The sequence below is a fragment of the Eleginops maclovinus genome, chromosome 22 (genome assembly GCF_036324505.1).
Source record: "Eleginops maclovinus isolate JMC-PN-2008 ecotype Puerto Natales chromosome 22, JC_Emac_rtc_rv5, whole genome shotgun sequence".
NCBI classification, from domain to species: domain Eukaryota; kingdom Metazoa; phylum Chordata; class Actinopteri; order Perciformes; family Eleginopidae; genus Eleginops; species Eleginops maclovinus.
The window spans coordinates 14,171,270-14,243,358 of record NC_086370.1 but is presented as its reverse complement, the minus strand read 5'-3'; the positions used below and the strand labels follow the sequence as shown (position 1 = coordinate 14,243,358).

General features: G+C 41.3%; 2 protein-coding genes across 2 annotated transcripts; one reads left to right on the top strand and one right to left on the bottom strand.

Annotated features, from left to right (window-relative positions):
- Positions 1 to 12,372: 12,372 nt before the first annotated feature.
- sfrp5 (secreted frizzled-related protein 5) lies at positions 12,373 to 24,598 on the bottom strand. Its single transcript, XM_063875506.1, has 3 exons — positions 23,578 to 24,598; positions 17,041 to 17,118; positions 12,373 to 13,975 (listed from the first exon to the last, which is right to left on the bottom strand). Exons 1-3 carry the CDS (start codon positions 24,134 to 24,136, stop codon positions 13,647 to 13,649), a joined length of 966 nt encoding a protein of 321 aa, XP_063731576.1. The 5' UTR covers positions 24,137 to 24,598; the 3' UTR covers positions 12,373 to 13,646.
- A 24,545-nt stretch (positions 24,599 to 49,143) lies between these two features.
- Positions 49,144 to 64,754, top strand: golga7bb (golgin A7 family, member Bb). Its single transcript, XM_063874263.1, has 5 exons — positions 49,144 to 49,236; positions 54,025 to 54,150; positions 54,981 to 55,133; positions 59,412 to 59,513; positions 60,900 to 64,754. The coding sequence occupies exons 1-5, from the start codon at positions 49,225 to 49,227 to the stop codon at positions 60,984 to 60,986; spliced, it is 480 nt and encodes a 159-aa protein (XP_063730333.1). The 5' UTR covers positions 49,144 to 49,224; the 3' UTR covers positions 60,987 to 64,754.
- Positions 64,755 to 72,089: the final 7,335 nt, after the last annotated feature.

Sequence of the window (72,089 nt, the reverse complement as noted above, 5' to 3'; positions counted from 1 at the left end):
ATGTCTCTTCTAAAACGGACCGTGTTTATACTCTGCAGCAGACACACACAGACAGCTAAACATTGCAGAAGCTAATATTTTTATACCATCAGATATGTCCTGATGGATCAGCTCCAGCAAGTTCTTGTCAGGTGAGAGAAAGACCAGCCTGGCTCTCAACTACTTTTTGGGTGTAGCACCTACTCCCTTCTAAATCTCACAAGTATTCAGCATTGGCATGAGTGAATAAAAACATATCAAGAAAGAAATGTGAGTATTGAATGTTTCACATATTAGTCCAGCGGCACCAGGTGTCAAATTAGATTTTACTGGTCTACTGTGTAATATTAGTTTAGAAGCAGTATGTTCAGCGTGTTGATTTTAAGGTGAGATTGTAGCACTGATTATGATCATGGAAATCCACAGTTTAAAAAAAACATGTTAGTGTATATAAGCATTCCACATGCGAGGCCGTGTGTGGGCTAAAACCAGATAGCTTTCTGCCGCAGCCAGAAGAGTAGGGTAGCATTTCCAGAGTTTGTTTGATGTATGATGCTATCTACTGGATGTATAGCACCACCTCACTGCTGTCTCCTGATTGATGAGTAGTCTGCTCGAGGCTATACAGTAGAGACTCGGCTGGCCTTTGAAGTTCTTTGTTGATGGAGTCGGCCATTATCGGTCACAGCCTAGTTTCAGCTGTCGTGCAACCTGCCTCAAGTATTTTCTGGTTTATTATAGTTGTAGATCCAACTAATTTGGGTCCACAAATAAGTATTTTATATGGTACGCTTTTAAAGCCAAGTGCTGTCTGGGTAGCCAAAATACAAAGTAGAATCAGTATTAAGCTTTTCAACTGTATTGGACATCAGAACAGCTTGAACTCTGACATCTTATTCTTTGAGTGTCTGCCTCTCTGTTTGAAGAGTTTAACTGCACTCACGAGAGATTACATTATTGTGGTATTAATTGATGCTGGTAGTTGGTGGATAAAACTGCTTTCAGGCGCCAATCCAAAATGTCCCATTTAATAAAAAGTGACTTTATTCATAGCAATGGCATTTCTTTGCTGATCCAACTATTTTAGTGACCACAATGGCCAGATGGTAACGGTTAATGTTATCCTACACACCCACTCCCTTAAACTATAGGGACGAGTGGGATCACCTATAATGGCATTTAATTTATTGCTCTTTCCCGTGAACTTTTAACAGCTTAAAGGATAGGAAAATGTAAGAAAACACACCTTGAAGAAAGCTGGCAAATCAACCATCCTTACAATAACTGGTTTAAGAGTATGCTGCATTAACGTTTCATATAGTCATATTTATGATAAGATTCAAAGTTCATTTCTGATATGGGTCTAATCAGGTTGGATTTCAACAACCCCCGTAAGAAGCTGATTTAGAAAATAGGTAAATACATTTAGATCTACTGTAGCTTTTATATTAGCCGCCACCCTCATTGTCAGCGTGTTGGCCAAGCAAGTGTTAAACGGTGAAATAGCTGTGTCATTAGTGTTATCTTTTGGGGGCCGTAGTCGACCCGGCCACAATTTGACCTCTCTCTCTGCTTCAGTGCCGCAGCAGCTTTCATCAGTCACAGAGCTGTTCTTCTCAGCCTATCATCAGCTGTCATTAGTGCTCCGAGGGGCCCCTGCTCTTAATCACACACACATACACACACACTTAAGGTGACACAGCACAGGCTATTCTTCAAGGTTAGGCCTAACTGCCTCACCACATGGGAGTCTTTGATAATGTTTCAGAAAATGTGAGGCAACTCATCCTTTACCGTATTTTTTTTTTGTGTAAAGTTCATTGTAATCTGATGATTATGATGGCCTTATGTTTTTAACCTTTAGCTAACTCTCTAATTGATTGCTATTTGTCATTGACCATGACCGGTCATAACACACAAACACATCTACATGCACTCACTGATACGGTATCTTCTCGGAAGGCATTGCTTGTTGACAGGAAGCCCATAAAGCCATCATTTTCTGGAAGGACAGGATGACTTATTGCAACCATTGTGTCTCTCTCTGAATACATTATACGCCTCCCTTGTTGTTCCTATGAGAACGATATGACCCAGTTTTTACCTTTAAGGCCTGCAACAGCCCTTTGTCTGTTCTGGCTTTTGTATGGTACATGCTTTTCTTTAAAAAAACCTGTTGTGTATGCATTTATAATCCTTGGAAAAAATGTTACTTTGGAGCTCTCTTTAAACATTTTGCTTGGCTAATAAAACTTCAGCGGTTTCATGTACTGCCCTCTGATTAAATACATCAGACATATACTTGCTACTTTTATTGAGGGGTTGCTTTGTGGAGTAAGCTGCTGCTGTTCCTCTAGTCTAACTGGAGTTTGTTTTCACGCTGTACTAAATTATTTTATTTTAAAAACACTTTGATAAACATACATTAAAGACAGGGGACATTGTATTTGTATAGACTCCGTTTGTTTGTAGTAGCTGATTCAGTTTGCTCTGGGTCGGGCTGATCTGACTGAATGAAAATGTGTTGGTGTTTACTTTGGTGTGGGTTAACCTGTAAAGTCTATTCTTAGCCTTAAAAAAATTAAATCAGGCAGCTCCCAAGCTACTAGCTGTGAACTGAGTGACTGTATCATGTTAGCTTCTGGTAAAGATAAATAAACACGCACAAACATCAGTGACAAACCTGTGTTTTTCAAGTGTAACCATTAGGTTAATCACAGGCGTGTACAGGTACATATATATTTTTGTGCTGCAACCATGTACAAATGAGTGCAAACTCTATATCTGTCTGTGTGTGGATGAGCCAGTGCTGCACAGTTTGAGCGTTGTGTGACGAGTTTGGCATAGGAAGCCGTTGATTTGTTGACTTGTCCCTCTACATCAACAAAGCTGCCAGCAGTAGGTCTACAGTCAGTAAATTGGCAGCTAGAGAGGAGAAGAGTAAGCGAGGGGCTTTGAGGCTGGACCGGCTGCTTATTGATCATATCTTCCCGTTAACCGTATACATGTGCACACTGGTCAGAATTAGGACAGCAGTCATACTGTCAATATCAATTCTTCTCTTTCCAATCACAGAAAGAATAAAACGCGTTATATTTTGCATCATCGTGCTATTCAGTTTACTGTTTAATCCTAGTCCCTTTTCACCAAGTTTGCATTAAGAAGGTGCTAGAATCTTTTTTTTAAAAACACGTGTCAAGGTGTGTAATTCAAAGATGTATGTCATTGAACTGTAAAGTGTTATTCACAAAAAAAAACGTGATCCTTACAGAGGACAAAGACACATGAAAAGAACTCCTCAAGGCAGTGAAATTTCTCAGATTCCGGTTCACATCACTGAACCTGTGTATCAGAACCTGACACCATGCCTTCCAGGCAAGAGGTTGGTCCTCTAGATAGTGCCAATGACACAACCAGCAAGGACAGCTCATCAAAGGCAAAGGGTGGTGAATCAACACAACCTCACCGGTCAGTCCCCGGAGGTCAGTGTGATGCATGGATGGGCCTATAGTTGATGAATATGTTGGAAAATGGTGTGCTTCCAGGAAAAGGGTTAATCCAACAATAAACGTCATAAAAGAATGAGGTGTCTAAGTTGTAGTGTGGGCTCAGTCTACTTGTAGCAGCACACATCGCCCAGAAATCTCCTTGTTTATGCCATACTTAATTCATCAAAGCAAGTGTGCTCCTTAATTAATAGTACCATTCAGCTGTAGCTACAGATATACACAGTGTAAGTGCTGAGCTAGCAGCTTGTGTCTTGCGTTGTAATGTATTTCCTTCTGTGTCTGCAAATGTGTGTATGTTTGTGTGTGCTGTCGGTGTGATGCCTCTGTCTTTATAAGCTGGTGATGACAGGCAGAGACAGAGGTTTTGTAGAGTGTGATGAAGGAGCCAGGGGAGCTCTTTCAGATAGCTGAAGGTCAAAACTACCAAGGGTTTTATCATCACTCACTCATATATCGACTGCACTGACCAGAAGATGACTGTGCTCTTCCTTACAGTGTAGTTTGAAAACACTTAAACCCATCCCAGTATTATTATCCTTTGTATTACATGTTGTATTAATTTTACAATATGAACAGGTATGTATATTATATAATAAATAAATCACATGAACAAAACATATTACAGTATGGTGACTGACAACAAAACCACAAAGCTGCTCATACATCATAAAGTAGCCTCACAGGCGAGCTCAAACACTTGTGTCTGCATTGTTCCCAGGACAACCTTCCTCCTTGCTTTAGACTCCTCAGGACTTATAGGTTTTACTATGAAGTAGCTGCAGGCATGCAAGCAACATCCATGAACATGTGTGAGCTGCTGAAGATTGGAATGCTAACTGATTGCTCTTAATCTGGATTTGTACATTTTTCATGACTTTATTGTCAAAGGTTCAGTTTAGAAACATTGCACAGGAGGACCTCTCACAGTTCTAACAAAGGAGGCGCAGAAGCTACATACATGTACATTATGCAAGAACTGTAGAACAGTAGGTTATATAGTATTTCGTATGGCTTTTCATGTTGATCCCATGATCCCGTGGGCTCATAACACCCTTTAAGCCCTTAAGAGAACCACAAAGATGCATGGTGGTCCAAGGCTGTTTTTCTGTCTGAATAATGAACCAACATATGACATGGGATCTGATATGTAATTTTTATGTGGTGGCCACATACTAAGACATGTGCACCTTCTGGCATTCTCACTTGGATTCACTTCCCATGCTTTATGGAGGAGGCTGTGAGCTGCCCTTTGAGCTCCATCTGTCATATTTACTGTTTCATGATGAATTAACCCGCTCCTGTTCTGCAAAACCCCTGCAGTCATAGCACATGTAGTGCACGCTATGAGACATGTTCCGATCCATAGTAATGCACATTGTGTGGCGCAATATAATTAAAAAGCAGTGTAATGTCCCACTATGTGGTCTGGATAACTGCACCCACCCTCAGCAACTGTGATCTCACAGAGCCTGTCCAAACAAATACTTCATCCCTCTCAGGAGGAGGAGGGGTGGGGTGCAGCCACTGTGAGTGAGAGGGAAACAGAGCTGTACCATGCAACATATTGAAATATGTATTAAAGGGGAGAAAGGAGACACGGTCATCAAGAAAAGACACATCCATATATAGTACCTGGCCTTCAGGGCTCCATCTTTTCATTGTTTATAAGCTACAAAATCTGTGCTGCTCATTCAGCTTCATCCTGAACCACCTGAAGACACAAATCATGATATGATAACAGAAAACTCAGGAACAGGGTGTTAGTTCAGATTCTGTATGATGATTCAAGGGTCCTGTGACTTGTTGTGAGATATTGCAACATTCTTGAAGTTGAATTACCTCCAATGACTTTGAGAAACATTTCTTCCTCCAGACATACAGACAAATGAAACCCTGTCACCATGTGCCGACTTCAATACTTTAGCATGCATGTCATTTTAGCAATCCACAGAGCAATGACTTCATCAGTATATGATTGATATAAGTGCTTTCAGCTGCACCTGGCTTCACTGTATCTACGCAATAACCATGCAGACATGGTCAGGGTTCGTTCCATCACATTAGTTTCTTTTAGTCGGTTTGTACCACACATGGGTAGGGTTTTCTGCATTTAAGAAAAAAACAGATTTAAACACCATTTCTCAAAAGGTTTATTTAAATATATGCTTTTTTTGCACTGTAATGCCTGCCAATGTGATTAGGGGTTACTACTGAAACACATCAGACCTAGCGGACAGGGAGTATCCTCTCAACCTTCCCTCTGTTTGTTTATTTTATTGACAATTTAGTTATTTCCATGTCAAAATCATATTTTGTGTCCTAGCAGCGGTGCCTCATCCTTCATAAACAAATAGTTGCGTGACTTTTGCGTGTTTAAAAGCTCCAGCTCTCACATACTTTAAGTGTGTCCTCATGGAGGCTGACTGAAGTGTGGTGAAATGTGTTCCTGGGTCCTCTCTTTCTGTCCTAAAGGTCTCCCGGATGATCTGCTTTGTGTCTGTCTTCCCTTAAACTTAAAAGTTCTGAAACAGAGACGCAGATGCAGACACGGGGATACAAAAACAGATTTTAGCAAAGATGCTAGATGAGACAAGAAGAGGCTGACTGTGAGGGAACAATAGATTCTTATGTAGAAAGAGGCAACCAAAAACTACAATTTTGTTCAATGGATAAAGAATGGGCCCACTGAACTGATTGACCTCGTGCTTTTCTTGGCCAGAGATCAGTATGCAGAACATGTTAGAAACACTCCATTTATGGCAGATAGTGAGCAGGGTTCATTCCATGCATTCGGTACATGTTCAAGAGGATCACAAGTTTGCAAAATCATGTAAGCTGAGCGGAAAACCAAAAAAAGCAGGGTAAATCATTTACATCTGGCTCGGTTCTGCTAGACGGCCACAAGAGCTCTGCGGTGGAATACAGGGCTGAGCCTCTGCCTACTGCTGTTTCTGTCTGTTTAGCTGTCTGCGTACTCTCCATTCATCTGTCTATGACTACACATGAATCAATTCATTAGAGATTAATCGGTTATACTTTTAATAATTTGATTTCAAACCAACAACAGCCTGACAGGATCATAGCATGACATCTGTGTTCACGGCTAAGAAGCTCTTCTTCTGAAACACCTGTTTTTCATTGCATGTCTTGGATGTCTCTTCAGTCGGACAGTTGATGTTTTGACTTCCTAGGGGTACTTGCTCGATTCAGACCACACAATCATCACATCCCATTCTTCTGATTAAATATTTTCCAAAAGAACATGCTTTCTCCTTCTGCCCAAGTGCTCTGCTATGCCAAACATGTGCTGTTCTTTTGAAATGCTGGATCATTAATGTCCATAAACACTTCAAATGCCGAAGAACGATTGCTCTGAAGCTGGCTTGTTGGAGCTGAAGAAGAAGAAGAAGAAGACATACTTTATTAATCCCTTACAGGGAAATTGCTTTGGGGTTTTTGTTTGAAGCAGTAGGGAAAAGTACATCCATTTTTTGGATGTGCAATCTGCTCATGGAAAGGAATCAGACAATTGAGCCTGTGCAGTCGGTACTTACACCACGGACAAATACCAGCGGCAGACAGTAAGGGCTTTAGTAATTGCACATTTCTGTCAATATTAATTGTAGTAGGCTTCTTTTAAAGCTCTCCACCTACATTTTGGCCCTGATTTTCAATGTGCTTCCTGCTCACATCCTGCTCCATCATCCTGGCTTAGGGTTGCTGAGGAGGAAGACGGAGCAAAAAGGTAAAAACAAGCTTAAGACGAGCTTTATGACTGCTTCAGTAATGCCCAACAAGGCCGATTAAGAAGTGAACACTTGCGTAAGAAAATCCAGCTTTTCTGTCATAATGATGTAAAGTGTTGCAACAATTATTGGGTTAAAACATAACTGGAACAAAACAAACCTAAATTTGTTAATTGTTAAGTTCCCACAACTTCACAGTGCCTTGTCCGCTAACAATAAAATACTTCTTTGTAGTTTATATTTTTTTTTTACTTAAGGGTTGTTTACATTATCTTTTGCCAGCTAGTAGCTATACGACTGTACACATTTTGAATTGTTGTTGTTGTTAATACGTTATTTGGTTCCACTCCAGTGTTTAATGGGTTCGACCTTGGCCCCTGCCGCACTCTTCAAACAAGTTTTATGAAAATGTGCCCAGTAGTTATTCTGTATGAAAGACAGACAAACAGAAATATCTCCTGGAAAAAACCTAACCTCCGGTGGAAAAAAATGTGCCATTTGTTCCATAGTTGTTAAGGGGACCAACGTTTTTGTTTCCAACAGTTTCTCACCGCAGAATAATCTGCATATTATTATTGTGTCGGATCCTAACAAACAGATTCACTTCTATTAAAAATCATTTCAAGCTATGAATAGTAGATCTGTTTGTCCTGTAGGAGCCCGTCATGGTAAGTTCTATAGTGCAAATGGTCAGCACTTGATAGCAGAGCCAGCAAAGGCACAGAGGCTATTTCCACCTAACAAAAGCAGAATGCCACCCAAAGACAGCCTCCCTGAGCACAGCTGAGTATCCTGGTCTGTTTGAAAAGACACTGACAAGTAGGAGATGGGAGATTATGTCTAATTAGTGGCCACTGTCCCACCTGACGAGACTGCCTTGTCTCTCTGGGTCTGATGGGGTCACAGTTCACGACCTGACTGCTGAAACATGGAGGCTGCTAACCCCCAGCCAAAGACGGAGGCTCAGTTTTATCAGCCTGCATGCTAACACCCACACACACTTTCACCTCCTTCTGACCCTCCGCTCATCCCTGCCTGACCTTGACCTATGTAGTTGTGTGTGTGTGTGACAAAAAGGGAGAAAGGGAGGTCAACAGGTCTCCAGGGAAAAGGATTTATTTATGGTACCTCTGGTTCCAAAAGGGTGTAAATCTGTGCACCAGCCGAGTGTTTGTCTGTGCACGTGGGTGTGTGTGTGTGTGTGTGTGTGTGTGAAGAGTGCACTTCTGTTTCCACTGTATGTTTGTGCCAATATTTGTTTTGTCTGTGCCTTTGCATCCTGGCACTCTGTATAAATATACATTGATGTGCATTTGGCTGCACCTATGGGTATGTCCTCTTTGATATGTGTGTGTGCGAGGGTGTCAGTGCTTGGGCGTGCGTGTGTGCTTTCCGGGCGGCTGTAAATCTCCAGACTGACATGTTGCTTCAGTAGGGAAACAGCAGGTTTGGGACACACTGATGGCCTTCACAGATGGCTTCAGGACCCTGCCCATGGGAGGCCTCCTACTCCACCTATTAATTTATTCATTTTCCACTGCAGAGGAGACACTGAGGCCAATGTGATTGTTTCCGAGAGCCAGAGTCCCTTGAGAGCAGCTTGGGTGTTTTCTTATCCAGTCCCTTTTCCCGCTTCATTCTTTCCTTCTAGCCTCTGCTGTCCCCCTGCCCTCTTTACCCAGGTCGGTGCGGCGTTTGTGTGTGTGTGTGTTCTGTGTATCTAACCTTATCACCCTATTGCAACAGGCTGACAGGTTCTGAATGTCATTGTCACAGTGTCATTGTGTCCCTGAGTCAGTATGAGACACAGATCAGTATGAAGAAGAGGAAAAGCTGTGACTTGTTATTACTCTCACCATTCCATAAGTCTTATGTGGATGAGACAAAGCCTTGAGGCATAAGACGGGGATTTCAATTCCATTGCTTTAACCAAACTGGGAGGTTATTGCAAAAATGTGCCCAGATCTTGTGAATGTAGGGAAAGCTTGACACACTAATTCAGTCCTCTGTATGAACTAACACCATGTAAAATGACACAAAAATGTGTCAGAGCAAATCATCCCTCTCACTCTGAGAAACAGTGATTTAATATTCCACAATCATCGTCAAATCGTTGAAACCATGCCTGCCGCTGGTTATGAAATTACAATAATTCTCTTTACTTTTGAATTCATATTCAACAGTACTGAGAAAATGACTCAGTGAGCTGAAACTGTCTTTTTTAGCTAAGACAAGTACGAATACAAATGAGAGTTTGTACTACATGTAGAAAGTTTCTCTGAGTTTATTATAAGGAGAAAATGATTCCCTGGCTTGCTCTGGGCCTTTTAAAGAGAGTCTACACGGCAAACTCAAGCACATCAGCAAACTCACACACACACACACACACACACACACACACACACACACACACACACACACACACACACACACACACACACACACACACACACGCAACATCTTTAATGCATTTAACTGAGCAAGGCAGGCCAAGGCTCGGAGCCAGTACAGTACTTCTGTCCATGTTGTGCTGTTTCCACCCTCTCTCACTCTCTTCTTCTAAATGAATGTAAATCTCTCCGTCCTCTCTTCCTGTAGACAGGTGGTCCCGTGGTTCAGACCAGAAGGATGTTGGCTTACCGTCTAATTCTGTTTTAATGGTACCTTGTGTGGTGGGTAGAGAGAGACATTCTGTAACTAATAGAAATTATTTGGACCCTCCAGAATGTTATATAATGGTCTCTTTTTGTCGAGGCGAAGTAGTCAGATCTGATTAGTGTGTGCATGACCATGTGTGTGTGTGTGTCCATGTGCTCACTGGTTTTTGTCTGCACTAGTTGTTTAAGTTGAAAGATAAAAAAATATCATTCCAACTCCTGAAAGTTATAAAATGATATTTTGAATCTGGCTTGAGGATTAGAATTGAACTGGTAACAATTTCTGCATTTTTATAGCCCTTCTACATTGTTGCCAATGTACAACGTGTTGTCCCAAGATAATACAGTTATACACGTTAGCCTTAAATGTCTTGTTTGTTTTGTCAGTTGCCATGATCAAAGATAAAGGTTTTTTTTTTTTCCAGACTCTCTCCGTCATCTCCTCATGGACGGAAAAGTGGAGTGAAATTACAAAATCTAATAAAGAATATTAGATGATTGGATCTGTTGTTCTTGACTTGGAATCACATAAAACCTCTTTTGATCAAAAGTGTTTGAGAGTATTACTGGAAGAGATCGACATTTTACAGCTGCTGGTTTAATTGTTGGTATGTAAAAACTGTGTGTGTGTGTGTGTGTGTGTGTGTGTGTGTGTGTGTGTGTGTGTGTGTGTGTGTGTGTGTGTGTGTGTGTGTGTGTGTGTGTGTGTGTGTGTGTGTGTGTGTGTGTGTGTGTGTGTGTGTGTGTGTGTGTGTGTGTGTGTGTGTGTGTGTGTGTGTGTGTGTGTGTGTGTGTGTGTGTGTGTGTGTGTGTGTGTGTGTGTGTGTGTGTGTGTGTGTGAGCCACACAGACAGCACTATTCAACTGTGAAAAAAGTGATGCTTATCAGCACACCGCAATAGAAACAGACAATGTGGCCATTCTTCTAAATGTTTTGAATATGTGTGTGTAGTAGCGATGCCCTTTATGCATTTCTTTTCTATACTTTTTCTACCTTTTTTAATGGAACTGATGCTTGTTTGAATTCAGTTCTCATTGGGGGGAGATAATGTGAGCTTTTTGTTCTATTTTCCCCAAGAAATGTGTCTTTTGTGTGTGTGTGTGTGTGTGTGTGTGTGTGTGTTTTTTTACCACATGTAGGTCACTGGTCCCTCATCAGGCCCTTATTAATTCCACTAAGTGACCTTTGAGGAGGTGATGATGGGTGCTTGTGGGACCCAGCCAAGTCTCTCCCTCCTTTTTCACCTTCCCTTTTTTTTTGTCTACCTTACCACATCTTGTCTTAGCTGCTCTTCATTTTCCAATATGCTATGTATAATCTACTGCAACAGGGCTGATTCAACCCTGGTCAGCATGTTCTAACAGAAACTACTCCACCTGTATGGAATTTAAATTTCAACTCAGTGTTTATGGTGTTTGATTGCTCTTAGAGAATTGGAGGTTTCAAAGTTTCCCTGTCCAACACGTGTCTACCCATAATGCCTTTCCCTTTCTGTCATTCCACGGTGTAGAGGCCCAGTGTGTACTATCTCCACAATCAGCTGGAAATAGGTCATTACTCCACTGGCATTCACGCTTCGAGCGGTCTCCAAAAGTCTTCCCATTTCGGAAAATATGGGCGGAAGACAAAAATCATACAATGTCACAATTGATCCATCTTGTATTTTGGAGCACATATATGCCAACTATTTTTAAATTGCATTGACTGAGTTATATAAGCGTCTGGAGTGATTAGGGTCTGGGTGGTTTTGATAAAGTTGGTCGGTTACATTGCAGCCTGCTGTCCGCCTGCGTCACCCCTTTACTCTTTAACATTAAAACACAGTGCTTTTATTGCCCAGGCTCTGTATAAAACTGTGCCCAGTGGATCTGGAAGATTTTGGCATTGAACATAGCGTTACTGAGGTTTAACCTTTTTATTCCCTGGGAAATGAGAAATGAAGGTGCAGGAGAGGCTTAGTGCATTCTTTATGTAGGGAGTTCTGTGGCGCAGTGGGCTAGTGCGATGATCTGGTTCCAGCCCCACTGCAGTCAGCATGTCGTTGTGTCCCTGGGAAAGACACTTCAACCTAAATTGCGGGGATTGCCCACAGTATTGAATGTATGTAATTTGTTTTGGATAAAACCGTCTAAGAAATGATATGTAATGTGATGTAATGTTCCCTCAAGGTAATGTTCTAACCTAGAGGAAAACCTATTCAAAGTAAATCGAAATCTTCATTCGTAATAATTGTTCATGAGAAAAAGTGTGTTTTTCTAATGTTCTAACTTTGACTGGATTTATAAATGGCAGTTTAAAAAATCGAAAAAAGCAAGTAAGAAAGCTACTGGGAACTTAAAGTATGCACCAAGTATGCATGTTCTTGGCTGAGAAGTATATTTTCTCAACCAAGCAAACATTCTTTCAGGAAATCAAAACAACATGGATGAGTGTGCACATGGTTACATCACAATGATAAAAAAAATGACATTAAAGAAATATTCTTTATAAAAATTTCAAATATATTTTATTCATTTACTTTTTTTGTAAAACAAAGATGTATTTCAGTAACATAACTACTTACAGGTTAACTGATTAGAAAATATTGTCATAGTTAAATTTTCATCCTTTATTGCTACGGCAACAGTGAATTCATGTGCTATGTCTGTATGGATGATTCCTGTCTTCATACAATAGAAGTTTAACTGAAGAAATTTTTTAAAAAGTACAAAACAAATAAACATTTGCAGAGTGATAGTGAAAAAACAGTACCAGAGACTTATCAACCCAACTTTGTTGGTTCTGTCCAGAGTCTCTTTCTCTCGCTTTCTTTACCACTTGTTTTCAGGAAAGATGTCTTCTCTACTTTAACCTCATTCTCTCTCCAATTGAAAAGCAAAAATATTCAAGTTTCCCTCTTTCAGGCCACATAAGCGTTGCTGTACAAAGTCAATGGAAGTATCCTCCAGTCCGCCAGTCTGCCTCGCTCCATCTGTCTTCTTTCCCGGCAGGGATAAAAGAAAAAAGCCTGATATCTAATCATCTAGTATTCATCTGAATTACCTACTTTTTACATTATCATAACACAGTTAAGCTGATCATCTATATGTCTCTGCTTTGATGTTATTCCTGGGAGCATTGTGCCCAATTGCACAGCCGCCTTGTACTGTAGTGTATCATTTTTCTCATCTCTCTATACACTGAAACAAACCCTGCCTTCCCACTTAAGGTCCCTTAGCCTATACTTATTACATTATCAAACATATGTTCCCTCCAATAGTTGCCTCAAATCTTTAGTTTTCCATGTTTTAAGGCAGCTGTCTTGATTAAGTTGCTGTTAGATATCACACAAGTGATTTGGTCTTGTATATCAGAATAGGAAAGCAGAATTGTCAAGGAATATATTTATTGAATCACAGGGGGTCTATGAAAATGTCTTTTGTTCCTTGGGAAATAAAATTACATCACCCAAATTATTATACAATCTGTGGTTACTTTGGGTTTTTTATGATGTGATTGGAGCTGCAGAGTGCAGCTTTTTTCCCTCTCCAACATTAACATGTCTGAATCATCTAAGCAGATCAGGACGATCCCCTTGACAACCTGACTCAAGTTAAAGCTGAGAAAATAAAAGCTTGGCTGCCCTGTGACCTCTTGTAGGACTATTTGTCAGACTGGTAAGAGATTTTCCAGGGATATTGGGGTCAGGAATGCAGAATTAGATTCTATGTGGGGGAAATGTGTGAAGTGATTGTAGATTGTGCTGCAAGCCGCCTCACTGAAAGACAGTGTGATAGGTGGGACACTGATGGGACTTCATGTACTTGATTGCGAATTTGAGTTCCTTGCTTTTCTTGTCCCACTTGTGAATGGACATGAGCAGCAGTTGCTGATCCACTTTGCGGCCCATGATGAGGAAGTTGGTGCCCAGGCTGTCCAGCTGGGAACACGGGCAGTTGGCGCCATTCTTGATGTACAGGGTCAGTTTCTTCAGGTCCTTTTTCCTTAGCACGCCCTGCTTCAACACTTTCTTCTTCTTCTGTGCTGCAATCAGCTTCCGGTCGCCCTTTTCCTTCTTCACCTCCTTGATTTTCATCTTGAGGGCTAAGGGGAAAGATATAGATATATTTAAACTCTGTATTTTATTCTATAAAACAGATATTTACACCTAGACGCTGTTAATGTGTCACTCTGACTTAAATGTTAATTCCTACTGTGAGCAGCTGTGACATTTCTCCCTCCTTCAAACCAGCTCTGAGCCCTGTGCTGCGCCAAAGAAGCAGCTATTTTACACCTCTCCTGAGTATCATAACTTAAACTCTCCTGCAGCGTATAAAAACTGCATCCTGTGTGTGTGTGTGTGTGTGTGTGTGTGTGTGTGTGTGTGTGTGTGTGTGTGTGTGTGTGTGTGTGTGTGTGTGTGTGTGTGTGTGTGTGTGTGTGTGTGTGTGTGTGTGTGTGTGTGTGTGTGTGTGTGTGTGTGTGTGTGTGTGTGTGTGTGTGTGTGTGTGTGTGTGTGTGTGTGTGTGTGTGTGTGTGTTTCCAACTTGGGGAAAACTCGTAAATGAAAAAGAGGACATGTTTTTCAAGTTACAACCTCCTTTACGAAGCAAGTTCTTGTCAAGTCTTGAGCCCTTGAAAGTTACATGTCTTTATTAGCAACATGCAAATTAAGAGGATATTTTTACTTGATTTTACTATTTTACAAAGATTGGGACCTGCGTATTTTTGTTTTCAAGTCTTAAATAGAATCTCTAGGAAGTTAGATTTGAAGGAGGCAAAACTGACTGCAATCAAGTACAGGTTGATAGTTGTAAAAAAAATCACGTCTCAAAGTCTAAGCTCTTCAAAGTTATCAACTTTTGTTGTTCATACTGGCTTGTTCTGGCTTCATCATTTTCTATGTAACACTCACTTTGTAGTAAGTTTTAATTCTAATGCTCCTCTACTGAGCAATTGCACTCATGGTCCTGTAATTATACATCAAAAATATAGAACACAGAACAACTCTGTGTTTAGTATATGCAGAGTTTAAATACTGCAAACTTCAGTGTATCAACTTAATGAAGTTCCAACTCCTATCTCCTGCTGTCTCGTGTTTATAGGTCTACCATGTGAAAGATTAAAATTGAACTGCCAAGCATGAAAGAGGAATTCTCTGGGTGAACATTTTGACAGGTGAAATTAATCATTTGCCGTGCTAAGGCACGGGGTCGGTATGAAGCATCGCTATGTACCCTACCCAAGCCTGTTGGAAGATCGCCATTTCGTTTCTTGCCTGCATAAACATCCCTCGGTACACTCTGTTACGTATACACAGTACAGGCAAAGTGATAGCATGTTCAAAAAGGAATGTGTGTGTTGAGTTGCCTTTCATCCGCATCCTATTTCACATCCAGCTCTTTCACTGAAGGCATGTGTTTGTTTGTGTGCCTCAGTGTGTGTTTGTATTTGTGAATGAATGCATTCATGTTCATATGTGTGTTCAGTAAAGATAGAAAGGATAAAATCATTTCACTCCCTGCTTCACTTTGAACACCAACTCATAATAAGTATTAAGTGATGCAGCTGGCTCTCTGTGCAACCTGGCCAGTATCCTGGTGACAAGCTGTGCCCACGTCTTTATACAAACATACTTTTTTAAGTGAGCAAATTTCCATAGAGGAAGAAGGAGTGAGAAGTGTTCTGTCATTTTGAGCAGACCCAGGTTTTCCTGAAGCTAAGTCGAGCAGCCTCCACTTCCAACCAGGTGTTGGTTTCATGTCTGTCCCCTGCCAGACTCACATCCCTCACCCTTTTCTTTTCTTACTCTTGTCACTTGTACTGGTTTGCAGGATGATACAGCATGGAATGTGGAGGGATCAGATATCAAAAGTACACTGTAATAAAACACGGAGTATAAACTTCTCCGAAGGCGAACATTGTTCTGAAGATGAATAGGCAACAACATTCATAAGGCATGAGATCAAGCTGCAATCTGCTATCACCCTATAGAATAACACTGTGGAGTCATTCTTGCCTTGATCTCCAGATCCATACGTCATGGCTATCTTGACTTCTCTACTCATCCTCATGCAGTCACATGCCTTAATAGCCAATAAAATGTCTGTCTTATGGTCGCTATCTGCTTTCACATGTAAGCATATTTAATATTAATCAACAGAACAAATCTTATCCCTGAAAAACACCCCCATGATGGAAGATTGAGATATCTAATCCAGAAATCAATCAGAAAAAATAATTGTGTGATTCGGTCGTCATGATGAATTATGGGGATGAGCCTACAGTTTGTTTTGGCTGCAGCAATGTGCACAAAGATTCATTTTGTTGTTGGGTGTCATTTGTTAAGCGTTGATTCATTTTTCATTCCAAATGGGTCAAGCGGTGTATATTCAGGTCATTTCGTAGGTGAGGGGTAACAGGGGTCTCTTTTAAACTGCACAGCTCTTTGATTTTGAGCACCAGTCTGGCCACATTTCATTTTTAATTACTCTACTCTCACTAATCTTTTCGGGAACACGAGCCATGTTCTTCAGTCTCCCAAGGCTATGAGTTTTTTCCTCACCATTTCCAGTTCATTGCTCAGAATCTGAGAAATACAGAGCAGTAAGTATATCATTAACTCTTAGGACTGGGGAAGTAGTCCAGAAATTCAGCCGCTGTGGAGTCGGATGAGCCAAAAGCCTCCACAAGCAGAAATAATGGAATAATTATGTTCTGGCTTTGTGTGCAGGTCATTACTGTGGAGAAACTGGAATGCAGGAAAGTAGAAAGATAAAATGATGTTGAATGGACATCAGGGACTCAAATCTGTTATATTAATTTATCAATTTATGTGAAGAAGGGGGGTTATGATAGCAGAGGGAATAGTTCAAAATGAGCGTGTTCATTGTTCTGCACCCATTTTGACTGTTTTCTACAAACACCTGCAAACATTATTGTTTAATGTGTACTCTTATGTGTAATATACGTACTTCAATTAAAAGCCAAATCAACCTGTAACTTACCTTTGCTATTTATAGGAGAGGAAATTTGCAGTATCATTTACAATATACGCTGGATTTTTCCAGTATTTGTTGCAGTTTGTACTGTTTTTAACTGCCCTTTACCCCTCTACTCTATTGTATGTGACCACACATGCAGCTCTGTCTGTAATTGATGGTACTTACCAAAGTCACTGGCGCAGTAATGCTCCATGATGTTGTCTGCTTTCATCTCATTGTCACACGGTGGGCACACCTTTGACACTGAGGGGCGACAGCAAAAAAATACGGTTTCATTAGCAACTACACATAGTCACATCTCATAGTTATTTTAAGGCAAGATTAGCTAATATCTAAGGGCTGAGTTGAGGTCAGTGCTATTCAAGTGAAACGAAAGCCGTGTCGGTATGAAATCGTTAAGCACTTTTGAGGCACTTACTTGCAGCCCCCCTCCTCATGTCAGAGGCTATTTGCTGCAGAGCGAATATACAGTCCAGCAAGCTGACTGATGTTTGCCCTGCAATTACACCGGACAAAATGTTTTTATTCTGGCCCTTGTATATTTTGGTGGTGCAGGCGTGGGCTTGGCTCTGCAGAAAGGTAAACGCTGCTGCAGCAGCAGCCGCTGAACATGGTGAAAAGTTATTCAGTATACACAGCCAGCTTTTAGGCCACACAGCAACCACACATTGTGAAACAGCAAGGGGAAACCAAAGCAACAACTTCAGTTTATTTTTATCTCGAGATTTATGGTCATGGCTGCTTTGCTGTAAAGCATGTTTAGCCTCTCTGACTTTGATTTAGAACATGATTGTTGTTATTGTGCACTCATGCAGCATATGAGAGAAGTACAGTACAGTCCCTACATTAAGTCTTTTTTGTTTGCTTACAGCAAAATCGTGTTTGTTTCTACAGCAGAAAGTAGACAGAATATGCTTTAAAATATGATGAAGAATCCTGACATTTTGACTTAATCATATATTCTCACCAATGCCACTTTTAGAACTCTTCCAAGCCCTCAATTTCTTCATCCTCAGACAAACAAAACTCACAGAAAATGCCTTATACTGCTTTTCAATTTTCTCCAAATGCTCTTCAATTCAAAACATCAATATGAAAATTACTACATAACCTCCATGTAATCCTTGTAGGGCTGGTTGTTTCTATACACAGCTAATATCAGTCAACTTATCCACAAAACAGAGCCTTGAGCCAATTGACAGAACAAGCTATAATATTAAAAAATGGCCAGGGAGAGAAGGATGTGAAATAGAAATCTTCCACTCACCACATGCATACACCTACAGGGCAGATAAATATCATAAGCAGTCTTTTTTTGGTAAGTCTGCTTATAGGGGAGTTACATTTTCTATTGCTCACTCACCGCAATATCCAAAATATGTTCAGATTTCTCCCCCCTTCCTGTGTTTTCCTGTGTGTCTCACACTTACAAACACACAGAGGATAATCCTAGCACAGTCCAGCAGTGGCCCCTGGGTTAAAAGTCAGGGTTCAAAGGTTATCACCCCAGCCCCAACCGCAGCGTCTGGGCAGATAATGAGAGGGGTCATAGTTGAGCATGCTTCACTGCTCGGGTCGTGGGGAGGTGAACCCCCTAACCACCACTGAGTGTATGGATGTGTGTAAGCGCTCGTATGGAGGGAGTTGAACCGTGTTCTTGTAGAGTATCTGCAGGTTTTTCCTTCGCTGATGTTTCCCATGCATTCACAGGCGGGACCTACCTACAGGGTCAGACCTCTTAATTGTCTGGTGCTGACATGAAGACTGGGACAAGAGCACGGAAACACACGCACGCACGTTTTAATAGATGCCAAAACTCTAGATTTGTCTGTTTTGAATGATTCCCTTGAAGCTGTTACTTCTTATTCAGACTCCACGGTAATTCATTCTGGTTTCACAAGGGTGGTATGTTGGCAGGATGCCAAGCTGCGTGGATGCCAGAGCATGCGTCAGGAGAAAGCAGCCCTTCCATGAAACTTAGTTGAGCTTAGACAGAAAACCACCATTTGGATGCCGCTGAGAAATCAATTAAGCGACGACTGCCCTCATCACGTTCTGCTCTCCGTCGGGGGAACCACGGTCATGTTCTAATGGGAATCACTGCTGCGTGGATTTTTCTTTCCTGGACTCATTTCTACTCAGCAAATATTTTGACATTAGGTCATTCATGTATTTTGCCATCATCTCAAAGCAGTTTAGGAATTTTCTCGCCATGTGATTGAAAATCCGAAAAGTATGCTCTTGCTTTGGTTGACTTTGGACGTGACTATCAATCGTGTGCTGCTTTTCATCATGCTGCGTGCTGGGTTATAAACTTCATCGCCCAAGCTTAAATATTTCCATTCCCAGTGACGAGTGTTATAATATTGTCTCTCAGAGCTGATGTTGTTGAGGAGGTTGGGAGTTGATGATTTGGGGTAAGAGGAAAGGATGATGGGAGCAGTGCGAGAAAGGAGGTGGTCTGTTGGAAAGCACTGCTGGTAATCTTCAAACAGCAAGCCAGAGTGGCAATGACGTAAGGCAAGAGTCCAGTAATTTAAGTGCAAAACTTAACTTTCTCCATTTCAGTCTCCATCCTCTTGTGTCTGTTTTTTTTATTGCTCAGTCTATTTCTCCTCTCTAGCAAATGTAATTGTTTCCCACCTAAATATTTATTTTAATTATAGATTTTTGGGGAAATAATCTCCTCATTATCATAAAAAACATCTTTAAAGTCATATATCAAATAATGACAGATTTTTGGAATAGAAGGCCTCATAAAGAGTGAACAGCTTTGACCTCCAAAAACAACAACAAAAAAACATGATAATATCATCATGCACATTTTCTTGTAATTAGTTGATTACATTTCTTGTAAATATATTTTTTCAGTGACCTAAAATGCTGCTTGGTGTGGACAAAAGGCCAAAACATATTTGGAAAAGCTATGTTTGCAAAATTACCCGTGTAGGTGTGGACAACCTCTTAAGAGTAAAAACACCTTGACCAGCCATTTGTCTTAACATAACATTCAAGAATCCTTCTCATTCATCTCAAACAGTGTCTTTGAAATACCAACACTCTAAATCACATTTTATGTTCGGAACGTTTCATAAATTAGCGTAAAATCAGTTTTATAGCCCATGTGTTAGTGACAGTAAGCTTACAGTCCTTTTGTCTCCGACTCTTTCTCTCCAACATACACACATATCTTCCCATCATAGATGATCAGATCTAACAATATCGTCATCCGATCCCCTGCCATGTATTCTGCCTCATCCCCTGCAGCCAGAGCATCACAGCCACTTTTATGGAAAGAACGTTCCATTTAGAGTATGTGCGGGTCACTATCTCATGCCTCATTTGGGCCCTTTAAGTTACGAGCAGCAACACTTATGACATAAAACGGTACTGTGCCGGAGATGAAATGCAGCGTGTGATTTATGTCGGAGGTCCTAACATCTGTTTAAATGCGGCATGCAGACGGACAGAGGAGGACTTAAACATGGCCCACAGGCAGCCCCTGGGGCCTCTAAAACACAGCATGCTCCTTGCATCTGTAGGAATCCTATACAGAAGAGAAAATACATTCTCAAAAGGCCGAGGCAGTCTTCCATGCACAGAGCATTGGATCACATTTTCCTTTTCATATAGCAGCCAGGGCCACATGAGTAGCGCCCATTGTGCTGCTGGGGACCTGACAGTGCTGCCTGTCTCCTTTAGCACGGTTGTAACTTACACTAGCCGCATCAATGAGTACGGCGAGGACAGACAATATCTTTCACACCATGCAATTTCAACGACTTTCACTGGACAACGTGCATATTGTCTTGAAGAGCAATTTCTGTGGAAATGTGCAATTTGAGTTATGGAGTTTACCCTATGCACTTAAACCCGGTGCAGAACTCTCTCTTTGCCTATCACACCTGTTGATTTGCTGATGCTGACAGCAGCTAAAGGCAGCATCATTAAATAAGGTGGAGTTGATGGGTGGCAATAACTGTGCTCTGCCCGACAGACTGAGGCCTTTTTTACTCCCTGGATGTCTGTGCCCTCTTGTCAGCAGTCTGCCTGTCTTTGCTGGTATAATACATACTGACTTGTGTTTCACATAATCACACCCCATGGGCCCCTGTTACACACACACATGCCAAAAATCATCCACAGACACAACCTGAGCTCAGGTGGTGATGGTGTTCCTCTCAGTTTTGGCTATGACAGAAAGGTGGAAAGTGAATCTGACTATGTACTGTTAGTTTCCACAGGAGCCCTCGAACCGTGCTATATCATGTAATTGCAGAATAGCTCAGATTACATCAGGGCCTCCTGGAGAGGCAGAGCAACATAAGAACACTTAACTCCTGTGATTGATCCAACTCCCAAAGATTCACCTGTATTAACTCAAGAGCCCTCATGTGATCCTGTGTAAGCGAAATCAGCATGTCCATTTGGAATTTCCAGAAAAGTCTTAGAAACAACTCTTACTTATAATTCCTTTTTATTATTGCTGGCTCTGTGTATATGTGGGTGTGTGGGGGGGGGATTTGTGCGTGTGCTATAAAGCCAAAAGTTTGTCCTCGGTATGGCCTCATCGGCAAATCTGAGAATCTTTGGTTCTTAACAAAATGTCAGTGACTGAGCCTTTGGGCTAGAAGTGATATGGTTTCACTCTCCGTTTCAAACACACACTCACAAACACACTATCAAATTGAATTTTAAACTACGCTAATATTAACATTTTGTATCTAATCTTTAAACCTTTAATTATTTTTCTTTATACAATGCTCGACAGCTAAGATCCCTTTACATATTTGGAGTGGTCTCGAACCATCACTGTGTAATCGATACCCATCCGATCAGCATTTGATTAGATAGGATCAACAAACAGTTGCCTGTTTCTGGAGGTGACGGATGAAGTCTAAGCCGCCTCCTTCTCAGGGAGCATGTAAGAGAATGAGTTATGGCTCTGCAAAGCCAAAGTGTCACATAGTTGATACTCCTCCTACAAAAACAGAACAGCCATTTTCCCTAATGGAGTAAGTCAGCCCTGCATGAATTCATGAGAGTCCAGAAAAAACTTTTTTTATCAGAGTAGATAATTAGATATCGGTTTGCTGTAAACATAAATGATAAAAAGCAAAGATAAGTCACACACTTTATGATTTACAGGACTAACATTATGTTTTGGCATTATTTGGTTTCATTTTATCGCTTTAGTAAATCACTATACTGCATCAAGTTAAGGAAACCACTTTTACTATGCATATAAAAAATACAGGAAGATGTCAATCAAAGTACATATAAAAGATTTAAGGCAAGAAGTGGAATAATGAGAATAATTAACCGTTTTTCTTCCAGTCCTTATTGAAAGCAGAGAGGTAGACATTTTTTTCAGCTGCAGGAAGCAGCTTTTCTCCTATTCTACGCTGGGTCTGCCTCTCCTTACTCTCCCGCTTCCCTCTCCTTTCACTCCTCTCCTTTCTCCCTCTCAGGGACAATCAGACTTAAGCCATTCCCATTCTCTGCCTGCCTCTCTTGTCCTGTCATGTCCACTAATTAGTGGGAGCTCAGTAATTGGCCTTCTTGCTAATTGGCCTGCTGGCTGCCAGACCCAACAAAGGCCTAGCAGGCTGGGACACAGTTGGGACTGTCCCACTCCACTGTCTAAAGACTCTCATCAACTCCCTCTCTGCCTCTCAGCTCCGACTGCTTTTGTGAAGAGGCTGCTTAGGTAGTTGTGGTTCATACACACACATGCACATACCTTTTTCTCTCAATGTAGTTCCCAGCTCACTATTGGCCCAAATGCTTGGTTATTTTCATGTTTCCTGTGAACATTTTTTATAATATTTCAATTTTTTCTGTGAATCAAATCTTATTTTATTAAATGTTCTTCTTCAATGTTGCATCTTGGGTTCATTTGCTCATTTATTGACACTCTGCAGACCAGCTAGTTAGTTGCATGCATGACAGCTTTGAAATAAGACATTCTCCATTCAATGAGTTAGATTGATTGATTGATTGATTGATTGGCTGTCGTTGGATGTCTGCTGATAAAAGTGTGTGTCTGTATGCATGTGAGTGTGTTTCACCTTTTTCAGTTAAAGTGTGTTCAACATCACAGTCCATTAATCTTAACTCTGTGAGCGATCTGGCTGTCGGAGTCTCTCAGTCTCCTGTCTCTCTCTCCCAGCCTGTCTCTGTCCGGCCTGAGGCGTATGCAGATGACAGGAGCCGGCCTCGACCGTCCACTTACTCAAGAACTTTCCCCTGTAGCCTCTCGCTGCTCCTGTCTCCTCCCTGACTCTGCATAGTCTCTCACTGAAACTTTCATCTGTCATCATCTCGGCGGATTGAGCCTCACAGCCGTTTTTGGGCTCTCACTATTTCTGACTCTGCAGGGTCCTCTGTCTTAGAAATGTTGTCAGTCAAAATTCTGGAATTAACAATGCAGAGACTAACTGTAAGTCGTGTTACAGCAGTAATTTAGCAACTGTTACCCCATTCAAAACACTTGCTAATGTGTGTATTTATATTGCTTTCTTCAATGCATGTATAATACCTGATAACTATCTCAAGCTGACATTTTACCTGCTGTTAGAGCATTCATTTTACTCTAAGTTATTTAAACTATTGAGGTGTGAAGAAGATTTTTAGTGTGAGCATACTTGAATGAGTCTGTGTGTGTGTTAGAGTTGGTGTATGTGCACATAGTTGCCCTACCTGGTGGCTGGGTGGCCTGGTTCCCAGTGAATTGCATCGGGATGCAGAGGTCGTTATCAATGGGGAACTTATCACAGGTCAGCATCTCTGGCCAGGGGAAGCCGTAGGTCTCCATCACCGGAGCACAGCTATCCCTCACGGCCTCACACAGCGAGCGGCAGGGATAGATGGGTCTGTCCAGGCACACCGGTGCAAACAGCGAGCACAGGAAGACCTGGGTGTCAGCATGGCACCGTTTGGCCAGGAGGGGCACCCAGCTGCCCGCCTGCTGCTTGACCTCTGGCATGGTCTCGTGGTCCAGGAGGTTGGGCAGCCTCATCTTCTTGTAGCCCACGTTGTGGCACAGGCGCAGGTCAGCTGGTATGTCCACACACTGGGGCAGCTTGGTGTAGAAACGGCCATTGTGGAAGTTGTCCGACTGCCAGCTGTAATAGTCGTACTCGTCTGCGGCCGAGACGGTGAGGAGTAGGAGGAGGAGGGAGAAGAACGACAGGCCCAGTGCCAAGCTGGAGGAGCCCTGGGTTAATGCCCACCTGGGGCTCTTTTGTCCATGTGCCATCTCTCTCTTAGCCCGAACAAACAATTCAAGAAGGTTGTATCCAAAGTCTCCAAAGTGAAGACAAAATGCAGGGAGTAGAGAGGAACAAGTGGGGCAGGCGTACAAGCTGTAATCCCTTTTTTTGTCCTGAGTATGATCGCCGTGGATTGAAAACAAAGTGTTAATTCCCTTCTTCCCCTGGAGAGTCAGCCCTCTAAGCCTCCCTGAACACCTCCCTGTGTGTGTGTATGTGAGCCTCAGGTAGTGCAGTGGGGAGGCAGCAGTCAAGGAAGGGTGAGCACTCAAGTAGGACTGCTGGTTTTCTAACTTTCCCTGTTCACAATTTCTCACTCTCTCCTTTCCTCTCCCTCTCTTAGAACTGTCTCCAGCCCTGCTCTACTCTCTGTCTATCAGTCTGTAGCTGTAATGAGGACTACCTTAGGTTTTAAGAGGCAGTGGTAGCTGCTCTCTGTGGCTGCCTGCCCCCTAGCAAGCTCCCAGACCACTCACCTTCCGACTGGCCTCCCCTGCACTCAGTCACAGCAGCCTCATCCAATCACAGCCTTGGGGGAGGCTCCCCCCCCATAACACTCCTCCTACCCCTTGTTCTCAACAGAACCCCTCCTCTACAACAAGTTAACATGACAGAGAGAGAGAGAGAGAGAGAGCATTTTTGTTTATTCATCCCTCTAATATGCACAAGATTCTTTGGTCAAAAACACACCCACAAATATTCATAGCAGACATTGTCAGCCTCTTACTCATTCCGTTCTTTATTTATAAACATTTTACGTCTTAAATTTACTCATCAGAGGCTCATTGAGCTGCACAATGCCCCACATAACAATTGATGTCTGGTTGCCATTCAAGCTTGCTCACTTCATTATAGCACAAAACAGTCTGGCGTAATGGTCTTCTGCTGGCATTACAAGTGAGGAAACATACTTTCACACACACACACACACACACACACACACACACACACACACACACACACACACACACACACACACACACACACACACACACAGTCACGCTCAAGCACTGATATAAGTGCAAGGAATTGAGCAGAAAAGACTGAATGAAGTGGGTGGGAAAAAGTTACAATGAGGTTACTTAGTGTGGGTTGAGTAGCTACAGGTGGCTAGGTGGGTAACCCGCGCTATGGTAGTTATGCTAATGTGTATGTTAGCTGTGAATAGAGGCACGCTGTCTCTCTGTCTCTTTCTATCAGTGCCACTGACACTGTGAGGGCCTTGGCCTTGGCAGCAAATTCACATTCAGATTCAAAGAGCAGGATATGGGATCGCTGGCTCACATGGAGGGTGTTCTTGCATCTTGCATTTGATCTGGTCACGCTTTAATGCTTTTGCTCATGTGAATAGTCTGTAAATGCAGGTTCATACAAATGATAGAAAAGTGTTTGTTTCCTGGTGCAAGCTGACATTTTATCATGATATAGAAAGATTGTTAGGAGACAATCTGAATCGTGCTGCGGCTAGATACTGCTGGTACTTGATATGAAGTCAAAAGACATCAGATTTTTTTATTATTATTATTATTATAATCAGTATGTGGCATTACAAACAAGGAGACGAGGAATGTGTGTGTGTGTTTTGCAAACAGGCAGAGGTGTACTTGGATGAGAATCAGGCACAGTATTGTTCTTTGCCCAGAGCATAGAAGATAAAATTCCAGAAACAGCAGTCAGTCTATAAAATCTAATTCAATAAGATGAAATCAAATAGATAAAAATGTGGTTCAATATCAGAAACATCAATAACACCCTCCACGTTATTCAAGCACCCACATAGTTTATCTTGACCAGCCTTATTTCTAAATCCAGGGGTTTGTGAATAAGGTTACCGTAACATCTTGTCATTTTTTTTTTGCATGAGAATGGAGTTGTTTCAACCCTAAAAAGTTTCAACCCTGACTTCCTGAGCTACAGTTCCGATCCCTGTTGACTTATTGGTGCATTGCAGACACCGTAGAGTGATTTTTCTGGGAATCGAAAAGCTGCCAGTAGAAAAAACAAGCTCAGTCTTCTCTTGGAGCAGCTCTCATAACCTACAATGTGGAAAGATGAGATGGCATTGAGCTGAAGTCACCCCTAAAATAGCGTCACCATCACTAAAAGGGTTTTTGATTGCTTTATAAGGAACTGTTTTGGTATGATAAGTGTATAGCCAAAGCTAGGGGACTACATTTCTTCACCTCTTCTCTTCCATCACTCTGCTCCTGCTCTCATTCTGCTATGTTATTCATGGATAGAAATCACCCAGCTAACCTTTGCACTACAGCTAATCAATATGACTAACAGCTAATAATCTGTGGACCTTAGTCTTTCCGGAAGGTGTGGTGAGATTGTCTTGTGCACACCTCACTATCTCAGTGATTTATTTTGTATCCACGTTAGTTTTTTGGTGACCTAATTTAGGACTGCTAGCGTTTCCTCTTGATACATGCACAGTGTACTGCCTTCAAGTTGGTAACAAAAGTGTCTTTCATGGTAATCAATCAACAATGGTTTTCTCCTCTTGTTCTCCTTCCCCTCACTGGCCCCTGTGGCCACCGGCCAATCAATTCCACTCTTCAGTTTCCAGCCCTCTGATTGGTCGAGGGCTATAAGATTAGGTCCAGCCTGTATTGTTGGGCCTAAAGGTTTAGCATGGTTTGAAAAGAGTGTCTCAGCAGTTGTGTGTGTGTGTGTGTGTGTGTGTGTGTGTGTGTGTGTGTGTGTGTGTGTGTGTGTGTGTGTGTGTGTGTGTGTGTGTGTGTGTGTGTGTGTGTGTGTGTGTGTGTGTGTGTGTGTGTGTGTGTGTGTGTGTGTGTGTGTGTGTGTGTGTGTGTGTGTGTGTGTGTGTGTACATGGTGGTGGGTACTGGTGGTTGTGAGTGTGTCAGGGAGATTCTAAAGAGGAAAGGCTGGAGGGTGCGGGTGAGGTGGCCGGACGCTCAAATATGCCCTCCAAGCAGAGTTTGAATTCCAAACCACACAAGAAGATGGAGGGGATGATGTGACTGTCCGCATGTTGTTGGTCTTTCTGTCACAGAACTAGTTCACAAACTGCAGAAAGTACAGGAAATATCTTATTGTGTATTATTATACTATGAAATGTTTTACTTGCTGCTCAGAAATCTATTATTTTTACTCAAGTCAAAGTAAATAAAACTTAACAGTCACTGAATTGTTGCTTGGATCCATTGTAAAGTACAAATTCCTTTTAAAGAAATATTATGTTTTCAAAGCATTAGCAATGGAGTAGCACATTTAAAACCCAAAGTAGAGGTATCTACTATGTGCAAAGAAATGTATCTCCATTGTAAAACAGGCAAATGTATACATTGTGGAGAAGGCTTTGTCTGTCCAGTAACAGGTCAACCCCCTACCTCCTCACCACACACAGACTTCCCACACTTGCGAAGCAACAATAGGGATTACCTTGCAGAACTGTCACAACATTTGTGCAACACAGAGACCAGTGTCTCCCATACATACTTTTTCTCTCTCTTTATTTGTCTTTTTCTCACAAAAAACACACACATTGTTTTAAGAAATGTTGCTGCAAAAGCTGTAACACAAGCAAAAACTCTTACAGTGAAAACAGTTACATGAATAGTCCTAGTTCTCAAACTCTGCTGTGTAATCTCCAAAATCTGTGATCTGAAATGTCGTATGCAATCCATGAGTGATTACGGCTTGTTGGGTATTCTGCCCCCCTTATCCTACTTGTTTGCAAACAATGTTAGCAGGGTCAGTCAGTCCACAGCCTTCATTGGATCAAAATCCTGCATGTGCAGACACACAAACAAACAAAAATGAATCAGCAGGGAGCTTTAGTTCTCAGAGAATGTCACAGACTTGCACAAAAAGTGACTGCTTATGGCACACAGGTAGTCAGTTTTTGCGCAAGTCTGAACCAGGAAATATCAGGCTTATATGGTATGACTGATTTCTGCTTCAGTTCAGCTAGTTCACAGAGCCCTATGTCAGGAATGAATTCGTCAGATGGGACTATTGCACGTAGTTGTCGAAATGTGATGAAATAATGTTGGAAGACTTTAGCACCACACAGTCACATAGTGTTAAACCCGTAGATGCCTGTCACAGTGGTCAGTGGGGGGGGAGAAATGCTGACAAGTGTTTGCTCTTTCTGTCTTTGACCCTCTTGTCTACAAATTAACTTCACCTCAAGTTGTTTTTGTTGCCTGATACCTTGTTTCCATGTGTCCGTTTCCGTCCTCACTTCAGCTTCTCTTTTTCTAGCATTGGATGCTCTTCCCTCAGACGTCAGGGCTAACACACGGGGTCAGAAGGTACATTCAGGCACACAATCAGACAATGTGACGTCTCCTCCCTCTGCCTGCCTGACACACACACACACACACACACACACACATACACACACACACACACACACACACACACACACACACACACACACACACACACACACACACACACACACACACACACACACACACACTCCTCCCTCCACTGTCGACTTAAACCTTTGCAACTGGCTTCAGCTTCCCCCAATCAGAGTTTTTGTAAAGACGCTTTGACCAGATCACTGTCATGGAGCCCAATGTAAAGAGACAGAGAAGATAAAGGAACACCCAAACTGGGGTGAGGATTCTTTTTTTTTAATGAATACTTGTGAGTGATTTTCAGTAAAAACATTTGAGTGATGGGGGACCCTTTCTTTATCGCACATACAAACACAAGCAGCAGCATGTTGTGTCTACAGCGGGCTGTTACTGTGCCAGAAATGATGGCTCTTGTCAGCATTTTGGGTAAAACTTGCTACCGCGGTGTGAGAATTCACACAATTGGTACATGTGTGTAAGCGTGAGCCAGTTGCATATCCAGTTCAATATACCAGCATGGAAAAAAACGTATTTGTGAGTGTCGGTTTGAGCTTCGCCAGTCCGCTCATTTCAAACAGCACACGTCAAGTTTTTGATCTTGGGATCTATTTCGTCCGCATGTGTGGACAGATGCACGTACTTGAGTACGTAGTTAGCTAGTTTGGCAGTAAATGAGATGTGAGAGGAGAACAAGAGAGAAGGTGAAAAAGGTTAAATGAACAATGAAAACCCCTGAGAAAAAAAATGTTTCATATAAAGTCCACTTTACTTGTCACAAAACAGAAACTCTTATTGAATGATTTCACTAACTTAATTACAAACTGGACCAAGTTGATAGTAACCTGTCCCGCTTGATGTGTCTACTATTTGGCTGTGTATTTTTTAAGAAAATGGGATCGGATCAGTTCAAAGTGTTGGATTTAATTTAGTTTTCGAAGATTCAACACAGGCTCAGTTAGTGCCAGGCAGAGAAACCTGGCTGTACAAGAGTTTATTTGGAGGGAGTGAACCTAAAGTAATGCTTAGAGAACCACAGGTCAGGCTGAGGCCCTGCATTTCCAGCTACATTCCTATAATTGGATATGAAGAATAAATAAATGTGGGGCTTTTTGAAACACCAAAGTATTTAAATGAAGGATGTTGACTGTTTTGAAGCTCTCCAGGTTCCTCTTTGACCTCATCCGTTTGACTCACAATCTGTATGTGAGCTACTGTATAGCTGCGTATTTTAGCAGAGCTCATAGTCTTTGGTGTTGTTCCAAGTGTTGCTGTTTGTAATGTGAACCCAAGTGTGAGTGAGTTGTAAGGCCTTTACTGCAAGATCTCCTGTGATTTATGAGCCGTGGACTTGGTTGTTAAACACTCTCCCGTCACTCGATCTGTTTGCTGTTTGTGTGTATATGTGCGTTATCAATCCATCTGTTTGTCTTTCGGCATAAAATCCCAAATATGTCAGCAAGGACAGTGAGAACCCATTTATCCTTTTCACACTATCTCTTCATCTGTGTGTGTGTGTGTGTGTGTGTGTGTGTGTGTGTGTGTGTGTGTGTGTGTGTGTGTGTGTGTGTGTGTGTGTGTGTGTGTGTGTGTGTGTGTGTGTGTGTGTGTGTGTGTGTGTGTGTGTGTGTGTGTGTGTGTGTGTGTGTGTGTGTGTGTGTGTGTGTGTGTGTGTGTGTGTGTGTGTGTGTGTGCACCCTATCTTCTTGTCTCTGTAATGGCCGGGGTCATCAGTTAAGGATCAGGCATCACCTCTGTTAAGAAATAGAGAGATAGGAGTTTAAACAAACGGTGAGGGATTTTTTCCATATCTCAGTGAAAGATCGCGTGATAACATTTTTGGCTGATGGGAGAAAAGGTCCTGGCATACATGTCAGCCTTCAGCAGTCATTATTTTACAACATTAAGAAATGTCTCCCTATGGCTTTCTGAAAGCCAAACATATATCACTGTTTAAACTAGATTTCTTGTATTTTAGATTTGCTGATTGCTCTGAGATGTATAGTCATATCTGTGGTCCTATAGTCTGCTCTTCCACAGCAACAATCTAAATCTGCATCTGATATAAAACAGCTAATGGTTGAAATGAGTTTCATGTGATATAACAAACGTTTAGCATGACTCAACCAAGTATTCATCCATGCATTCCTGTAACATCACCCTTGGAAATGATTTGATACATTGACCATGCCAGTGACATTGTGAAACTGCATATTTTCAATAATCTCCTGAGTTGTTTAAGGAGTAATTTGTAATTTAAACTGGCATCTGGAGAGCAGCCCTCACAAAGTTATTTTCAAAAACCTTTCACATGTATCAATGTGAACAAAGTTTGAAACAAGAGCATAACATAACAGCAATTCAGTTCTGCACGTCTTCAGTCATCAATTTTATGGACACATTGATGGCACACAGGGTTTTTCAGTTCAAGATGAAAGTGAAAGAAGTTCAATTTGATGAAAATTAAAAGTCAAATCTGTTGTACCTCAGTCAGACAAATAACAAGTTTAGTTTGAGTAAAGCCCTTTATTTTAACCTACCCTTATTCAGCATTTAGAGGCAGCAAATAAACCATTAGGCGTTATTGTCCAAAGCAGCTTAAAATAACAAGTACATTGAAACTCAAGGGCAAGGAGGGAGAACAGGAAGTAATCTAAAGATATAAATAGCGTTAAGTGTCTGTTCACATGCTTTTATAAGCACAGTTAACAGTTAAGGAAACATAAAATTGCTCTATAATTTATTTATAAATATAAAGTCTTGTTTTCAAAAGAATCAACACATGTATAATATGGAAAGGTTTATTGTGTGATTATTAAAAATAAAATGCACATTATTTGGACTCTGGGTGATTAAAGCTGGGATTAATTCATTAGTTCTTCCATGGCTACTACTGTACTGTATATTTTAGCTGTCTTTCAGCTAAGCACATAATTGGAGCTGTTGGACGGCTGCAGTACAAGTGAACTGGGCACAGCTGAAAGAATGTGACATATTGCATAACACCATGAGTCGGGAGCAAACTCTGCCCAGATAAATGAAAGTAAGAACAAACAAGTTAATTGTTAAGCACAATGGCGCTTTTCATTAAAGCAGCGGGCAGACATGCTACTGTACTGTGTTAATGGAAGAACAGCAGTCTCACATTGGCAGCAAGGCGGCTGTTCCAAACCACTTCATCTGTCCTCTTCCAGTCTGGTTACCATACACCTATGCTAGTTTTGGACAACACAAACTTTGGAATAGGAAAAGCATAATTCTCTCCCCTCTCTCTCACTTACTGACTGTTTCTCTGTGTCTCTCTTGCTTGCACATTTACCCCACACATACCATTTTGCACAGATGAAAAATGTCAAGGGCGGACCACCTGGCTATTCCATGCATGGTCAGAGGAAAATCTTCCCGTTTTCATCAATGTGTGCAGTGTGCAAAGCGTGCTCTGTCCCACTCACATATCACATCCATTAGACAGGCATGTGTTGGGCCGACTCCAGGGCAGTGCCTGCTGCTCCGCTCACTGAAGTCCCATTCAAGGTAATCTACACCAACCCAACCAATTTCACAGGTGCAAAAATGTGTAACAAGGAGAACTTGAAACATTATTGCGCTCAGATGATCTTTGGGTGGATTCACCAGTGCGGAAAGGTCTTTTTTACAAGCCCAATAGCTGTTGCCTGGAGTACGAAAGAGCAATAAAGTACATCAAGGGTTCTTGAACCTTTTCCACTCAATGACCAGACTCCCTGCCCATTCAGATATTCTGCAGTCATTTAGGAGCCTACAAGAAACAGAAGTACACGTTATTACACAATTCAGTATATATATGATAATAGTAATAATAATAATAGTTTTTGCCAAACAAAGCATCTTAGCATTTGAATGTTCAATTATTGTGTGACTCATGCTATCTGCAATCAGGGTATGGTAGACTTTTTTTGTGGGCAGTGTAACATCTAACACAAAGAACGACCACCTCAAGCATAATGGACACAATTTAGCTTGGCGTGAGAGTCAGTGTTTTTTTGCGTGCGTGAAGATGTTTCACTGGGCTTGCACTGCCCTGTATGTGCTTTGATTTAACATGACCCCACAGTGACAGATGTTCTGTCCATGCAGTCTGCAAAGTCATCACAGTGTGTGAAGCGCTGCTGGCTGTAATGTGTACGAGGTAGTAAACAGACCTGTCTCCGCGAGGGGGTAAAACAGCAGAATTCAACAGTAGAAACAGACCCGCTCCAGATCATAACAACTAAGCTGTTTTTGGATGGAATTACAATGAAGCTTTTATTGTGATGTTGATGGCATTTCCAAGACAATAGTTTAAGAATTGCTTTCCCTCCCGCCCTCTCTCTCTCTCTCACTCTCTGTGCCTTGTCATTTTAGATTAGCAGGCTTAACTCTGTACTTAATGTAATTAATCTAAATCCCTCCAGATGGGGAATGGTTTTAGTTTCATTTACTACAAGGAAGAGCTATTAGACGCTGTATCCTTTGGGTCTTTTCTGTCATTCTCTCTTCCTTTTTAGTTACAGTACAAGTGTCTTTCTTGTGACAGAAGATCTGAGGACATGCCTTGAGGTACAAGCCAGCTGTTTTCCTCGCTCAATTTTTTAGGTCCATTTTCTGCACTGACAGATTCTCCTTCTGTCTTGTTTTTTCAGATGCTGAAGCGCTCTCTTTACCCTTCTCTTCACCAGCATCCCTGGTCCCATCCTTTTTTGATTGTCTCTACGTCCATGTTGATTTCCCAGGTCACTGCTCTGATTAATCCTGCAGTCTGGTTACACTTTGTGCCATTTCACAGTTATAATTTCCAGAAAACAGAATCCTCCCTTCCTGCTGTCAAGAGGTATGGATGTATGTTTTTTTTATTGAACTAATTATTTCCATTGAATACGGTTTATTATTCATTAGCCATGGAACTGTGGAGCTATAAACATACGGAAAGCACTTTGTCATGTCTTTATAAAATGTCATGCTTTCAGAAATAAATATACCCATTAATAAATCAAAGCTAACACATCTCTCCCTGGAAATAAACCAGAGATACATTTGAATATGGGTTCAGTTCTTGCTTATTTCACATTGCACATTCTAAAAAAATACAATTTAATTCAGACAGCTGTCTGGAAAACTTCATCGATTAGATTGATCATCTCTGCTCGAGCATTCATCTCTATAAAAACTCATTCTTTCAGTCCAGACCTTTTGAAGTGGAGTCTTGGCAGAACCCCTGCACAGCTAAAGAACCACATCCAATAACCTCTTTTCCTATTCTGCAAAAATCACTGACACATTTATTACAGTCCTTGTTTGCTTCTTTGCTTCCACATGAAATGGTTTAACCACTCCACAGTTTGTATGCATAATCCTGCTCATCTGGTCCATAAAATGCAAACCATCTTTTCTGACACTGCTGCCAAAACATTTGAGCACAAATCTGTCACTATACTTACACTGTTTTTACTCCCACTCCCTCTGTGGTCTCACCTCTCTTTACCTCCTTTTACTCCCCTGAAAAATGTCTGATTTCTGCTAACGGCTGACAACGAATGCACTAGTTTGTCTCCATCGCTGTTGGAGGTAAAGCTCATGTTTCTTTGAGTCAGACAACAGGAGAAAGTGTCATTTCCTGAGTTTAATGTGGGCTCTTAAAATAATATATACTTGCTCTGATGATCTGTTTGGAAAATAACGGGTTGATTAAAGATACAAGCCAAGAAATTCTGTCGGGCTAAGTTTTGTAGCTCGCTGGGTAAACCCTGGCACAAGTTTATGGATACCTCATTATAGAGCCAATTCAGAAAAAAAGAGATGAATTCTGAAAACGTTAAAATACTTTTCTAGGATGATCACAAGAAATGGGGAGTGACAGGAGAAGACATGACACAGTGTAATTAGACTGAGCGAGGCTGGGGAATTGATGATCATACACATGTGCAGCTATACATACACACACATTGCTGTAATTAGCAGCATTTCTGCGCTTGGCTCTTCCCTGTCATTCCCAGGCCAGAGCTCGGCACTGGGCAGGAAGGCTGTCTGAGTGAGGAAAGCACAAAACACTTCAAAGCAACATAGGACTGGCAGAGACGGCGAGATGACTGCAGAGATAGAGAGGGAGAGGCAGCGCACGAGGAGACACTAAGGGAAATGGTGTATCTCTCTAAAGAGCATTCAGGGAGAGGAAGAAGGAGACAGCAGAAAGTGAATGTGCTGCATTCTGAAACTCTTATCATGTGTCTTTACATTTTTCTCAGATGTTCATATAATTACGGGAAGCTTCAGGGTGAATTATTCCTGTCTGAAGAGGCTTTTTATGATTGGAAATTAATGAAATCCCTATATATGTTAATGGATGTTCATCCTGTGTCGCATGGCCCTTTCACACACTCATACACCTCAGCTCCTCTGATAAAGCTCAAGTAAAGTAGCCAGCATTTCTGCTTTGTTTGGTTGGTCCAACTATCTGTGATATTACGCAGGTGTTCTCGTGCATTATTTTGTGTATATGTATTAGTTGCCCTTATGCTCACAAGCTTGATGTTGTTTGTAATGAGGCCTGCCATTCACTCGAGCAGCTGGAGTCCATTATTTATTTTTTAAATCCTGCAAGCTGTTTTAATGCTTGTCATCTTCAGTTAACACTTTTGTTATTTTAGACGAGCGTTGCATGAGTCTTTATACAACCCTTACCCTGACTGATTCGATAAGAGCTTCCTCAATGTCTCAATGCAGGTGTACTACAGAACTAAAGTCAAAATATATCATTCCAAGTTCTTTTCAGCACAAAATTAATCACAAAAGGGCTCTCATTTGTGAAACTAAATGTTCAGTATTCTTGGCTCCCATGCTCTGGATTGTTTCCCTTTAAAAGTTCAATATGTAGGTTTGATTAAATCATTAAAACATTAAATGTGGCACTGAAACAGAAGATGGTGTTTTATTAAAAACAGACAGAAACAATCCGGTTGGATGTATTGAGTTTCCCCGGCATTTTTGCCCAGATAGAATAATACAAGCCCTTCTGTTCTTTCAGTTATTAGTCTCAAGTTCTGCTCTTTCTATGTTTCTCATTTCCCAAAAGCTAAAGCAAGGAAAAACATTTACAGATATTGCGTATCAGATATTCAATCAGTGATTGAGTTTCTCTTTATCTGAACAGTTCTTTAAACAAACACGTGTTGCTTGAAGAAAAAGGGATAAACTGATTTTCCATTTCCACATATTGTTCATATTCATTACTCTACGCTTAACTGTGGATGTCCACAAGAGGGGGCAGTGTACACAGGTGATCTTTGACCTCTGGCTAACCTGTCTTGCTTTGAGGTGTGACTCTTTCATACAATGCAAAATGACTTTATTTCTAGAAAAAATGGAAAGGATATTCTTAAACCTGCCAGAAAGCTATCATCACGCCTGTCGCTTGATTAGCTAATGGACTGTGTTTGAACATTAAATCAGGAAAATGTATTTGCTCTGTATGTAAACAATGCAATATCATACCTGTGATTGCTGCTGATTTACAGTTGGATGAAGGCCTGTATCGTTGGCCCTCCGGACTCTCGCCATCTGCTTCACCATCTGAACACAGGAAACCCGGCTTCATCTAACTTTCTGCTATAAACTCCACCGGCTTGTTCTTTACTTTAACCACAGCGAGAAATAAGCTTCCCCACCGCCTGAAATTCTGCCTTCACTGTGGGCCACACCAAGGTACACCTGGCAGACGGCCCGGACCCTCACTTTCATTTGTGATTACATATATTTCCTTATGCTAAGAGTGTGAGCGGTGTTACTGTCGGCTTTAATGTAGGAGACGTGCATTACTCTGTGTCTCTGCAACCTGATTACTTGCAATTATGAGGCTCTTTAAGTACAAGGAACATTACTGTGACAGAAATAAAATGTGTTCTGTTCTATCAGCTGTACACCTGGTGTTTTTTTGTTGCATCCTCATTCAGAGAGATCTGCACTGTAAACAAACTGCAGCCATAAAACTGGCAGGCTGCCTTCCTGAATGTTTGATGGAATAAATGCATTTTAATCTGTTCAGAAACCTGGCTGCTAAAAGCTGATTTATAGCCAAACTTTGAGGGGGGATTTTTTCATGTATCTTTTCCTTTTCTTTCCCCTGACAGGCTAATTTTTCTTCTCTCAGTAGGACGACTGCTGGTGGTGGTATCATTACACTCCACTACATTACAGAGCACTCTATCATGGGGCTCAAATCAACAGCTCTCACACTCATTGCTGTCAGTATCACTGACAGGGCTTCTCTGTGCCACGTCGTGAAAGCTCATAAATTCTGTATGTTCAACAAGTCAACCTTTTGTGTTTGGAGTCTCACTGTTTGCTGTGTGCGCTGCCAACGTTTTCTGAGCCCCATACCAGGACAGGAGCCTGATGCAAAATGCTTTAAAGCCACAAATGTCATCGCCTCAATGAGAATCTTTTATTTCAGTTTTGATGTCCTCCGCTCACCCCAGCATCCATTTAAGGTGCGCTGGACATGGGAGTCTAAAACCTCAAAACCAACCATTATGCAAGAAGAATAGAGTGTTCTCTCTCTCACCCCCTCTCCCCCATCTCCCTTTCCTGTCGGTGAAGACTAATGTAGCATCATCTGCCTCCTGGCAGGACACTCTCTTTATTATTGGAACAAGACCTTTCTCCCTGTCATGTTTCACCTCTGTGAGCGGGGCTGCCTGTGTATGTTTGTGTATGTACACAATTGACTCTCTTCATCTCATCATAATCAATACTGGTCAGCATAATTTTAGTGAGTATATCAGCAGGCAAAAATAGTGAAATGAAATGTGTATAAAAACTGAGTTTAGCTCTTTATGGAAATGATTCATAAGTACTTTTAATCTTTCAAATAATGGTTCAAAAAGGTGATGATGGAAACAATTTATTGATACAGTAATAGTTTAGCAAGCTGTATTTTATAAGGCTTTGTTTTATACATCTTTCTCCACCTATTCATTCTTTAAAACAACTATTTATAATGTCATTATTCGGTTTTATACATCTTTCTCCATCTATTCATTCTTTAAAACAACTATTTATGATGTAATCACAATTCTCTAACAAACACACAAAATCACATCATTGCATTATAACCCTTAATATGGCTTTTTGTGAGCCTGTGGCTGCTGTTTAGTTATGATGCAGAGCTGCTTTGATGCTGGGCTCAGAGGGACGTCGGTGTAGCGTCTGATCAACCAGCACTACACAAGAAAGGACAGCGCAGACACAGAGCGTTTATTTTCGTTCCTAGGGCTCAATTCAAACATTACTGAAGTCGCACGGCAACAGAGAAAGTTAACTCTGATTATTCATAAATGTATTTCCTCTGCATAGGAAACATTTTTAAATGGGAAAAAAAAAACCTCATGATTCGGTCATAACTTTTAGTTTTGGGACTTTTTATTTTTACAAGACACAGTTGCAGGTGTTAAGGTGAGTGGCAACCATGGCAACAAAGCAGACATATACGTGTATGTAAGGAAGCGTGCTGTTCCACTAGCTCAGGGGGAAGCTATGTGAAAAGACCGGGATGTTTTCTCTGCTATAAAAGCCTTTGCACATGTGTCCATCTCAAGTAGCTGAGAGACCTGCCGAACATTTTACACAGCCGTTTTCTGAACTAACGGTCAGAAGAAAATAAAGAAAAGAAAATCATTTCTGCAGCTATAGAGAGGTTATCCTTTAGTTGGAGCTATGTGGATTTTGAGTTTCATGAGCTTGTTTACAAATCTAGCTTCATGATCTAACAAAGCTCCAGATTAAAGCTGGATAAACATAAGAACTGAAATATGATGAGCCGAGACTCGCATGTCAACATTGTGTGTTTTAGAGGGGAGGGGCGGCTCTTCTCTGTGTGTCTCTTTAAACAACACTAAATATGTCTTTATATGGTAGTGCAGCCCTGTGCATAGGAACCATGCAGGCAAGAATCTGTTGGCTCATCTCATTTCTCTCATCCCCATCCCTCCGGCAGAGGAAGGACCACAGTTGTCACCACAGCATATAGTGAGCATATTATTGTTCAGTAAGTGAAAAGCCTGTGAACCATCACTTTAATGGGTTACATTTGAAAGTGGGTACGAGATGAAGTGTGTTTGCCACTAACCAACGCTTGTCATTTGTCATTATTAAAGAGAGAATGCCAACATTATAAATCATGCCTTTACGGTGCGAGTCGCAGCGAGCCTTCAAGTGAAATTTCTGTTTATAACTGAGGTGAGTTCATGACAAACACGTTTAAATCATTTTTATTCCTAATTCTCTTTATTTATTCCTACAAAAATATGCATAATGTCAGTTCCTCCTGGAGCTGCAAACTACCTCAACTGGCTGGGGAATTTCAATTGTTGCCTTTTATTATCTTCCTCAGCGCTAAATGAACAATAGTGTCGCTCACAACGGATTGCATTTGCAAAATCACATCCTTTCTGTCTTATCCGCCTTCCCCCTTTTTCCCTGTTGCAAACCTCTGCCTGATAGCCCAGAGGAAATCATGTTGATGTCTTCCCCTTGATCTGAAATGTGTTAGTGTACGATGTGTTTTCCCTCCAGCGCGTCACTCTGCCATTATGGTTGTCCTATTCAATTGTATTGTTTTATTTTTAGCCTGGCTTGGATGAAATATTGCAGCTATATTATTATACAGTTCAGTTGGTATTGCCCCTTTCGTGCCAAATTCTACCTTCAGCTATGATTGGACAGCAGTTATAAAATCATGTGTGGATTGTTAGAATGGAAGTTCTTCATCACTTCTGATTGTGTTTTGGCCCATGAGATGTAAATGTTAACATACACATTCATTTTTGCGCTATTTGATGATATTTCAAGTGTAGTGTTGCACACACTATAAACGTGTCTGAAGTTGTGTTCACATACGATTGGCAGTCACATACAATTGTAGGAAAATCGAGATGTCCTCATATTTGTGAAACACAGGTTCGGGAATGACCATTCGAACGTTATGTTACGCTAGAAACTGTCAATATTATTGCTTAGCTTGTGAACAGTAACGTGACCTAGTGAACACTAGACATTACGTCAAAACAGGTCAAGCTGTTTGTTATAAGTCGAAGATCGGTTGCTCTATTAATTGACCACACTACGAGTGATCTGAAGTGTCTGGTGTGCATACATTCACGCGCAGAGAGTCAAACATGAACGTTGTCAGAGCAAATCCCGATTCTGTTGTTCAAAGTTTTCAGAACGCGTTAAGTGAACGTACATAGGAAGACATTCGAATTAGTGTACAGTACTGAAACTAAACTTGCTGCGAGAAGACGAGTAAGTAACTTCAGGAACGTGTGCTAGCAATTCGTCAAATCAGGTCACACTTGAAGTGCTATGGTCATGACGTGGCCTATGTGGTAATGTCCCCAACAATACAGGTTCTGTAAACTTGACCTGTCATCGGGTGGGCCCGGACAGAACATGAGACTGTGTGCTAGCAATACGTCATTGTGTCACATGTGAAGTGAAACGTTAGTGAACCCTCACAAGGTGAACCATACATATGTTCATGTGAAGTCAAACTTGACAACATGAGAGCAAGACGGATACGTATTCAAGCGAGGACGTAGTTTGCAGACGAAGTCGCTGGACAAAGAGGTTCAACATACAAAAAAGTGCTAGGCAGGCTGAAACATGGAAAGTACAGTTATACATGCAGCGCACACGTCATGCCGCTGTGGAATGTGACGAAAACTGGGAAAGGTGGGAGCAAGCATTCTGAGCATGTACAACACTCAGTGCCGAATAGGAAAAGAGCGGTCAATAGGCATGTGCACAAACATGGTGAAGGTGGAAGGATAACAAACTACATCAAGAAGTGATGAGAAGATCAGATGAGAGTCTGAAAGCTTACGGACAATGTAGCCTCAAATAGAACGTACGTTTCAAGCATATCTGGTAGACACGATGCACAGGAATATGGGTACAGATCACAATCTGCCATGAGGAGAGCAAATGTGTATTGGAGCATGTGAAGTACAGACAATGTAAGGGACGATGTGTGACCGAATGCAGATGTGTTAGCATCTAAAGACAGTTGAAAGAAAGCTGTACTGACTGATGCAGCTTACTCTGGAGGAGACATGTAGTCAGCCGTGTGCAAAGTCACCACGATAATATAAGGATGCGTACGTCACAGTTTCCAACACTCAGTGGAGTGCATTAAAATGGACAGGCAACGCCATGCAGCAGGAAATGACATCATAGAGCACTAAGAGGCATAAACTACAACAGAACGTCAAAGTCATTGTGCATTTGGAAAAAAAATGAAGGTACGCTAAGGGTATGTTTGGATCTTGCACCTGAATGAGGAGTAAGCGTAACACTACTCCATTTCTACACGGAAGATGTGGAGCAGTAAGGAAATCTCTCACGGGAAGAAGATGAATTGCAGATCTAACTAGATGAGCGTCTAAGCTATGCACTTACACGCGTGGCCTCGCTCCCAATTAGAATAGACCTAAAGCATATTATAACGATACAAATAAAAAGAAACCATGCTGCAAAATAACAAACAAATGTGCTCCGAGCAGTTCACTACGTCCAATGTAAGGCCGAGATGGATGTTTTGGTGGTGCGATATAGAGGGTGCCTAGAATGCGACTCAGCTAGCGTATTGGATTGTACAGTGCAACATACGTGAGCATGTGGGCGGTGGCAGGTCGGCACGCAGGTCACGCAAAGCAAACCTCCATAGGGATGTAGGTCGGTTTCCAGACTAGGGTCTGGAGTCATCATACAGGACCAGCGCGCCTTGATCCATGAGAATCACTCATAGGTGCATGAAGAACCAGATCAACAGAGTCTAATCTCAAGACACGGAGGTGACATGTTGCACAAAGAAAGATGACTAGATTTGATCTGCAACTGATGCGCAGAAATACCCATTCTACACGAAGATGTGCCGCAAGAACCATCTTCTCATCGGCGAGTGTTGAGATAAAAATGGCGTTAGTATCCTTCAACCGTGGGCCGTTCGTCTCAACCATTCGGGATCAAATCTGCCAGCGAAGTGTTCCAGCAAAAGAACTGTGAGACCTTCGGTGATATCCCAGGTGTGTACGTTATAGCAGACGACATGATCATCGCAGCGTCATCAGAGCGGGAACACGATGAAATCCTGCAGAAAGTGATGGAGAGAGCAAAGACTGCAAATGTGAAATTTAACAAAGACAAGATACAGTTTAAAGTTGACACTGTAAAATACATGGGACACATCATCACGGCAGCAGGACAGAGAGCTGATGACACAAAGGTCAGGGCGATCGTCGACATGCCAAACCCTGAAGACAAACAAAGTCTCCAACGTCTGCTGGGAATGACAACATTCCTGGCACAATACATACCAAATGAAGCCTCACTCACGGCACCCCTCAGACAACTGCTCAAGAAGGATGTAGCGTGGTAGTGGTGCCCCGCACCACAGTTCAGCACTAAAGACACTGAAGACCACCCTCACACAAGCCCCAGTGCTGAGGTACTACGATCACAAGCAGCCTCTCACACTACAAGCTGATTCCTCAAAGGATGGACTGGGAGCCTGTCTGATGCAAGAGGGCCGCCCAGTGTGCTATGCCTCACGAGCACTCACCGACACAGAAAAGAGGTACGCACAGATAGAGAAAGAGTTGCTGGCTATAGTGTTGGCTGCTAAGAGATTCCACCAGTATGTCTACGGCAGACCAGTAACTGTGCAGTCCGATCATAAGCCTCTAGAGGTCATCATGCGCAAGCCGCTGAGCAAGGCACCCGCACGGCTGCAAGGTATGCTTTTACAACTGCAAAGGTACGATCTAAATGTAACATACACATCAGGCAAGCACATGTACATTGCTGACACACTCTCACGCGCTACAGCAAGCAGGGAAGGTGACAATATTGATGAGGACCCCTGTGATGAGAGAGTTGTGTATGCCTTGGAGGCCACAGATGCCTTGAGCGAGGAAACGCTCAGCCAGCTAAAAAAGGCAACGGCAGCAGATAGTGTGCTACAAGCTGTGTGTGAGAAACGCAAGAATGGTTGGCCCATGAAAAAGAAAAGTCTGGACAGGAAACTACATGCCTACTGGGCAGTAAAGGACATGATAAGCATGGAGAATGACATTGTCTTGGTCGGAGACAAAATCATCATACCCCAGAGCTTCAGGAGCACGATTTTGGAGAAGCTGCATCTTGCACACCAAGGAGTGCAGTGCACAAAGGCTAAAGCAAGAAAATCTCTGTACTGGCCCGACATGGCACGAGATATAGAAGCAATGATGGGAAGGTGCGTGCAGTGCCAGCAGCTACAACCCAAACAGCAGGCTGAGCCACTCATGCCACATCAGGTTCCAGAACTGCCATGGATGAAAGTCGGAGCTGACATCTTTGAGCTACACGGTCAGTCATACCTGTTGTTAGTTGATTACCTGACCAAATATCCTGAAGTGCTCAACATATCTGACAAAACAGCCTATACAGTGATACAGAAGATGAAGTCTGTGTTTGCCAGGCACGGGATTCCTAAGGAAATAGTGAGTGACCATGTCCCATTTGCCAGCTATGAGATGAAATCATTTGCAGCTTCATGGGAGTTCAAACTCACACTCCAGCCCAGGTTTTCCCTCTTCAAATGGCATGGCTGAGATAGCCATAAAGACTGTAAAACATGCGCTGAAGAAGGCAATGCAGACAGGCACTGATCCACATCTGGTGTTGCTGTCACTGAGGAACACACCGGTGACTGGACTGAAAGTCTCACCTGCACAGATGTTGATGGGAAGAGTTTTACGAAGCACACTTCCGTGCTCCAGTGCCGTGCTGATACAGTCAGTCCCACAGCACATTCACAGCAAAATCCAAGACCTGCAGTTCTGCCAAAAACTACGCTATGACCAGCGTGCAAACAAAGCCCCTGCCGGTGTTGACCTCAGGAGACACCGTACACATGCAAACACGGCGCGGCTGGGAGCCTGCGGTTGTCATCCGACAGCGAGATGAACCACGCTCCTACATTGTACAGACGCCGGCTGGAAGGACGCAAAGAAGGAACAGGCGACATCTGAGGAAGATACATCCGAGCCTATTCAGAGACACTGACAGTGACGAACATTTTGACACACCGCCAGTGGACTCACCACCACAGGACTTGCCACCTCACGAACCGCCTCCTGTGACTACAGGCAGTACACCCACATGCTACACACGGTGCGGCAGAGCGGTTAGACGCCCTGCAAGATACAATGACTGATGTTTCATGTGATCCTTTATGTGTGTTTCCAAAAAAAAAGGGTGGGGGAGAGTATAAGAGTTGTTTAACCTGAAATGTTTCAAGTGTTGAATGTTCAAAATGTTTACGTTTCAACCAACAGAATGTAAAAAAAAGAAAATGGCTTATGGTGTTTAATGATAGTCATTTGTCAATCGAAAACATGCTTTATTAATCATTGAGGTATGCAAGTAGAAAAGACATGTTCAATGTTGATGCCATAGCATTAATGGTTTCGTAAAGAGTCTACTGTTGAAGTAACTGATTAGCAGGCCACATCTCAGTTGGAAAAGAGGGATGTGGTGTATTGGATCGAGCACTAGGTGCTCGATTGTGTTGGACTGCCACCACTACTGAGTTCTGTAATACTCTGATCTTGTCTGGGTGTGTGATTTCCCCGCCAGTAAAACATGAGACTTGTGCTGCATCCTCGTCTCCGTGTATGAATGTATAGATAGTGATTAAGTTAGTAACCCACGGATAGTAACACTACAATAGTGTACAGTAAGTGAAACTACAGCATGTGTCGACTTGTTGCGTAGGACAACGCTTCTTCTTTTTTGAAAGTTGTGCAGCTCCTCCCCTGGGCTTTTACCCTTTTCACACTACAGGATTTGGAGTCGCCGACAGGTCCAGATATTTAGCTTGCTAGATATCTGTCAGGCGTCGGGGAGTCTCTCACCTCGCTCTTGAGCAGTTCACACATAAAGATCAGACGCCGAGTGCCGAGCGCCGATTTAGCGCCGATTCGTCCCCGAGCTCCAAAATCCGTCTGGGAGCGGCCGATTGGGCTAAAGATCGTTTAGTGTGAACTTGGCTTTAGCTGTGGCCAACTTTTCCCTGTTATTCCTCTAACAAGCTTCACTTTTGTGTAACTTCTCAGAAACAGATGACTCTGTGGGTGTCCTTCACTCTTTTCTTTTTCAAATATCTTATAATTAGCCAATTTCTTGCCAACTATTTATTATTTTTCATCAACTCTTTTCTTTTTGTTCTTTGCAGCAGTGGATGAGTGGATTATTCTCTTCCAAATATCTTCTTCTCATTTCTCAGATGTTTCTCCCTGTAATGATGTGTGAGACGAGAGATGGAATTGTGTCTTTTGAAAACTATTATCCCAGCTGTTTTGCAAGTTTTACCCAGCCAGCATTGATATCAGAAATGAGAACATCCGCTGGCTCCGATATGAAAAGTATTAAACGCAGATTCGATTGCCAGCAAGAGGTACAGATCAACATTCGTGCGGGAGCAGGCCAACTGTTGACAGGACACAGACGCACAAACATACACCCAATAATCCAGCCTGTATTCATGAAGGGTGGAGGATGTGTGGTAGACAGATCCAAAAGGCGGACTCGCTGAAAAAAAGATGACTTGTGGAGTTCTATTTAGTTCTACTTTGGTATCTGAAATGTTGGAAGGCATTCGAGTAGATGTTTATTTACTTTTAAAGATTCCAAGTTAATACGTTTTTTGGTTAGAGACTTCTCATTTCCTGTCATGTTGGGATAGAACAAGATCTCTTTCAATGTGCTCCTCTGACAGTATCTGTGTATTTGTGTCTCTGAGAGATTCTCAACTTGTGGTTAAGTCAATAGGAGAAGAGTGTTTGCTGTGGCTCAATGCCCAGACAACTCGGAGATAGAAAACACGGTATGCATGAACACAAATCTCATGCATCACTGCCTACAGGTAGAGTGTGCATGCAAAAGTAAAAGCTGATGAAACTGAAAGACACATACCAGCTGCACTGCACAAACAAATCCGAGCCAGCGCTCAGATCTCGCAGTTTGGGCAATCATTTTCACTGTCTGCAAACCTCCCAGGACAGACAATCTGGTTTAAACTTTTTTCAACTCTTATTCGATTGCCAAGAAGAGGGACAGGTCAACATTCCAGGACAGCACAGTCACATAGACAATAAGAGTTTTCATGACGACGACCGAACACTCAAACAAACACATTTGTGTTATTGTGGTAAAAGTCAAAGATCACAGATATCTGGGATCTGTGGTTTTGGACCGTCACAAACAACAAGGACAACACTGACTGACAATATCAAAGCTATTATAGCTTCCCATAGGAATGGGGCTGTGGTGGCGAAGTATGTAGGGACTTGGCTTAGGAACCAGAAGGTCACTGGCTCAAGTCCCTGAAAGACCAAGTGCTGCAGAGTTGTCCCTGTGCAAGGCAACGTTTTTCTTACACTGCTCCCAGGGTGCCGCACATACAGTAAAGCAGCCCACTGCTCCCAACACTAGGATGGGTCAAATGCAGAATGTAAATTTCTCCTCTGTGGGACGATTAAGGGTTCCTTCCTTCTTCGTGTCAATCATCACATGAGGATATACTTATATGTATACGTTTTCTGCTCACGTTAACCAAGACACCCCTAGAAAGTCCCTAATAATACCTTAACTTGGCAAGTCTAAGGACATGAGAGCTGAGAAACCGCAGGTATAGTTAGTGTTTTCTTTGGTTCCGTTTTCCTTTTCATTGCAGGGTCAGCATTACCATCTTCAACACTTCACAGCACCGGCTTCAAATAGAGAGAGGCAGTTTTTGGAGTGAAGCTGAAACCATGAATGTTTTGCTGGAATAAATATTTCATGAAGGATGAAATGTGAAAAAAGGCAATATTTGACTGCACTATGTGAGTGTGTGTGTGCCGGCGTGCACACTGCTACGGGTCATAATGATAATTTAAGGCTGTGGCAAAGTTATTATTTTCTGCTGAAGTGCAGATTCAGACAGGCTGGAAGACTTAAAGGAGATGTAATATGAAGGCATCTTCTTTCTCAATATGGAAAAGAATGCATGTGTTCTGCCATGACGGACATTTCAAATGAAACAACTTACTCTTTTTCTCCAGCTTGCTTGAATCTGCAGGAAACCAAAATAAAACCATCAAAAAACCAAGACCTAACATTTTCCTATTCCACTTAACATACTGTATAAACAAATGTACATATCTATCACTCCTGTGAACAAATGTACTCTACAATCTGTGATATAAATACTGTACAAACTGTACATGCAAACTAGCTGAAGCCACTACTTCACCACAGATCCAGGTTGCTCTTTTGTTGTGTTGATGTCCGTCTAAACATTATGGTCCAGAAAAACAACTATTACATGGATTGTATGAAGTGGTAAATGTATTGTAAGTCAAACAAACAAAGCTGAGGGTTTATCAAACTGAGAGAGGCTGGCTTTGGTTAACCTTTTTCATTTATGTAACACAATGGCTTCACCTGGCACACCATCAAATGTTCAACGTTTGCCCCTTCAAAGAAAGGCAGCAGGATTTGTATTGTGTTGAAAGAACCCCAAATTACTTTCTGCACGTGAACATTGACCTTAAAAGGGTATTCGTGGTCATGTGAATTATTTATAAATCTATCAGGAGGAAAAAGCCACATTAGCATGACATCATACAGCTTCAAAATCTGAGGAATGCAGCAGGGAATAAATGGGTCAACAAACCCTTACCAGGAACCCAAAACAAGTAGATGTTCCATGACATAATGACATTTCCTAGCCTTATCCTATTGGTGGAAGATCAGTAAATGCTTGTATTAAACCTTTTCATGAGTAATTTCTAACAGTAATCCTTTGCTGACATAAACGTCAAATAAAAAAATATTCATATTTATCTTTTCGCAGGAAAATACCTAATTATCAACCTTTCATTTTGTATTTGTGTTTGTAATACTTGTCTTTGCCCTTTAAAGGTACAGATCTAAGTTTCTGGCTTAACTCCAATCCAATAGTGTTGAATTCTTGTAAGAATGAGCAATAAGTCCTCAAATGGTTGCTAGAGATTTTTTGTTTCACTTCAGTACAAATTATGCACATATAATGAACACAGATAATGAGCTCTACTTTTGGATAGGTTCCTTAGGCTGAGGTTTATGTGATGGTGAGTGTGTTCTGTACAGTTTGTCATAGTGTGACTGTAAGCCTCAAAGAGAAAATTCACACACATGCATACTAAAACTTGGAAATGTGAGTATAAATACACACAGCCCAAAGGGAACCTCTGGGAGCATATGATTAGATATGCATTTCCAAGCGAGAGTGAGAGAAAGCAGCAGGATCCTGGCGAATCAGATTAGTTCTGCATAATTCTCATTTTGTTAAACCTCCTCCATCTTATTTTTGGATTATGTTTCCATTCATAAGAGTTGTTTGCCGTGTCTTAGTGAATATATTTGTTTGTACATTTAGGTATCTCTGCTTCAAATGTGATCTGAAAAATACCTCTGGGAATGTGTATCGTAGTCATAGAGATAGTGGCTAATTTCAGCACTCATATTGTGAAACAGGTAGCACTGCAGACAAGAGGAGTTTTACACCAAAAATAGCCTCATCAAAGTGATTTGCCTCGCTCTCTTCTTTCAAAGTCTTTATCTTATCCAAAACATTTCCCTGTCCTTGGGAGCGTCAAGAGCGTTAAACCTGAGCTTTCATCTTGGCTGCAGCTTTTTTTTTGGTCATATTTGTGAAATTGAAGTCAACCTTGTAAAAAATTCAAGTGGTGCAAGACCTTGATCTGCTGGAAAAAGGATAAACGTGACAATATAAAACACCCAAGTGGGCTCTGATGAATGTTTAATATTAGTACTTTCTGAGGGTGCATTAAACCTATGGCCAACACAGCATGGCCACTTTGCACCAAGGATAGCAGAGCTGGCTAGAGGAAACACTGGTGCATTGTCTTAATATGAAAACAGGCTTGGAATTAAATACATTTGAGCTTCACTGCTTGCAGTAGCAAGTGAATGCTTAAATTCAAGATGTTTTTCCTTGGGGGCATTTTCATTCTCTGGTGACTTTATACTGATTTTAATTGTTTTTTTTGTTTATCTCTGGTATCAGTAGCACTTCTGATTGCTATTCTTACTGAGCATTGCTTTGATACTTCTCTCGCAAAAGTTGATATAGTGCTAATAAAGCTACTCAATATTTACTGTTCAGATATTGTGTGAAGGATTGCCTTTGTAAATGAACATTTGATTATTTATTTAGCTTTACTCAAGTGAAGAAATGAGGTGCTTGAGTGATCACAAAAAGAAACGGAAACATAGGCACTTTGTTTGAATTATTAATGATCAATGAAATTATTAATACCCCATAAAAAGAGGCACCCACCTAAAAAACATGACTATATGTTATAGCATTGATTATTTTCTTACGTTGAGGACTGAAAAGGACTGAGTGCAAATCATTTTCGGTTTGTGCATTTATAAGCAAGATCTTGTCGCCTAATTAGCATAAAACACTTTATCCATCCCTGCGAATCTAGTCGCAGTGTGCGCGCTCAGTCACGCAAATGCACGCGCCCTTGTTCTCCTGCTCTATAGCCGCGGTGTCCCGCACAGCACGAGCAGACGGTAGTCTCTTTCAGCACGGGACTACGGGACAGATCCTCGGCACTTCCTTGCTGCAACATGGCGACAGAGGTAAGAAATGCGGATCATACGATGCCTTTACTCTTTAATTTCATGAAAATGATGTACCTTTGTTTTTTCTAAAAAATGCAGCTGAATGTGTTGCCTGCTCTCCCTCCGATGTATGTGGTTTATCGTGGTTAACAATGTTAATTGTTAATTAAATCATTTCCACCGCTTGGACTTGAATTTTAACTCTAATAGCACGGAGTCCTGCCAGGTTATCTTTGAGTATGAACATCATTTTCATGCAGAAGCTCAATTTCCTTTACTTTCATTTTACTTTTTGAGCTCTGTAATAACAGACAGATATCCACAGTTTTTAAATTGTTCTTTTAATCACACGTAGTGCTTTTTGTTTTTTTTCCCCCTTTCATTGTCAATTAAGAAAACCAATGTCCTCCAGGTAGGGAATATCCAGTAGGCTCAAAGATGAGGAGGCTGAGCGGTGGTGAAGATGATGGAGCAGTCAGCACCATGGACAGGGACAGCCTGTCTTTGTCTTTCCCTCTGTCACATTTAAATTGTCTTGGCATGAATGTGTCCTTGCATTTTAAGTGAGTGAATCAGCTTTCTAATTCCAAGCACTCATAAATATAGTCAACATGATTGGCAACTCTGTACAGCAGAGGCACAGTGTCCATGACAGAAATAGTATTGTTCAGGCAGTGTCATAGCACAACTACTCCAAACAGTGTTGCTGATGTATTTTTAGCCTGAGTAATGTCTGCTAGCTCTCAGGCCAGCATGCACATCTTCCTCTCGCCCCCTTTGTGTCCTTGGTGATGTAAGCATCACGCTGAAGACATATCTGCTTTAGTTATCATAATAATGATCTCACTGGAGGAGACAGCCATTTCTTTGCAAGATTGAGCCAGCTTATACTTGTGCCAGCATTATGTGCATACATGAGTGTAAGTAAATGTGTGTGTATGTTCATATGTATTTTAATACACTGAACATGCAATTTATGATTGAGTGAAGGTGTAATTCAAGCTTAATGGTGCTGCAGGTAAAGGTGTAGTGACAATAAGCTGCGCAGGATTCTTGCCAGATTTGTTCTGGGCCTGGAAGACATTGGCAAAGTGTCCCTGATTTTCCCTCTGGTGGTCTGCCAGCATCCCTGTCCAAGCCCCATCAATTACACACACGTACATGCACACAACTCAAAATGCACATGCACATAAACACACCCCGTGTGTGCAACCAGGAGAGATTTTATGTCCAAGGTCCATCAATTATCCATGACATATTTAATGTGAACAGGCTGCTGCAGTTTGTAACCATCAGTGATTGGAGTTTGAGATGAGCAGCACTGTGTTTTTCCTATCCATGCTTTTATCATGCTGCCCCTCTCTCTCTCTCTCTTTCACTCTTTTATATTATATTACAATTAATTATTTGACATTTTCTTGTATGCCAAGTCAGCAAATGGCCATGTTAAGTGACTGAATAGCACTTAGCTCATCCTGCAGACTGTTTGTGCTGCCTGGACGGTCTCTGGATCCATTAAGTCCACCAATTCTGGATCCTCCTCTCAGCCTGTGGGCTAGCCCTGGCTCAAGCATACCCTGTTGATGAATAATGTGTTGAAGCAGTAATCATCTTTGAGGTTGGCTCAGGCTCAGCTGTCTACTGAAACAATGCTCCACCTTTATCCAAGAGAGATTTCCTCTTTCAGCTTAGGCCCCAAAATCAGTGATCTTCCTCCAAGATGTCATGGAAATGTGACAGTTTTGTCAACATAAGTTTTAACTTAAAAGATTTATATTCCTATGGCTAGCCTTGCTTGGCATAAAAACAGGTAACATGCTGCTCCAAATGGCAGAAAATCAGTTGAAAGTAAGAAAATTGCTGTACTAGCTTGGAGACAAGAATGAAACATCTACCTCCCAGTGTATTTACTGTGCATACTGTAATTATGTATGCCCTTTGCATTGCTGCCCACTGGCACTCACCCGTGCTGTCACTTTATATTCTTTGAGTCAGAGTGACGAGACTAAGAAACATGACGTGGCATTGAGAGTAACACAGACCCACAGATCCAGGCTGGACGTAAAATATAGGGAAGGGTATCTGAGTAGGAATGACAAAGAAAATATGTTTTAAAGAGATATTTTATTTTAGTAACATCCATGGCCATGAAAAGTCATTGATGCATCATGTGTCATATTTCACTTGGTTTGAATTGATGAAGTAGTTTGCTTCTTGGTGTTTTCTTTGTCTGGTGAGCCTGTGGCTTGTAAAATACATGTGTTTCTTGTGTTTGCTTGATTTGTGATGTTTTTATGAACCTCTAAATTGATTATAAGTCCTCCTTATTTTTCTTATTGTATTGCTTTAACTGAGTCAATTTCATTTTGCAGTAAATCAATGTGCAAACTAAAAGTAATGGATGTGTGGGTGGAAGGAGAAGTTAGACAGGGCTGCATGACGCAGAGCTTCTTAATAGTCCTGTGTGATCAGTATGACATTTTAACATTACTGTCTGAGTGTGTGCTATACTTAGACACAGTAATAGGCTGGATTTGAACCCTGATCTCCCACGCAGAAAAGTAAACATCAACAATATGCCAACAGAAAACATTTATCTTAAAGGCTCTAATGGACAGAGAAAAGACCAATCTGCCCGGTAACATCAACACAACATAACCAAAGAAACAATTAATGGTTACGCTTTCTATTATCAAAACAGAGTAGGTGTTGAGGATTTGGGCAGTGGAAAATTATTTGTATTACTGCTACTAGCAAAATCGAACAATGTTGAGGTTATGATCCATATCTATAAACCATCAATCAGAACATGACATGAAATGACACAGAATACACTGGCAGACCCAACCAGTCAGTAGTGACCTTTAACTATGACATCCCCATTGGACAAATCAGTTTTCATTGTGTCACACAAGTTTCCTTGTTTGTTAAAATCATGGGATTGCCTTGGACATGTCCTTTGAGGTTGTCTGTTTGGAGAAATAAATGGACTCCATGTTTGATTGGCCGCCACAGAGACTCATGGCACTTGCCTGCTTTGCTCAGCTGTGAGCTACATGTAGCAGAGAGATGTAAGAGAGAGGTCAGTAGGTCAACAACAAGTCAAAACACACAGTGATGTCCCACTGGCCTGAATGCTGAGCATGTGACAGTGCAATTCAAGCTGGTGGGGTTCACTCTCTGTTCTGAACTTCTGTCAACTAAAGTTTCAGAAATTGTTTCCTTAACCTTTTAAAAAAATCTTTTTCCATCTTTATTTCCTCCCATCCTTTTTTCAAGGTTTTTTTTTAACTACAGTATCTTTTTTGCTTCTTTATTTCCTTTGTGACTTCCATATTTCCTCATGTCTTCTTCATTGTCATTCCTTTCTTCTTTTTGTTTGTCTTTGCTACCCTCCATTATCTCTCTTTAAAAAAAACCTGAAGCACAACAATCTACAAAACCAAACCTAGATATCAGGTTTAAATCTTTCAGCAAAACAAAACTCCTGCTTTGCATACCAGTGTAAGTTTCACTGCTAATATCTGTGTGAAGCAAAGAAGTTAAAACTACTCAAGTAAAAATTTGACTGCGAGACCTCTACAACCAATGAAATCTCACAGTGACGAACAAAGTACCCGTATGAATCTTTTTTGTACCTCACTCTCGGACAAATGATTCTTACTTGGATAAAGGATTCTCAATCGTGTGCTGATAATTGCTTCTATTAATAGAGAGACTTGTTGTTCATCATGATGGCCTGAAGATACCGTAGGAAGGAGATGGGGGGGGGGGCGTTGTGTTTGAGAGAAAGCAAAAAGAAAGATATTCGAAGCTCTGGCAGACAGAAAGATCTATTGGCAGTGAGATGATTTTGGCTTTTGGCTGACAAAAATAGCAGCTTGGATGCTATTCTGGGTTGTGAGTGATATACTCTATATAGAGATGAAAGGCTGGCACTGTACTATGTCTGCTTACTTGGAAACGACTCTCTCCTGCTCAGGCAACCTCATAAACAGAAAATATGCTAGCTCTTAATTATAACAACACTTCAGTAGCTGGACAAACCATCCACGGAATAAAAATGTAGAGAATATAATAAGCCAACAACTACACAATGGTCAACACATTCTGAGAAATATGAAGCACAAATAAAGTTTGAAGCTCTGGAATAAAAACAAGCCTCCTTTTCTGTTTTATACTCAATTTCCAAACACTCTTTTGTTCATTCCCTTCTCCCTCCCTTTACTCTCCTGTATCTCTAATTGCCATCCTCTTGAGGGGAGTAATTTATATCAGCAGGGGGCATGTTACATTGGCCCACTTGGTTGCTGCTGGATTCCTCTCAGGGGAATGGCTGTTTGGGTGTAAAACACACCACTCAGCACCAAAGTGCTGCAAAAGGATATCTTTCAAAGTGTTATTACTGCAATTGGGTCTATTGATGCTGGAGGAATGAAGTGTTGAGGTAGTAACACAGTACCGATCTCACACTGTGTAGCCCTTATGTACCTGTGTTGTCCATAAAATACTATTAGGAAATATTGGAGAACCTTATGTTACCCCCAATACAACTGATATGTTAATGGACCCCGGGCAGTGGAAGAACACACCACTATTTTTATTAAGATTGCTACTTAGTCACTTTTTCTGTGTATGCACTGTATGTTGTACGGTGTATGGTCATGATCATCCATTGCCAAAGACACATTTTCCATTCTATGTGCATTGGTTTTTTGAACACTACACACCAAAACAAATCAAATAACCCTGTCAATCTAGTACGACCACACATTTAACACGTGTGCTTTTCTCCTGTCTGCTCAGTTTCATAACCTTCAGGAGCTGAGGCACAATGCATCGCTGGTCACCAAGGTGTTTGTTCAGAGGGACTACACTGAAGGAACCGTGTGCCGCTTCCAGGCCAAGTTCCCCTCAGAGCTCGACAACAGGGTGAGCACAAACACATTTATATACACATCTAGGCACAATGTAATATGTTGACCAAAACCCAACTTACCTGCAGCAACACCCCGTTCTCAAATACGGAAAGATTGATGGCTCAGTACAGCTTAATAAGATTATATGGTGCATCCCTATATGAAAGAACAGACGTGATTGAAGTGTGTTAGCTTGTAAAGTATTTTCATCCCATCCACAAAAGGATACAAGCTTTTGAGCTCTGAAGTCCTGCAGTTCTAAGTCAGCCGACAAACACAGTACAAGTATTAAAAGTGTATTAAAAATCTTCTGATCCTCAAAAGAAAGTTGATGCTAATGAAGCCCTTCTACTTTTTTACACTCACTTTAGGCTCTGGAGAATTTGTGCTGTTTATTTGCTCTTTTCACCCTTCTACATTAGCATCTGTGAATGCTGTTATATTGGGGTATTATTGTAGATTTGTCTAGTAATTAGCGTCTTAACAGTCCACAGAAACAGAGCAAAAAGGAAACATAAACACAGAGAGAAACACAGTGGGGGTCAGTGGCAAAGGGACCATTATTGAGCCTTTTAAATGTGCAAACTACTACTGACTGCTGTCACAGTTTAAAAATGCATCTTTTAATGTACATTTCTTCTTAGTTTTTAAGTGAAGTTTGTTGATAAATTCTCTGACAAAGCAGGAGTGCTTTGGGTTGAGCAGATTGCAGCTGGTGTGTTTGGCAGGCCGTTTTATAGTGGAACAGCCTGTTCCCCATGTTATGCCAGAAGACTTTCACAGTCCTTATGGTGTGTGCATGTCCATGTCCCTACCTGGATGTCTGTTTGTGTTTGTTTGTAGATTGAGCGAACCTTGCTCGAGGAGACGGTGAAGACGCTGAACTCTTATTATGTGGAGGCAGAAAAAATCGGAGGCCAGTCGTACCTGGAAGGATGTCTGGCCTGTGCAACGGCCTATTTCGTCTTCCTCTGCATGGAGACTCGCTATGAGAAGGTACTGTAATTTTAACATTTCTCAAAATATTCAACTACACTTATGAACCAGAAGGAACATTTAACTTTTTATCAGCTGCACGTTAGGCTTGGGAAATATGTGTTGTAACAATGGTTGGGTAAGTTGTGGTTTAGCTTTAAACGGATCACAAGGCAAGTTCTTTCCCCTGATTCTAGTCTTGTTGCTAAGATAGGCCCATCGGGAATTTTTTTTACTGAAGATATGATTGCGTTTCACAGCAGGAAAAGCTCAGGTGTAAATAATAAGGTTAGTAATGGCTGAATTCTATTTAGCTGCTTCAGTTTCAGGGTCCTGGTATTATGCATCCTGGCTCACTGTCACACTGCTATGGCTTACTGAGACACTTGAATAGAACAGATCCCTCAGTAATGTTATTAGAAACACTGTTGCTCTTCCTACCATTACAAGTGAAAATATCTACTGTAGAAAAGGCCCATTGCCTTAAGAATTAGGTCTATGCAGTTACAGGCATTAGAGTGCTTCACACCTGCCTTTCCCAACAACGATTAATAATAACAATATCCCATCTTATCTTACTGACATATTCATCTTATCTTCAGCAAATATTTCTTATCTGTTGAATTATTCCTTGGAGCTTTCTTGAGAGCACGCTGCTTGTTTTGGTATTGCTTCCCAATGATCTTCTTTTTCCTGCAGCTAAAATAGATCTCCCATAGAAAACTTGCTCATTATTCAAGAGGCCCTAATCTCTTAACAAAATCTGTTAGAACAACGTATGGATCGCAGAAATCTAATGAGGCCCTAAAGGGTAAACACGGTCTGTCGCAGTGGACTGACTCTGTGAATTTAAAAACAATTTAAATATTCATTCATCCTTTTTCTGAGCCGAGTATCCTGTTGAGGGTGGCAGGTAGCTAAAAAAGTATTTTGTAGCATATATTGGACGAAAGCAGAGATAACCTATGCAGAAAATATCACATTTGGATATGAGGAGGAAACTAGAACACCTGGAAGAAATCCATGCACACCCAGCATGCCAACTTTGCTGTCATGATAAATATTGAATCATTATGTAATTTCGTTACTAAAATATTAAAGTCATTAAGGTAATTGAGTGGATCTGGATGAGTTACATCGACTTCCACCCTATAAGAACCCAGAAGGTCGCCTGGTACATGGAAAACCACCAAAATAAGGACATTACACTTGATTCTCTCTCTGAAAATGTTCCTCTCAGCTGTTAGTCTACCCCGCGCTAAAGCCCACACCTGTGTGCTGGTGCACAAGGCATGGCACGCCAACTATAACGTGGGATTTATCTGCATCAAAACCAAGATGTCCATCTTGAGAAAGGGCAGGTGACTAAACCTCTTTGTTGCAGCATGTCACTACATGAGATGGAACACGCACACATTCATACCACAATCACAGACACATACACAGGGAGTTTGATTAACCTTTTGTGACTTTGTCGGTTGTTTTATATTAAACTCCAGTGGCGTGAAGTCCCAGCATGCCTCCCTGTTCTGATCGTTGTCACCCGCAACATTCATCTCCCTAGTTTTGTTGCATTTAGTAAACATTTCTTTATCAAAGCAGTACAGAAACACTTGGAGCTTGACCTAGAAGCACAAAAGGACTTGTTGCTGTCATGAAGCCATGCGCAAACGCATTGGTCTGAGTTCCTTTCATGTCGTCATCAGCTGGGTGCCGCTCCATTTAGACACTAAAATGCTATCAAACACACAGGAAAGCTGTTTATTTACTTGTTTAACTTAACCATCTTTGCTGTATGATGTTGTGACTGACAATGATCAAATGTACCCACCCAAGTTGAAGCTGTTTGTGCGTGCACGTGTGTGTGCTGATAAAGAGGCCACACACCAGAGTGCGTGGATCAGTGTGCAGATTCATTGGAGCACCCAGAGCCCTTGATGCTTACATCTCACCCTATCAAAGGACACTGATTGCTCCCAGCATGTCAATACAGATACATGTGCACACAAGCGTTCAAAAAGCTTCCCTCACACACACCATGTGCCCTCATCTCCTATTTTTTGTTCTTCTATTATTTACAAAAATGTGCCTGCACACTCAAGTCTCAGTCAGACACATGTAAGTCCCTTTATATTGCACTTGGTGACATAAACAACTGTATTTCTTGCAGAGGAACAAACACTCGTGGCATGCTTGTGAAACAGAGACTGTGACACCTTTGCTTCTTAGGCGATCATACACTCAAAACTTTTTCTAGAAGGGCTGTGTCATACTGAGGTGGATAAGGCTGCCCTGAGGACTCTCCAGGAGTGACATGATTGACCTTTTGGGCCACAATAAATCAGGACAGTGTCTCTGTGTCTCTGCTCTTACGATGCTGTATTGTCTTTGATGGAATTATAACACAAGATCCAGTAATGATAACTTTCTGCTTAGGTCTAACTGACATAGATCTGACTGATTTAAGGCATCACAATGGAGCACACCACTGCTTTTCATGGTTTTTCACTGAGGAATTTACTGTGTTGTTTTCTCCTAAATGTAATTTATTTCCAGGATTTCATTGAAAAAACATCTCCAATTTCGTCTTTCCAGTTGGAGATAGAAAAAAATATTCTTCTGTGGTTTTGGTCTCCTCTAGCAGGGGTCACTACATTACCAGCTGTGCCTGCAGCTGTAACAGGCTTTTGACATCCCAGAGGAGCGCTGCTCAGTGTGTTGCTCACTCTCTATTTATTTAACCTGTCAATGCTGAGTGCTACAGTGACCTTTAGTTAACTCACACAAGTAGTTAAGTGAATATTTCATGTTTAATAAATCAGAAACAAAAGTGTTGCATCCCCAATACATCATACTTCAAGGGGTGTGTAGGGATTGTTAACCATTAATTGTTACAAATAAAATCACTTTGACAGAAACACAAGTAACGATACAGGTTTTAAACAAATCACGTTGTTAGCCAGACCTTCAGGTGCCATCAATGTCAGGGATGCATCCTAAAGTTGTAAATAGTATGGCTCATGTTTCTTTCACAATTGGACCTAGTTTTAGCAATGTCCCGATGTTACTAGATCTTAATAATTAACTTAAAGATTAAAAAAAATAAGTCCAAAGTTGTAATAAATGAGCACTCTGATTCGATATACAGTAGATGATGTTGTGGCCTTTTTTACTAAGTGATACAAATGTGTGTTGTCTTAGTAGAGACACACAGATGTGCTCAAGATTGCATCTCCCTTTTAGGAGTGGTGACAGGTCTTTCAGCGTACATGAGGCCCAGTGGAGCATGGGTGAGCTGATTGACATGGTTAGGCAGAGTTTATGAGAGGCATGGCACATCAGCCTTGTTGATGTCCACAGAGGCATATCTGAGGCTGAATAAGCTGCTCTAATGATGCCACTTTGGCTATCATCAGTCCGTTTAGCATCTCCATGCATCAGTCAACAGTCATTTGGTGGCTATCAGCGGGACCATGGGAGACCTTCCCAGTGCTTGGGTTTTGTTAAACTCTCTAAACAATGTGTGTAGCTGTAATGTGTAGAGTAAGTTAATACAGGCATGCTTGTTTGAATTTCTGTGCCAAGGCATGGTCTGAACTTGGTGCTCAGCTTCACTCCACTGCTGTTCCTGGGTATTTAGCACACATTTGATGCAATACTCACTTGCAAAACTGAGATATACAGTAAGTCCAGTGCCAATGCAATCCAAATAAACTGTCCACCTCACATTGTAGAGTGTTTCCGAATTGCCCAGACAGTTAACCAAGGCATGACATGTAGCCTGGGAGAGCCATCTTTGGAATCAGGAACCATAACGTCCAAATGGAAAACTTCAAAAAGAGAAAAGCTGTACATTTTATTAATTCAATACATAAAGCCTTGCTTGACATGAGTGGCCTAGAAATAGGTATAAAATAACTTCCGTACTTAGAGCATAATATAATTACTTTGAGTTTAGATTATAATGTTCAGGGGAAATAAAGACAGGCAATGAGTTTAAGTATTGTACACGCAGGACTGCAAACCCACACACTTGAAGTTTCTGCAGGCCTACCATGGTTTGGCCTCTTTTTATCTACATGGTTCTCACATGTAACACAGAGTGCACTTTGAAACGAAATAAGCAGGTAATGGATCCCCTCCTTGTATGTCTGTTCAGATAACTTTTTGCTGGATCACATCGTAGGCTTGTGTTTTGAGGCTTTCACTATCCCTCCAATGGTTTTAATCAAATCTTGATTGTCTGTGATAGCCTCTGTCGTTTTCTTAACCCTCACCAACCCTCTTGTTTCACTCCAGGTGCTGAAGAAGATATCAGGATACATCCATGAGCAGAATGAGAAGATATACGCTCCTAGAGGTCTGCTACTTACAGATCCCATAGAGAGAGGAATGAGAGTTGTATCCTTCCCTGATCTGCAGCCCAAGAGTGTAAAAAATGCCTGAAGAGAACATTCAGTGATATAAAGACGGATATGAGGTTGCAGTATTTAGGAGTTTGCAGAAACCAGGCTTCGGGAAATAGGAATAAAGATCACTAGTTAGAATAATGGAACTTCTAGAAACATACTAGTTGGATAAATGAACAAGGAACACTTCTCTTTCTCAAACATTACCATCAAGGTACCCTTGAACAAGGCACTCAAACTCCAGCTGTGTCAGAGGAGCTGTTCAATGGCCAACTGTCATTCCCAGGTGTAAATTTAAAGGAGGGCAGGCCTGAAAAAATGTCCTTTGACGGGAAAAGGTGAAAAAGTTGTGCGGTGATGTGATGAATCAGCAGCCTAAGGTGTGTATGCACTTGCAGTTCTGAGGTTTTTTTTGCTCAGGACCTTTTGTTCTTTTTTGTTGTTCCAAAACAGGGTGGTCCATCACAATCTTTTCAAAGGTTTTTGGCTAATTTTAAGATCTTCTATGGTTTGCAGAAGCCATATGTGGATATCTCTTTGTTAGTTGGACTTAACCCAAAAAAGTTCCTCATGAAGTTAAAAGTCAAAAAGAGAGAGAGAATGTATCCAGTAGACCATCACATAAACCTGGCTCAAAGGACAAGCTCCAAGTCACAGGGCCAGCCTATTAGCTAATACACCCCTGTACAATATAGTCTCTGTTTGTGAATGATGGGGACCTCAATCCCCCAAAGAACAGCACAACATATGTCTCACTTCTACATCTTTGACATTTTTCAACATACTGTGATTTGACTCAAAAACCCTTGAGTTGACAAATCTACACATCTAGTTTGAGAAGTTCCGGGATTTAGTTGTACTTGTCATGAGCTGTTCCAGATTCTACAACCTCTTTTAAGCCAACACAAGATGCAATTGTATTTGGATCTGAGATAGGAGATAAGAATTAACAGGAAAGTTGGGATGCAGAGCGGGGCAGGAAGCAGACACACACTCACACACACACACACACACACACACACACACACACACACACACACACACACACACACACACACACACACACACACACACACAGGGACTTCTTCTGTTTGTTTGTTTGTTGTACGATACTGATCTCTCAAGTAGAACATTTTCACAAGCCACCTCATCTGACATTAAATGTTTATTTTGTGTGCACAACCACATCAACAGGGGATGAAATGAAGTGTGAGCAAAACAGAAAGATTGGTGGTCTGCTTTAGCTCTCCATTTAAGTGAGCAAAAGGTTTTAGTATGAAATGATGCAGGGCTTTTTTAATTGCATCCTTCAGCACTTTCTTGCCTGTATTTTATCACCGTCAATCATCATGATCCTTGACATTCTCCGTGTCCTCAGCTAGAGATCAGTGTCTTTGAAGACCGAGGCTCGGGCAGCTCCAGTCCCAGCAGCAGCATGTCGTCGGCAGGCAGCAGCGCTCGGTGACTGGAGGGGCAGTGCCAGGATTACGGGTTCCACCACAGGGGCAGCGGGACGCTTACCAACATCCGCATGCTGAAACATGAGAGCACCAGGTTCTGAGACAAGCGGAGAGCATAAGAGGCGAGGAGGTGATCCACAGCATTCACACTCTCCCTGCTTGGGCCTATGACATACAACCTTGAGAACAGGATCTGGCTTACACACTGGATAACAGAATAAGAAGTGCAGCAAAAACCACACATAGGAGGCAGACGGGTATATAAGCCAACTCTCATTTAGGGAACATCTTTCACTCTCCGAAAACTATCCAAACCGACAAAATCATGATTTATTTTCTTCCAATTTTTCCATTCGCCTTTTCTCTCATTTCATCACGTCTGTTTCCATGAGTCACAGCATCTCTGTCGTAGGCATGATTCAGCAGGTTTAATCTTGATTAGACTGGACGTCAATGCTTGATTGTTTTCAGGGGGGTCACTATCACTAGTGTAGTCTTTGGTCTGTGCAGCAGCTCTGAAATCTGGAAGGAGGAAAACCACCAGCCTCCTGGGGGAGCTATGTTCTCCTGTCTCGCTGAATGATTGCATTCATGTGAGGTGGCTGGAGTCAGGCTTGAATTCTGGCAAATTGGTCCTGCTGTGGGACCCTCGGTTCTATGCTCAGTTCACATGCATTTGGCTTCAATATCAAACGGCGAACAAAGAGCACCTTGGATTATTTATCTTTCTTGTTTACAGCAGTGGACGCTAGTGATCCACATCACAGCTGTAGGTTACACAAACTCATAGAAATATACACAACCATGAACAATTACTCATACAGACACTACTAAGGGGTCGTGCATGCACATGCATATACACGCACAGGGCTATGTGTTCCTGCACACAGAATCTGGCAGGTGTGGAGACACATTTTTCTGTGGTCTCAGCTCATTTGGAACGCAAGTAAACCCAGGCCCTGTTTGCCTGCTCTAGTTTCCTTGGTAGTGTGTACATCTGTGTGTATCTGTGTCATCGCTTACTGAGTGTACGATTAAAGCCTGCTTCATTAGAAGATGTCAATGACTAAGGATTAGTGTCTCTAATGAGAACTGAACACACTGGCATCTTTGGTTCAGGCTAGAGAAAACAGTGTGGGTTGATGTTACTACAGCGGGATGTTGTCTTTCTACACTTTTCATGTAGATTCAAATAATGTTTTTATTATACAAATTTAAAAAGACATTCCTCTAGAATGTGTTTGTTTCTGATATGCACACAACATTAGGAAGCACAAGGAGCTAAGAGTGAATTAAAATGTCTTAATCATCAAAGTATTTCGCTTTATTGATTCGTTCTGTCATTTGTTTTCAGAAATGTTGGGGTCAGTTTTTGTTTTGTTTTTATAAGCGAAACACAGTTGTAGCTCCCTCTAGGGTCAGACAGAGGAAGTTCTGTATACGGCTTCTCCTCAATACTACTGACAATGAGAAGCGTGGAATTGAGACAATGAGCATACATTCTGTGTCTCTTTGTGGGATAATACATCCTGTCCGGCTGCTGTGTGAGTGGAGGCTTACAAGACAAAAGATCATCACTATGTAGCAACATTTTATTACCACCCACACAACATCAAACAAAAGACAAAACTGGAAAAATGAAGCCCTGTTTGAGCGTCTAGATTTCCATGTTTCCACAGTGTGTGTCTGGTTCTGTCTTTGACCATTTTGAGTTTTTTTCCCCTTTAAAACCCCCTCATTACATCGTCTTTAAAACAACTCTGGGAGTGTAGCCCTTTTCCTCTTCCTTAGCCACAAAGTTAACTTTGAGCAAAACCCCCCTGCTTGTCAGGTTGAAGTTAAACCGCTCACTGGAAATTTGTTTTAGAATCTGAGATGTTTTGCTGCAGTGGATCAGTTAATCTCAACCAGACATTTTCCTATCTGGACGAGACGAGCCTCCAAAGACAGTTTACCGCAGCAGTCGGGTGCAGTTTTGCTTGTGTTCAGCCTCCTGTTCTTTTTGATGCCTTCATGTTTCATCCCAGTGGAATGGATACCCAACCTGGGGCTGATGGATTGAATTAAAAACTGACTTAACATTGATAAAGAGCAAATAAAGGAGCTCAATGGACAATGTATAAACCCACATGCGTACACACATTGAGGGTGTATGACAGGAGAGGAACTTTGAGTTGTACGGACATGCTTGTCAATGTTGATCCATTGTGATTTTGAGAAGTGTCAAGAAGTGGAAGGTAATGCCATAATGCTATTTAATTCCAAAACATCACTGTTGCCCAGTATTAGGCCCTAAATACATTTTCAATGTTTTGATATCCTCTCTATTTTGGGCATCAAGCGACAGAGCAGCTATGAAAGCATATCGTCTGTACAGCTGTGTGCTGCTGGGTATCATTTGTAAAAATGAAGATAACATTTAGTTATGTGAAAACTGTTGATAATGTAGCTTATGATCATGTATGTTATAATAACAATGTTAGTTGTTATTGCAGAGGATAACAGAGGGGTGATGATGATCTTCAGGGGGAAGTCTATGTGCCAAATTCAAAGGCTAAAGCTATTTAAAGTACATGTTCCAATTTACAAAGACATGTAAAGTTGGTGCTAATAGAATACATGCTGTTATGATTAGTCTTGTAGTGTATACATTAAAAAAGCAGGAACAATTACAGGAGGCCAAATTACCTACTATTTTAATGACTAATATGAACCTACCCTTTAAGGCTGTGGTGAGAAAGAAACACGATGTCCTATATCTGAAGGCTTATGTAGCTTGTTCTCTCAAGAACAACTTCTTTGATTAATGAGGAGAACCAAGGGAGTGAAGGTTATAATATTTAATGTATTCTCATGAAAAGATGTACATTGAGATAGAATATCCCGGAGCAGATTAAATATTAAGTCTTGTTCCTCTATCATGTTGAAGATCAAGATAACCTATGTGCCAACCCTTGTCTTTAGAGGAGAAGCTGAGATATAAAACTTGTGGGCCAAGCGATGATGTATAGTCCATTTTTGTATGTTAATTCCCACGTGTCACGTATTTATCTTGTACTGTATTTGAGAGTGCAGCAAGTTGTGCAGACATGTTGATTCACCTGTACTGTATGCCTGCTAGACTGTGTAAAGAAAGAGATTATTTATATTGCAATATAATGTCTTCCTGAAATGTAAAAGATGATGTTTAGTCTTGGAACCAGCATATTTGACTTGCTTTTTAGTCCTGCATTGATGTATAATGCTGCATGATGTGTGTGTGTAAACACAGCGAGTGCCAGATGACAAGAAGTGAAATCCCTGTGCAACAGAAACCCACTGCTGCTAAGAGAGAGGAATTTATATCTTATCTTGATGCTATTTATGTGTTTACATTTAGTTCTTTATTAGTTTAAATGGATTCATGTATTTTCTTTTCTCTTAATGTGGATTATTATTCAAAGCCTGTTGAGAAGAGCTTCAACTGTCTCGATGAGATGAATAAAGTGTCTGGAGAAGTCAAATGGAAAAGGATTATTGTCACTGCCGGCTGTTGTTAACAAGGATCCATGCCGAGTCTCTGCTCTGAGTTCATGTGCGGTAACACGAGGTCTCTCTGTTACACACATTTCTGTGGATGTCCACAGAAAGGAAACTCTACAATGGTACCGAGTCATGTCACCTGAGGGTGGGATCTCCAGATGGCCTGGACTTGAAGGTAACCTCCATGGCCACATGCCTCAGCTTCATTACACCTTGGTTATGGTCAAATACATGTAAAAGTTCTGTACAGTATTGAGGTACTTTCTCCTACTTCATATTCCTACCCCACTATATTTTAATGAAAAGATTTACATTTCACTCCACTACAGTTATTTGACAACATTATCCCATTGGTGCCATGGCTCATTCAGGTTGATAATTTTTTTTAAAAAGCACAAATAAACACATAAATTATGTTGTATTGTTATCAATAAACCCCAAAGAATTGTACACATTATTGCATCACTTAACATAATCACTACAATACAGATGACTTGTTTTATGTTGCTTTTTTCCACAGAAGTCTCTCTTCTACACTGAACTGTAGTTCTTCAGCTCTGTACTTAAATGTATCACTCTTGATCTCTTATTCAAACAAAGTAAAAAATGTTGAGTTACCGAAACATGCCCTACAGTAATCCCCAAAGTCGGCAAGGTAACTAAAGCTGAACAATGATGACTAGATAAGGACTTTAGTGGACTTGAACTGACTTTAGTTTAGGTTTCCTACAATTTAGTCCCAAGGATCACTAAAAAGGTTTACAACAATAGTTCTGCAGGTTCAAGGACGCTGTGCTGTCTGCAGAACTTTTAAGGAACCCAGCAGAGAACATTTTCGCCTTGTGACTCTGCGAATTAAATGCGTAACTAAAGGTCAAAATCATTGGTCCACCCCAAATTGGAACAATAAAAAATATGCTGAATTAGCATAAACAGTAGCAGTCATGTCTGTAATATAATAATGAACACATTCAGAAAGCTATGTGTAGCTCTCTCCACGACGACACAGACACAGGTCGGTTCTTTGGAACGGGCGTTTATTGTTGTTGCTTCCACCTTTGGTCCCGCCACTCATGCCTTGTTAACGCCGTCGGAACTATACAGTACATAAAACAAATAAAAACCAGACAATGTAGCTACAATTACGCTGTGGCGCGAAATGAAACAAATGACATTTTACAGATAACTTAAACAAAATACCTCATTGGCCGCTTGTCGTGAAAAGAGGTTCTTTCGTCAATAATTGATACATTAACTGCCGCTCGACTCATTGAACTATGAACTGTACCGTCCCTCAACTAAATATGTAGCGGTAAACACACAAAACATTAGTTCCGGGCAATATCAAAATGCAAACAATTAAATAATGCACTATTGGCTGCAGCTCTTTTAGCATGTTATACATTGATTTACAGAACAAATGTTTGAGATATGAAATACATTTTAACTTTCAAATAAATAAATATTTAATATACAAAAAGAGTGCATTATGACTTCCAAGTTTTATACTCATATTCGGTAAGATTATGACCCCATTAAATAAGGGGAAACTAGTTTGACGGTTATATAACGTAAATCTTGACTGCATGTTCCAACAAATAAATATTTATTTATTTATTACACAAAATCTACTAATGAGCATGAACATATTTATTCAACAGCACTTACACTATGACTGGATTAGCCTACTTTGTCACTGAAGAAAACCTAAAATCTTGATGATTATTAGACTCATTCTGGAGTTATTTGGAGTGTCTTTTTTTCCAGTGATTTCTAAACACGTCTCATTTGTACGTCACACTGAATCTTAATCTGTGTTCAGATTTGATTTAGTTGTGACTGACTCAAGGAGTACCATTTTTGATGCCAATTGTTGCCCATGCCTCAAAATGTTGCCTCCACGCTGTTAATGTTTTCGCTGCCTCCAAGTGGCCAACAAACATTTAACGTAAGTTTAGTTCATACCCTTTTTCTGGCAGAGAGGACTGTCCAAACTGCTTTTTGTACCTGTGTGTGTGAGTCAGATGTGTGAGAATGTGTGTCCAAGAGGTGAAAGTAGATCCATCATAGCCTGCTCATAAGGCTAAAAAATGAGCGACAACGTTCTGGCAGATATTGAGGCTTAGTGTTGATCACAGGAGTGGAGACAGAAGAGTGGCGGTGAGAGTGAATTGATTTTTTTTCTTTTCAAAGACAGCAGAGATGTGAAGAAACCTCTCAACACCTGTGGGGAAAGGTCACTCTCACGCTAACAAGGTGCTCTCTCCCTCCACACAGACCTCCTTTGTTGCTTGAAATCTTTCTCCCCCACCTTCTACTAAAGCTTGTTTTGAGTGTCCAAGTATAAAAATTCCTCGTCCTTTGGCTGCACGACACTTTCTCTGTCTACTTCCTCCACGCCCTTCCTGCTCTTTCATTCCTTGTACTCTAAACAGTAAAAAAAATGGCCTGCTTTAACTTTTCCAAAAATGTATTTTAAGGCTGAGTCACAGATGCCAGAAAGGGAAAAAAATCAGTTTCTGGTATTGATTGGTTACATTGTTTATTCCTGCATATGACAGAAAATCAGTATCACACAGCTGCCTCTGTGTTCCAGGAACATTTGATTGGCAGCGGTGCTTGGCAAACATAGAGGAGACATTATAGTGAAGTTCACAATTGTGTGCTGGCATGAAATGTATCAAGCATGATCCCATCAGGAGAAGCCCTCTGCATCATAGAAAAATCTGGCCTGTAGTGACATTAGAAGAGGAAGTTTACTCCTAAATTCAGTTCTTGACACTCATCTGTGTCCAAATCACACACAAACACACAATTAGTTCAGCCCCCCCCCCCAACAAAAACTAACAAAACAGGAATTCAGTCAAATAGAATAATGTGTTAACGCTGGCTGTCTGCTGCAGAGTCTCTCGAGGCATCCAAACTCAGTCTGTGTTCACTCAGGCCCACTAAACATTTATCCACATCTGCCCAAATTCAAGATCATGATTGTGCATTAAACCACTGTGAGAAACAATCAGAGAGATTTACAGCTACCGCTCCCCTCAAAACACAGACAGTCTGTAGGCAAAACTCAACCCAAGCACAGACCATTTGAACATGTGAATGTTGTATCTCATTTTCAATATTGGTTCTGAAATTTTGCCATGAAAACCACAGTGCTGGGTCACCCTTTAAATGGACAAAGAAGTAAAACATGTTGGAAACTGCCGTGCTCTCCCGTTTTTAGCCACACTTGATTTATTGTGCACAGCCTAGATTTGGAGACTCTCCTTTAAATCAATTCTTTTTTTTTCCACTGCCAATCCACTGCCCCGCCTGTTGGCTTTAGATTGAATATCTGCTCAGTTTGTTTAACCTCAGTGATTGACAGCTCTTTTGTTGGGCTTACCACAGGACCTCCCTCAAGTGCAGCCCAGAACGTTACATAGAAACATGGAAACACAATGTTAAGCATCCAGGGCTGGAATGTGTGGTTCCAGTTAAAATGTCACTTCTGATCACCTTTTAACTGTGAAACAGAGGTTGTTGTGTGTTGTTCTTAATATCTGTTGCTATAGGCAAATGAATGATGTGTCAGTCACTGCCCTCCTAATTTCTTTAATACAGATAACAGCAGACATAGATTTCTTTGTTGCCTTACAATTACCAGTAACAACAATAAACCATTACCTACTTAACTAGCTTTTGTGTGTAATGCCGTTCATGCCCAAATGGTTGTTAAAGAAACTCAATCTGTAATCCCATTGACTTGTTTTAGTGGTTGGCCACAGTGAAATTAATCAAATAAATTAAAATCATAGGAGATGTGCTCAGGCATTTACAGGAAGGGACGATGACATTTTAATTTAATCACAGGCTACAACAAACCCTAAAGCATTACTAGAATTAGGCTTGCACTGGCCTGAATACAGGAGACAAGAGTTTGCACACCACACCATTTCAGTCAGTCTGCTTGGTTGTTGGCATGAAGCACAAGCTTGTTTTCACAAAACTAAACCAAAAATAAACGCACATTCTCTGGCTGCAGCTTAAAATAAATGTCCACTACAGTGTATACATTCACACTTATACAGCTTTTTCTTCATGTCCCCTTCCTCTCCTTTTTTCTGGTCATTACTGTACAGTGCAAACATTTCCTTAACATGTACAGTATATCTGATCTTCTGTCATTGTCTGTGAACACTGTATGGAGTGTGTATGTTGCATAATTGCTGTTGTGGGACATTTTGTGATTAGTCGTCTGAAGCATGCACAAAAAAGGCTTTTGGATTATTTTTCCACATGGATCACAAGCCCACACACACACACACACACACACACACACACACACACACACACACACACACACACACACACACACACACACACACACACACACACACACACACACACACACACACACACACACACACTGGTCCAAACTCCATTGAAACACACACATTGGGCATTGTGTTTTATGATTCACTGGGAAATCTCCACTTTCAGTTTATTTTAGCTGAAAGAAACACAGCTGGAGCCTCTGAAATGCAAACAATGCAGTGGCAGTGACCTTGAAACACTGAAACACTGAAACACTGAAACACACACACACACACACACACACACACACACTGGTCCAAACTCCACTGAAACACACACATTGGGCATTGTGTTTTATGATTCACTGGGAAATCTCCACTTTCAGTTTATTTTAGCCGAAAGAAACACAGCTGGAGCCTCTGAAATGCAAACAATGCAGTGGCAGTGACCTTGAAACACTGAAACACACACACACACACACACACACACACACACACACACACACACACACACACACACACACACACACACACACACACACACACACACACACACACACACATACAGAGCATCCATCCCGCAGGTCGTCAGGCATCACTCAGTGGCACTGTTAAGGTACATTACGCAGTTTAAGAACGACAGAGTGAAAAGCTTACTTTGCTCTAAGTGGAGTCTATTCTGTTTGTAGTTACTGGATATCCCGCCATTTTTCCACCTTTCATTTGTCATTTACTTCCACTTCCGCAAAAAAATGTAAGCCTTGTGTCAGTTATTGCTTGAGCGAAGTAATCCATCACTGTGAATATTGTGTTTTTATTTATTATCTTTAGCATAGCTTCACATTATAAATAAACTTCTGTTTTACTGGACACAGCAAAGCTCTATACTGTATGTTGAATAGTCTGTCATTTCAGATATCCCCTGCATGTTTGAATGGGCAGAGTAGATACGGTAAATACTGTTAACGGTTCGTTTGGTTGCATATTGCATGTACATAACATTTTCTAATAGTCAACAATACTCCTTTTTTTTGTGGACAAAAATAATTAGCTAAAATGCCACAATCCATTTCAACACATACAGTATAGGAAAAGATACAACCTGGATTCACACAACCATGTATGTGACAACAGATGATACATTGTTAGAAGTGTGTGTAGATTAAATAGGAGAATGAGATCAATGGGATTAAAAACACGGGTTTGTCTTTTAAAGCGTGCAATTTTGATAAACAGATATGTATCTCATTGTTCATGCAAACTGTGAGTTTACACATAGTCTGACCCAAGAGTGTCGTTCAAGCTACAAAAGCATTTCAATTATGTCCTCATACTAAGATCTTTATAGCAACACCGGCCCTTTGACAGATGTGTTCATTTCCATTTAGATTCAAATATTTGACTTGATTGTGGAAATGATCCTGATTTCTCTCTCCTCGTTAGAGTTTTTGGCTCGCATAGAGAGCCTGACAACATCGCCGGCGTGGATCCAACAGGCGTCCGTGGTGAGAATTGCTTTAACACATCCATCATTGTTTGTTTATTCGTTTTCATGCTCCAATGCCTCTTGGTTTTCATTAAAAATGTCTCGGAGAGAAATAGGTACTGTCTCTAAATCTTGGAAATATTTGATATTTACAGACGGCATCTGGGGTTTGGGTCCAGCTCATTAGCAGGTCAGGGACTAATGTCAGGGGGCCCGTTTTGGTGCTGTTTCTGAAATGGAATGTGTGTTTTTTAGCCAAATATTTCCAGAATACACAACACTTGCCTCAGCGTGTGAATAGGGAGAAATCCTGCAATGCACACTCACACTCAAACACACTCACTCACTACTCTTGGAGGACTGTACTTGCCAACACTTGATGAAGCTATCCTTTGCTATGACATTGATTGAGGTCTTACTCTGCAGAAGAGGGTTGTATTGTGCAGTTTCTGCAGTGGGATTGCAGAGAGGAGAGCCGATTCTCCCCTCCAGAATAATGTGGAAGCAAAAACCTGTCAGTCAACATGTTCTCAACACCTTGTAGAGGACAACGTTTTAATTTTTTCCTCATTTTTTCTGCCAAAATATTTATTCATTTCACAAAAGGTTAAAAAAATATGTGGCCATGAAACAAAAATGATGTCTACTGCATAATGAAGGGTTCCATGTGCTTCATTTGAATGCGCTAAAATGTGTCCTGGGCTTTACCATTTACTGCGATCTCTTTCCACTCATTACAAGTGAGTTTTATTTGTCTTATTTAGCTACAGTGCCAAGCTGTTTAAAGAAATTCAGAAGACCGACTTGTGCATCATTGATTTCTGTCTATTCATTTGGTTTGCTGATGACAAAAATATGAAATATCACCAGCCTCATCATTTAAAGTAATATATTATGTTGTAGAAAATATCTTATTTAAGAAAAAAGTCATGGTCCATGAAAATCCACACCCTCTCCCTTTTGTCTTCACATTCTTCTAACCAGCCCATTGTTTTTTTTTTAGATAGCAACAACTACGAAGTTAGGGATTATTTTTGCAATACATATTTAAAGCTGACTCTCATTTAAAATGTACAGCTATGCTAATTTTGTATGCTAAGTACATTATGTATCAAGTACACCTTACTGCTACTTTACTTAAAAATGTGACATTTGTCCCTGACAATTCTTGTGCTCACACACACACAAACAAACAAGTGTGCTTATATTCTTCACTGTGCTGTGCTATTATTCAGAGGCAACCAAATGTAACCTACCATCGGAGACAGATGGTCTGGCATATGTTCTCTACCCGACTGCCTCTTTGGACGCAGTACGCTCACACACACTTACTCACACAAACACTGAGCCTAAAAGCTTGGGAGATCTGGTGTTCCTCAGCCTCCCGGTGAGCCCATAACAAGAATGAGATTGACATTGTAAAGATTAACGTGGTGGAGTTGTGCAGATACAGATGGGCTCTCAGCGTGTCTCTAATGAATGTGGTCTGCTGTACTGTATGCGCAGGGGGTTTATACTGTACGCTGCCACTCCACTTATTGACTTGGCCTCAGTTCAGGTCCCACTAAGATAAGTGCCAGGTGATGACATGAGGGCTGTGAGGGGTGTGACACAGTTAGTTCTGAACCCCGTCGCTCCCAGCGAGCATGCTCCCTGCTGAGTGTTTCTTTATAGTCCAGAGGGGGCCGGGAGCCAAGAGGTGACACATAGCAGTGGTGAGGGGGCAAAGCTGTAAATAACAGATGGAAAAAGATAGCAGAGATCCACATAGAGAAGAAGGAATAGATGCTCAGTGAAAG

Bases quoted from the DNA above. Each gene is read 5' to 3' on its own strand.
- golga7bb (XM_063874263.1), top strand. The intron at 54,151-54,980 runs GTGAGCACAAAC...GTTTGTTTGTAG, and splicing joins CCTCAGAGCTCGACAACAGG to ATTGAGCGAACCTTGCTCGA. The intron at 59,514-60,899 runs GTATCCTTCCCT...CCGTGTCCTCAG, and splicing joins TAGAGAGAGGAATGAGAGTT to CTAGAGATCAGTGTCTTTGA.
- sfrp5 (XM_063875506.1), bottom strand. From the start codon at position 24,136: ATGGCACATGGACAAAAGAGCCCCAGGTGGGCATTAACCCAGGGCTCC. The intron at 17,119-23,577 runs GTAGGGCAACTA...GTCGCCCCTCAG, and splicing joins CCAGGCCACCCAGCCACCAG to TGTCAAAGGTGTGCCCACCG. The intron at 13,976-17,040 runs GTAAGTACCATC...CTTTCCCCTTAG, and splicing joins TTACTGCGCCAGTGACTTTG to CCCTCAAGATGAAAATCAAG.